Below are 72,089 nucleotides of genomic sequence, written 5' to 3'. Positions count from 1 at the left end.
CAATCAGTCACCATGGGGCTGTGCTCCTGTTAAAAAAGCAGTACTTGATGATGGGACCTTCTTCCCTCAGGATAATGATGAGCCCCTCAACCACATCAGCTGGGGTAGCAGAAAACATTAAAAAGGCTTCTTTCCATGCTTTCTCTTCCTCAGCCCCCCTCCCTTGTCTGTGATACTCATCCTCATCTCTAGGGAAAAGGGGCATCTCAAAGGTGACTGTGTGCAAAGATCAGGCTGGAGGATGTTAGGAGGGCAGTGTGGAGGTCACTGGTCATGACAGTGCCAGTCACACTACAGGAAGATAGGCAGAAACCTCGAGCTCAAGAGTCAAAGAGATAATTCACAATGCTTCTGAAGGCTGGATGGCAGAAACGTGATAGGAAAGGCAAGAATGTGCTGGACAGATGCAGCCTTTCACCTGAACCTGTGTGAAGCCATTGCTGACTCTGGGAAGTGCTTAGAGAATTCAAAGCACCATCCATCACATGAGAGCAAGAGCACAGGCCTCTGTGCCAAGCAGAGTGCTCCAGGTGGTAGCTGGGAATGAACTGAGGTTTCTGTGATGTGAAGTGAATACATGGGAATTCAGCCTTTGCTGGTATACAGTTTTCCTCCCTCTTTTCTTAATTCTACCTGTGCTTTCTGTGCTCAGACTAAAATTTTTCCTCTCTCTTAAAAATGTAATAAGAAAGTCATGGTTATTTCCATCCCCCCAAAGGTAGATAATTTATGCAATGTTGAAAATATGTCTAAGTTAACAAGCTTATCCTCAGCTGCTGGCTGCATCACACTGTGCTTGGGAGTGGAGGAGTGTGAGTGCTTCCCTTGTTCAGTTTGTTGTGAGTCCTTCTCAAATTGAAAGGCATGTCAAGAGCTGAACTTTGGCAATTTTTTTCTTTATTTTTTTTTCCTCTTATTTTCAGTGGTTCAAAATGAATCACCTTCTGACAATGTGTCATTTATGACAATGGCACAGGAATCCAAGAAAATCACTTTCTGCTATAAAACTGACCCAAGAAATTTATTAGAGAAAAAAAAAGAAAGAGTATTAGTCCAATAGCTGCTTTCTCTCTTTTCCTTTTTCTGAACAATAACAAAAAAAATTGTGGTGTTTGTCTCACTTCGCTTGACTGTCTTGCACAGTATAAAGAAACAGCCCCACTAAGAATCTGACTTAATTAATCTGCATGCAGAAACTACACCTGTAAACATAAATGTTCTTTCTGATGAGCCAGTCAAAGATTTTATTTCCAAAGATACCATTCACATTTTTGACCCTTCCCACCTAGCATCTATTTTTTTAAAAGGAAATTTTAGAGGTCAGTATCTGAAACCTTTCTTAATCAGCCTCCCTAAAGCCCCTTAGATGACCCTCAGCCCTAAGGCCTGTTTGAAAATGGAGACGTCAAACACTAACGTAGCCTTTGAAACACCCTTGATGGCAGTAACCCAGCAGTTAACCTCGATATACGTTCTGAAAGTTGTTATTTTGTTTTAATTGTTTTACTAATGTGCAAAATACTTTAATCAGAAAATGTGGAGAAGGTATTTTTTATCCCAAGGGTTACTTTTAAGAATGTGTTAAAACTTTTTGTCTCTTTCATTTCCTTAGACAGTTCTGTGCATTTCTAGAGCCAGCAGATGACAAGACAAAAGCAAGACAAATCCTGTGGCAGTTCCAGTGTGATTTAATGAGGTACTTCCAACCCACTGATGACAAGACACTATATCTTACTTCCAATTTGACTGTGGGGAGGAACAAAGCAAAATATTATCATATTTGTGACTTGGAGAACACTGTGTTAGCAACCAAAGGGCAGCAAAATAGGTTGTTTATTGTGATGCTGTTCTCCAAGGGTAGGCAGAGAGCTACCATCTTAAAAAGCTTTAACTGCTGTATATGGCTGTTTTAGTGATGGAAATAGGTGCAGTGCGTGCCAAATGTGTGCCAGCCATGCACCCCTTCTACTACAGTGAAGGAAAAGATGCCACACAGCCAGTCAATACAGATGAAGTAATAGAGCCTGGGGCCACTTTGAGGATGCAGGAAGAAGCAGTGCAGCTCTCAGGTGTGTTCAAGAACAGAAAGAAAGACTAGGTAGCAGTGTTATGTTGACATGATCGTTAGTATTTGTGTATCATTGGGGATTTTATAAGCGTGTTATATCCTTACTAGTGTTGTACCGTCAAATCTAAGACCTCAGTGAGTCTCCTGTGTGTTACAGAGCACCTTGTGGCTTCTGCTGTTCGTGTGGTTGATTAGCTGTGGGCTGATAAGCACTGATAGGCATTGTAGGTAAGGTGTAAATATTAAAATCTGTTGAGATGGCATAACTTAACCTTCTGATAAATCCACAAACTGAAAGGTTTTGCATGCCAGAACCAGTTTACTGCACACAATGACTGATTAGAATCACCTTTCTCACACAGTACTCTGCAAAAAATTTTCTGCAGGATGAATGGTGGAGATACTGCAAAGAGGGATTCAAGGAGCTCTGACACACATCCTGGGGAGGGCTTGTTGTAGTGGCCCTTGTCTTTCCCAGACTGCCAATAGCCTTGTAACATGGCTCCACTGACATTGGTAGTGAGCTGGATCAGTTCTGCCACCTGGAACTTAGATGTTCTAGTGTGAAGTGGGATGGATAATAACCTATGTCCATCTGTAAAGCATATTGATGTCTGGAAGACAAACAAAAAAATGACAAGTCAAATAAAGAAAATGTATGTGATCAATACAAGGTCATCAGTTGCTCTGCAGGGAAAACAGGCAATCTATGTTCTTTTGCAGCAATACAGAAATTAGTTCAAATTGCACAGGTATTGGATTGAGGCTTCTTTAGTGAGTGCTGTGTTTGAATGACAGGTGTAATTTAGAAGAAGAAAGGATGCTATAAATATTTTTAAAGCTAACATAACTCCATCTCTGAGTATGCAGGTCTTTCTGCCTCACAAACTACATATAAAGATGTATGTCCTTAGGAGATAGTAAGTAAAGTAGTAGTGAAGCTTTTATCTCTCCAAATCATTAAACACAATGACAAAAATAAGGGTTATCCACATAATATCTTACAATGGAAGATGGAAGACCACTTGAAATGATGCTGTGTAATATATTCATCCTGTATGCTAAACCTATGACATTAAATTTACCATTTTTTGATTGCTAATTTAACCAATCAGATGTAATCATCTTAATTGTCAGGAATTCCTGAAGCGTTTTAGTGTTTTTGTTGATTGATATGATGAATGATATTTTCAAAGGTTGGCTTGTTAACATTAAAGATGCTCTCAAAGAGCAACCAAAGGGCATCTTTAGTGGAACTACTTGCTTCGTGATGCTGAGGTGAATCTGCCCCAAGTGGCTTTATCACCCCAGAGTTTCTAAATTAAGCAGTAGATTATCATGATGAAAAACAGAGCTCACCAAGGAAAAGATGTTAAAGAATTTACCATATGAATAGCCAAGTTCATTTTCTTTCTCGGGGCACCTGCTTATGGATTCTTGTGGAAAACCCTCACAATAGTTTTGGACTATCATACAACTTGTTTGAAAGGGTCAGTCCAAGGAATGAGATCACAGGAATGTAAACTTGACTTTCAAAACCAGAACTGACAGCTGCTGGGCAATATTAGGCTAGTTTGTTATGAACTCCTGAAAGCCCAGTGTGGCTGACCCATTACTCGCCACCAGATGGTCTGCGTATGGTACAGTCCCCCCTGATAAAAGACTAAGGGAGGCCAATAGATTTCACCAATTGAAATTTAATGAGGAGTAAAAAGAACTAGGTACAGGTTTGAAAGATGCTTGCCTGATTTTTTCCATCTTCAAAATGACTTTGCATTTTTAATGGCTGCAGATTAACACCACTAATGAATCCCAAGTGTCTAATGCACATCAAGACTGGTTTCAGAAAACATTAAGGGACACCTAGGAAGAGTCATAGATTTTACACGGAGTATAGTAATGATCTTGAGGACGAAAATTAATGATTTAAGAAAAAGCAGAAATGTTGTGTTCATTTCCAAGGTTAAGGAAAATAAATCAGAACTGATTGCTTTCCCCAGTTGCTTGATTTGGGATAAGAAACTTGACATAGCTTTAATGATAAAACATGGAAGGACTTGGGACCTGCATCAACACTCATGAAATTCAGTGATGCTGGCTTATGCCAGCAGGGTACCTTGGCTACATTTTATAGCCAGTTCCTGCTGGAACACTTATGCCTTTAGAGAAATATTGGGGAATATTGAATTCTTAATATGGAAATACAGATTTGTCTGTTGTGATGAAACACTATTCTTCAAGCTTCACTGAAAAAGATGTTTGAGGAGTTTCCCACAGTTGAGAGGGAACTGTGAGTCAGTGTCTCAGTCTTGGACTGTCGCTTACAAGGCTGTGATATCTGCAAGACATTCCTTACATTTTGTCACCAGAAATGAGTGGTGCCTTGTAGACTAGTAAAGGAAATGAGATGAAGCTTTGGAAGACCTATGTGATTGCAGATACTTTTACCTTCTCCTATCACTCCTTTCCTAATTAAAGATTGACCATGAAAATTTTCCTCACAAATACATGTGCATTTCAGTCCAAATCCCACAAAATGCTGAGAAACAGAGCAAGTGGAGGCTCAGACTTTGATGCCAACTGAAATAGAGAGGAGTTAACACATGGCTGTTCACAAGGAGCTTAATTTGAAGGTGCTAGTACCCAATAAATTGAGATGGAAGGATGCTCATTTGAACAAATTAACAGGAAACCTAGTCAAACCAAATGAAGACAGAGGTGGTAGCCAAGAGGAAAATGGCCCAAAAGAAACTTTAGAAGCACTGGGATGTGCAACTCAGAATATTTTTTCAAATTCAGAGGAAAGATTTTTTTAAAAGCTTTAAAAGAAGATCTGTTTGGAACTAACAAGTTTAAAGAAAAAAAATATTTTGCTATAAAAATTATGGGCAAATTATAAGAACATTGGCAAGAGATATCATAGAGTAATGAAATATTATGGAGGTCCCATCTTGAAGACTTCTTCAAATTGTTAAAAGTAAATATTTTAGGAAATGCTATAATTTCTAATGAAATTATTTATTACATCTATAATTGAAAGTAAAATGATGCCCTTTGGACAAATTTTAAAGAATGTGAATATTGATCCACAGGGCTGATCCCATCCACATCTGCTGTTCACCCCAGTTTCTGTTGCGTGACGTACCTGGTCTGAGGAGGAAGGTGGCTGGGCAAAAGTGTGGGGCCAGGTCCCACAGCATCCCAGGCAGGTCAGAAGGCAGGTTCAGACTCTTACCCAAAGAAATCTGGAGGTCTTTTTATTCAGAGCTCTGTGTTACATGGCCAATATTATGTGTATGTGTAAAATACATGTGTGTTCAAAAGATGTCAAGTGTCCAACTGCCCCCTTAGCACACCATGCCTGGCTGTGGCTGAGTGTGGAGTTGAACCTAGAATATCACTTCATGTAGCCTTATCCATTTTCTTTTTTATTGTTTCATATATACATATCTACTGGTTATCATCTTTCATCATTCCTTTGGCTGGAGAATTCGTTTTCCCATATGGCTACAGTCAGTAGCAGCACCACATGTTCAGTCCATGGTATATTTCCATTACACAAGAAGTGTTTGACTGCTTCCCAGTCTGTGCATCCTCCTCAATACAACACCACCTATGGACCTTCATTAACATTATGGTTGACTGTGATAGATTGTTTTTTAGTGTTTAAACAGTTCTGTCTCTCAGTTTCCCCACTAAGGCAGTGTTACACAGCAATAATAGTTATATCTGACATTTTTCACAATACTTAAGCACAAAGTGAGCCTCAGGCAGCATTGGATAGATGATAAACTTAACTCTAATTTTTTTGTGTGCATTAACAGACTACATATGAAATGGCATTTCTCAGCGACAGGATACTGAACTAAAAAGCTTTCTGATCTGGCCCAGGATGACCATTCTTTTTATCAGTGACATGAAAAGGGATGCAGATGCCCAGTCCTAACTTAAGTTCATGAAAATCCCATTTTAGCTATTTATTCTGATCAAGATGATATGAATTGTTTGAACATTCCTTGCACATAATCTTATGTCAGTCAAGAAAGACACCAAAATCTGTGTTTGTAGCTGGTTGAATATGCTGGATCAAAAGCTTTCTAGTGCACTTTTTAGATTTTTTTTGTCAGCTACAGTTTATACTTGACTCATCAGTGCCATAACTGAGAAAATGTTATTTCAGATTGTATACCCAGGACTTGATACTGTCCTCATTTATCCTCATGTTCCCTCCCCTAATAACCTGACATTGTATTTTTTATGTGAGGCAATGAATGAATGAATGAATGAATAATAATAATAATAATAAATCCTAGGATGGGTACAGTTAAAAAATTCGGAAGTGCTAGAATTTTACATAGGCAGAAATAAATTACTGAGGCTTATGTGTAGTCATATTGGGAAAGACTCATTTTCTGCCAATTTAATATAGTAATAACAGATAATAATACATCTTAGACAGAGTTTGCAAGTAGAGCAGGAGGTTGTTTATTCTTTTGTGGCAGGCAGTGCATGCCCAAGCCTGGGAATATTGCATAAATGTTGTTAACATCAAACATATCTCAGAGAAGCAGCTAGATGATGAATCATCCAGTTGGAAAGGTCCCAAGCCACCATTTATCTTTATTTACCTGCATTTTTTACAGACATTTGGTGCTTTTGCCTCTGCTGAGAAAACTTTATTACATGTAATCTGTCTTTTTTTTTTTTACTTCTTCTTCTTCTTCTTCTTTAATATGTCAACAGGAAAAATACTTGACAGAGACTGAAAAGGACATGGCAGGTGAGGGGAAATAGACATCCCCAAGACAGAAATTCTGTTCTACAGATAGAGTTAGAGAAATTGCCTAAAAAAAAATAAGAAAAAAAAATTTTATTATTTTAAAACATAAGGGATAGCAGATAACAGTTTAGATTCTGTCTAATTTTTTTTATTTCCTTGCTCAGGCCCTGAGAGAGTTTTGGAAGCCACATACACTTATTGAAATTTGGAGCAGCATTGCCTGGACACTTTGATATAGGCATTGGGAAACACCCTGGGTGACAAGGGCTGCAATAAGTTGCCTGATAGCTTGGAGCATCAAATTAACACAGGGAAAGACATTTTGAAAGACGTTTTGTCTGTATAAAACCCCAGTAATCCCAAATAAGTCATTATGAATTTATGAATGGCAGCAGCAGGCCGTAGCTGTCCAATGTAGTTACATTTGCTTCTCCTGAGGAGCAGGAGAAGCCTTGTGGTCCCCAGGGGGCTGCTTGCAACGTGAGGCAATTCATTAGGAATGAAAATACTGCCAAGACTACTGCATCAGCCTGATCTCCAGAATTCAAAGTGACATCCCAGCTTAAAAGTGTTCAAAATCTGGATCATAAAACTAAATGTTTCTGAGTCAAAAGCCTTTATTGGACTGATATTATGGAGAAAGCCTCTGAAATATCAGCCAAGAGAGCAAATGATAACATAAGCTCTTCTCAGTGCTCAGTTCTGAATTTAAACAGGTTTCACTGAATGATGAAAGACTTGAGGCACAGCTCAGAGCATGATACTGTCACCTGCATTTAAGAAAGATGCAAGAAGGAAGAAAATCCAGGTTTTCAAGTGTTGTCTCTCCTTTTGTGGGGACAAAAGCGATTTCTTGAGAAAATAACCATCTGCCATCTCCTTATTATTGTACCTATCTTAGAATGTGACCTGGGGGGTATCTTTCATATTATTCTCTGGCATCTTCTTTCTGGAAACAACTAAAAATATGGGAGGTGGAGGCATTTTCACCTATTCAGACGTACAAAGATGGAATCAGGTATAAACCAGAAAAAAGTCTATTGTGTGTCTGAGGACAAAATACCATAAAAGCAGAACTCTTGACTCCCTTATGGTATTTCCAGAATTAAAATATCTCGTAGTACAGCTCATGGGCTTCTTCCAGTACTACCACCATGAATGCAGAGCACCTCTTTGTAGATCAATTCAATTATTCTGAGAGCAGAATATATCCCCTTAAGAACAATTTTAATACAACTGAAATCATATTTCTTTCCTTTTTAGCTGACAGTGTTTCATTCCCTTAAGGTACAACTGAAGCCAAGAAAACCTCTTATTCTAGCCCTCAAACTCCAGGAGATTATCATTAAAATACAGATCATCTTCTTCTAAATCTGTAACTGAAAGAATTTCTGATGCACTAAAAATGAAGTTCAGGTAGATGAAGAAATCTGGGGGGAATTGGTAGTACAATTCTTCAAAATGCAGAAAGGCTGATCTGTTTTCTGCCTGTAGCTTAAACCCAGAGTCGAGACAGTCAGTATTAGGTGAGCGCACTAATGACACCTGATTTAGGTTGGGTCTGAGCAGTGTATGACACTGGTGATGTGCAGGCAGTGATGAGTCAAGCAATTCTGGGCAAAAACCACCCTGATGAAATCAAGTCCCCACAACTAAGCACCAACAGCTCGTGTCACTTTTGAAGCCAAGTGATCAATGACAGAGTTAAGTCTTTCACTCAGTGTGGTGTGTGGAGACTCAGCTCTGTCTTTAAATATGTGTTTTGATGCATTGAGTGAAAACAAGTGCTTCACAGACTGTGATAGTAATAGTGCTAAGTTTCTGTCTCAGAAGTTATCTAGAACGGAGTCTGTACTTGTACTGGCACACTTTTTAGTTTTAGAAGTTGATATGATTTTCTCTGCTTTTTTACCATTTTGTGAGCCAAAGCAATACTCATTGATTAAGATGATTGATTTTACGTTCAGAAAACGTTAATACATATGAGGATTTAATGTTTGTTTTCTGCTTTTGCTAAATGACAGATTACTTTCTGTCATTGCATTTAGGTCTATATTCCCAACAGATTTACTCACTGATGCAGTGACTGTTGCAGCATCCGATTTTATTTATTTATCTCTCAGAGTTGAACACAGAAATCAGTATTAAGTAGCTGTACACTCTGGATAGTGCACAAGAGGAACTAAACTCTTTGGTGTGGGATCCAGAGCCAAAAGGGTGAATGAGCCATGATGAAACATGCAGGATGAGAGAAGCTCCTTGCCTTTCTCCTGGTCTTATATGTCTTATGAATGATGGAACTCAGTCTCCCTTGCCCTAGATGAGTGCTCAGAACATTGATCTTCGCTCTTAGTAGTGTCTTTTCTGAGTGCTGTGGTCAGAGCTGTGTTCTGTGTCAGGGTCTTTCATGCTGTGCATGCAGAGGGAAGGTCTGAGAGGTGAACTCCTTAGGGAAAATAGGAAGAGAAATTCCAGATTATTTCGATCTTGAATGCGTCAACCATGAGTTAAAAAAAAAAAAAAAGAAGGAGCATCTCCGGGATTCATTGCCTTATTTCCAGAACTGTAGGGAGATATATGTAGTATTTTTTATGTCTATGTAATGCCGTGCCATGTAAAAGTGTGTCTCCAAGCTGTCCTCCTGTTCCTGCAGAGCCCTGCTGACTTTGCATTGGGGAAGAGGAGTACTCACATTTTTAAAGGCAGCTGGGATGCTGTAGTGAATCAGAACATCTGACAGCTGCCTGGTCATAGCCTTTCTGTCTAAAGTAGTTCCAATTTTAGTATAAACTACACACACTTCTGCTTGCAGCACACATTTTTTAAGCAGTACTGTAAAATGGAGAGGTGGCAGAGAAGAGCCTCAAAGACATTATTTGCAATGTTTGGCAGCAAAAGACAGGAGGATCCCAATCTATTCTACTGACTACTCTTGACTTGGGAGTGAAAGGCAGAAAAAGAACCTATATTTATATGAGAAACATAAGTTACACATTAGGCAAAGATGAAACCTCTAAATTAGACATAAGCAACAGAGGAGTGGGGGTGGGTGTTTGCAGAGGTGGAGGGAAAGAAGAGTAAAATAATTGAATGGGTGTGGAGGGAATTAACCATCACAACAGCAATTTACAGGTGATAATGGGTACCAGAGCCCCCCCTTTCTTCAGAAAACAACTGGATAACTCCCAGGAAGATACACATTAATCAAGAATGGGTTACACAGACCAAGAGCAAGTCATTGTGTTCAATACACAGCTGGTATGTAGTAGCTAGTCTCATAGAGAAGGTCATCTTTGGTGATTTTATGGTCCTATCAGGCCTTAAATTCCTTAAATACATTTACCTGTGAGAAGCTCTGCCCTGCCATTACTTCCCTGGCCAGCACAGACTCCTCTTATGTTGGAGTTTCTGCCATGAAAACCCTGTGTCAGGGCTTCTTTCAGTGAAAGCAAGCACAAAACAAAGCCAAATCTATCTAAGGCTGTGCAAATAAAAAACCAAATAATAAGCAGTGCATTAAAGACTTATCAATATTTATCAGTAGTAGGCATCAGAGTATCTAAGTACAGATCTTGAAAAGAAAGAGGGAGTACTACTTCCAAATATCCCTGAGGAATATAACTCTCATTCTGCCTGCAGAAAGATGGCAGGAAAGTAAACCCCTGCAGCTGCAATGAGACAAATGGAAGGGAATACAGAGATTTCCAGCTTCCGCCCTCACTTTCCTCTTACTTTTCACATGTATTAGGCATAATTACCCTCCACAGCTGCCCAAGACCTTCAGGGTTTTGGATTTTTACCCTGTCCATGAGGCAATCAGTAATATTTCCCCTGCCTAATAGATCTTTATTGCAACACTAAATAGGGAAGAACTGGTGCCAGCCAGCCCAATGCCATCAAACCTTAATCACAAAGCAAACCTAGAGAGAGTCACCTTTTATTATGCTGCAGCAAAGAAACCTCTGAGCCTGATCTATGGCCAGGGAGGTCAGAAGAAATATTCCTCTTGTGTCCTAGGGCTAGGAGACAATTTGGTCTTCCAGTAAGGTCGGATTCTCTTCGGTGCATCAGGCGTAACACAAATGAAGTGGTATCAAAGATGTTACACAAGCCTTAAGCAAAATAAATATTTTTCTTGTATGTAAGAGAAAATCAAATCTGTCACTTGGTGTTTCTATAGAAAGTACTTTATACATTAGAATCTGTCAGCCTTTATTATGTCCCTTTGGGTTGGTCCATGCAAACCCTTAAGCTAAATATTGACTTTTTATATAAAGAGTACGGTGACATACGCAGGAGATGGGTCAACAGGCGAAGAAGGAATGCAGTCTGGGCAGCAAATCAGTGATGAGCTTCAGTTCTTCAAGGCGTAGGATGAAGCCAGGCGTTTTGCTTGTGTAATTATTTGCTTTGCAGTCTAGAGATGTGCAGAAATTCGCTATTACTTCAAATGCGGTCATCCCATCTGAGGGCTGTTGATTCAAATCCTTTAATGTCCATTATCCTGGACTGCTGAAAGCAATGCATTTTAGTATCAGAGAAGAAAAGATTAAGCCTTTAGATGAAAACTATTCCTCCGTTTTTTTCTTCTTTTTTTCTTTTTTTCCCCTCCTTAGTAATGCATATACTTTTAAGGACCTAAATTTCTGGAATATATTTAATCTCACATTCTTGGATCCTTGTATTCTCTTCCAGTCTCAACCTGGAAAAGAATGTCATCTTAACTTTCCACGGAATAGTCTTTATTCAGCTCTAAATATGTGTGCATACATATATGTACATATATAAATATATAGATATGAAATATCTATTTATATTTGTACAAAAAATTCTTTATTCTCTAAAATAATATACTAAAAATCTACTCTGGGTGTTTGGTTAATGTGCTATAACAATAGAAACAGATAAGGATAATGCATATATAGACAGTACTGCTACAGGCCAATTACAGGCCTTTATCATGATAATAGCAATCTGAAGAATTTTTCTTTGATGTGTCCTTGATTTTGGCAGAACTACACAAAGTATATATTGTAAGTCTGTGGGAGTCAGAGCTCTTCGTTAGAGTCTAGCACATATTCTTCAATTTCTCATTACATATTTCTCTTTTATCTACTCAAAAAGTCATGCCACTTGTTTCCAGGTAGTGAGGAATTTGAGCAAATTTTATCTCCATTGTGCCTTTCCATTTTTGATGCTCAGATGGAAAATCACCATTTGACCTCATGCATTTTACTTCATCCTACTTAAAAAAATATAAGGTAATTGCAAAAGTCAATTCAATTTATTTTCCCAATGCACTAATGGGGAAGTGATAAATTAATGGCTTTTTCAGAAGACAAAATATATCTTGAATAGTTTGGATTTTGTAACCTGATTTAGATTGGCATCATGTACAGCACTTTCCAGACCAGATTAAACCACTTGCTCTCCCTGGAGCTGAAAATACTGTATTTTCTCCAGAGATCTGTGAGAAACAGAGGGGCTGAGGGATAAAAGGCAAGGTTTGATCCTTTTGCAGGGTTCAGTCCTGCAGCAGTCACAGAGCTCCTACACAGAGGCTGTGAGTGCTGTACATAGCCACAGGCTTTGGAGAGGAGCAACTCCTCCTTTCCCAGGGACAGAGGAGAAACAGGGATACCTGGATGTTAGACAAGTTGGGTGAATGTCTGTGTAGTTGCTGCAGTTATCTGCACCATTTAGGGTGTTATGGTCATACACACAACATACAGCTGAGCAAGCACCTGATGGACAAGAATCTGGACCTCACCATCCACCTCCCTTAGCACAACATCACTTGGAAGAAACTTCCCAGGCCACGGTGGTGCTGCTGATTTAGCAATGCATGGAGGTTTTCCTGACCCTTGGACTGCTGAAACTCACCTGGAGTGAGCACTGGAGGTGCCAGAGTGGTGAGTGAGAGGCTACCTGGGGTTTTTCTTGCTGGGCAGTTTGGGAGGAGCACATTTACCTTCAGGCATCCTGGAGCTGATGCTAGTCCTGGACGTGCCAGGGAGAGTGAAGGCATGGCCACAGGAGTGCACAGCCCTGGTCACTGTCTCCATGGCTGTAGAAGTAGGTCTGAGCCTAGTCTGGAGCTGCCGAGTGGAGAGGCTGGGAAGTCAGCCTGAAGCCAGGCAGTGAATGAGAAGCAGGTATTTCATTACCTTCTGCTCTGCGAAGGCCCTCAGTATTCAGGCTTTATTAATCTACCAGTGTTTTCCACTCAGAAATAAGGAAAGTAATTTTTACAGATATGCACAGCCCAGGGAAGTAATTAAGCACCAGCCTTATTTTAATCACTGTGTTTAAGTAGTTTTCTTACTCAAAATCATAATAGCCGTCTCCATATGCAAACTAAGCATTGCTCCCCTTTTTATGGAGTAGTTATAAGGTCAGGAACTATTATTAGAACCTTTTTTTCATAACCATGTTTATTTAATTTTGAATCAGTTGTTGCCTTGTGTCCCACTAATTTTGAATCTCTCAACTGTAAATACATGGGAATAATACTGCAATTGCAAAGTAAATTCACTGTGATTATCTTTCTTGGTAATTAATTAAACTAAAAAGTTTCCTAACATGGTTTCATATAGTTTTTAGGAGTGGGATTCATTATCTCTATTTTATTTAAGATGTGATAATTTTCAGACAGTAGTTAAGCTTCCAATTACCTGATTTAGTTAAAATTATAACCATCAAAAAGCATATGTGGTATAATTAGAGCCATTTTAGAGTTATTTCAAAGATAGTGTAATAAATTATCCTCCATGTCTACTTAGAACAGTATAAGAAATAACGGGATTAATTTTCAGCAAGTGATATTTAGGTCAGGCTTTAAAAGGACTTTGTAATACTGAGCATAGTTAGCAGTAAAAAAATTTAGCACTTTCCATCACTAGAGATGCCAGGCTAGCCAAACATCTGTCCTTAGCAGATGAGGTCTAGCCCGGCCTCTCTTAAGTGATGGCACCTTCCTCTAGGAATCACTTTCACCCCATGTTCAGTGCTTTTCTACTTTTGCTTTGAATTTTCAATGCAGTTTTTATCTTTTTAAAGCTGTTTTTTAAAGATGTTTTTGGAAGGTTTATTGTGCTTTTCCTTTATTAAGCATTTTCTCAAAACATGTGTTTATGACTAGCAACAGATTCTTGAGAACAGGACAAGTGATGGACAGGTTTCATTTATGTGGAAATTTTGAGAATGGAAATCTTCAGTGTTCCAGCTTAGTGAAAGATGTTTCCTAGAAATGCCATTATAATGAAGAGTTTCAGTTGATCTTTTAATCTTTTTACCTCAGTGATATGCAAAAATATGGAGAGCTTTTGCCCTTAATATAGCTGACATTGTGTTTACTCAGGACCATCCTACTGACAGCAAAAGCTTCAGAGTGAGAGCACTTAAAAAATCAGACAGTGACCAAAATATTATTGGCATTATTATTAAAGACCTTTGTATGTCCAGAGCATCGCTTTCCAGGTTGCTTATTGCTTATTTTCCCCAGGTAGTATTTTTCACAAAAATAGATTGTCCTATGATTTATTTTTTCTTCTCTTAAATAGCTATTACAATGTTAAGGGTGTAATTGTAGACCAGAAGCAACAGGGGGGGAAAAAAAGGAAGATGAATTTCCACTTAGGTGAATTGTGATTCTTTGGCAGTGTTCTGAAAGATTTTCAGGTTTTGCATTATGTAAGTAACTCAGGAAAAAAACCCAGAAATTGATAAGTTCTTTTGTGTGGTGCTGGCAGAACATCTATTTGCTGCAGTTACCAACATATGCCAAAACTGTTTGCAATGAATAGTTGCTTTCTCATAAGACAAAGAGTAAGAATAGGACTGTATTATTATGCAAGTGCTTTCCATTTATTCATTATACACTTTCTGGTATTTGTGTCTCTAGAGATTCTTTTGTGTTTAGGGCAGGAGAAACTCAGATGTTTTAAAGAGATGCAAATTCTTTATGAAGTGGACTCAAAACACCAAATGACTTCTGAAATATCTTGTAGTCTATTTGAAGCCTGTAAATGTGGGATTATACTGCATCTATTACAGGAAGTAATGTAGACTTCAAAAAGGCTTGTGTTCTTTAAAAATAAATAAGTAAATAAATAAGGATCTCAGAATACCTTCCCAATAAATAAGCTATTTATGATTAAGCCTAGAGTCTCCCAGGACTTGTGGTGTACCAGCAGGTTAAGCAAGACAGCTGTAAACACACAGAAACATTCAAAGGCTGATAGTGAGGTGTTTCCATATTGCTGCCAAAGTACAGGGGTAATAAAAGGAAATACTGTGTGCTTTAGCAATTATGATTAGAGAATAACTGAATATTTTACAATAATAACAGTTTTAATCCAAGGTAAAAAAGCACCCTACAGAAGTGGTTTTCTTTTTTTTTCCGTAGCTAACATTTACCATAGGATACATTTTCAGTGTAATTAGGACTCTTTCCAATTTAAGACATCCTCTCATTTGTTATGAGTAGAGGAAGGCTGAGAAGCAAATTCACCCCTTGATGTAGCTGATGGAAAAATAGAATGACTAAAAGAAACCCACCTAAATTAAACTGAATAAATCTCTTTGAGGCCCAACAGGGTCTGACCCACTTATATCCAGTGATACCAAGCAGCATCTTGTTGCACAAGTTTTGGATTCAGTGCAGAGACACACATTGAGATCTCCATCATTTGCCTGTATTTGTTACTTTTTTTGCTGGGTTTCAGTGCTCCAAGTCCTGGTTAACCTAATTGCAACTAAATTCCTTTTGATCCTGAAAGAGCCTCAGCTACAAAGAAAGCAACATAATGTTGTTAGGGAACATTTGTGTTCATAAGGAAATGGGTGTAATTGCATTACCTGAGCGATATGAAAGAAAACTGCTCAAAGTAATACAGAAACAGATATCCCATGACCAATCTGCCCATATATTTTATTATGTTTTTTTTCAAATGTGAGTGCACAGGCAGGAACATGAGAGGCCAGGAAAGTAGAGCCATTTGTTTGATTTTCCATACAAGCAGTGAAGATCTCTCTCAATCCTGTGTGAACCATCTGGAAAGCCAGGGGGGAATGTGAGCAGCCACGGCTGCTTCTCTGGTGGCATCATGGACAGTAGTTAAGCAGTGTGTGATATCCTAACACTCTCCTGCCAAACCTGCTGCTTTCAAATCAGACTGTGCTTCTTTATGTCTGTATTAGCCCTGCCCCCATTTCTTGATCATTTCATGTTGGGGAATGAAAATAAATGAATGAAAATAGAGAAAAAAAAATGGATGATGATGATACACCTTTTTGAGGCTTGTACAAGCACAGCTGGCAGAGGCGTTGTCATAGTTTGAGATAGCCCCAAAATCCTACTCCCTAGCTCCATCCCCCCTCCCACATCTCAACCTAATGTGAGATGGGTTTTTTCAGACAAAACACAACCAGACTCAGAATGGGGGAAAGGGAATATATTACAATGACTGTACAAATAAATAGTATAACACATTATACACACGATCACAACTATCTCTACCATGACATATAGTATTTACAATGGATCAGATCTCCTCTCCCCTTCAAATTAAAAGTCCAGGAGGGAAAGAAGGACAGATCCTTTCCAGTCTCTCAGGGTGGCAGCTTCTTCTAAGGCAGCAGGTTCTCCTCATCTCATGCATGCAGCAGCTGATAGCTGGATCTCTCCCAGCACTCACGAGGGAGGTATCCCCCTCGGCCCCTTGACGCAGGCAAAGGGGTCTTCCGTGGGCTTTGTAACCCCAGACAAAGGTTGTTTCACCACGTCATATCACGAAGACGCAGGGGGTCTTCGTGACGGTCTGGTATCTCCAGGAGATTGAAGCTCCTTGCAGGGCCTCTGTGCCCTGTCTCAGGCTGCGAGCTTCTTTGTAGCTTGCACCAAGGGAGGGCCCCCAAGGCCAACCTCCCACACCGTCCTGGCTCAGTTCTCAAGACGACTGAGCTTCTCAGCTCCTCTCTGCAGTGCATGTTGCACTTCAAGGCTCTTTCAAGTAAGAGTCCATCATCTTCCTCCTCTCCAGGAGGTCTCAAAGGAGTTTGGGGGGTCTGGTATCAGTTCCTACCCCCAGAACTCCGTAGTTCTGCTGCTACTTTCTGCTGCTTCCTCCGGTTCAGTTCTTATCTGTCCTGGCTCTTATCCAGAGTCTCTGGACACTGCCGCCGCTTCTACTCTGTCTCTGTAGCCCCCAGCTGGGGCTGGGGGGGCCCCAGAGGCCCCGAGGGGCTCCGGGCCCCTTTCCTCGTGGCTCTACCACAACATGGCTACTTCTTCTACAACCAAACTACAACTCTTCTCTTCTGGTGCTTGTGATATGTTTTCATTTCTGCAGGAGCGCTCATTGGACAGAACTTCAAAACTTCCAGGGGTCTCCACCCCTGGGGGTTACCACTTTTCAGCCTCTGGGGGAAAACAAGGTTCAAACCACTACAGGCGTATTCTGCTCTGCTCAAAGTCAGAGAAATGGTGTGGATGAACCATTCTCTGTGTTTAAGGTCAGGTTGGATGGGACTGTGAGCTATCTGATCTAGCACAAGATGTCCCTGCCCATGGCAGGGAGGTTGGAACAAGATGACCTTTGAAGATCTCTTCCAACCCAAACGATTCTGTGGTTCTGTGATAGTATGAGTGAGGCTCAGAAATGGAGCGCAGCTATGTCCCAGTGCATCCCAACACTTACACTTCCCCGGAGTTATCGTCTTGCCAGTATCTTGTAAGGTTTTAACAATGTTTTTCTCTTTGTCCCTTTCCTAAAGGCAAATTTATGGGAGTTTTTTCCTCTTTGAATTATCTGATTTTGTCCTTTTCTCCTTTCCCACCTGTCTTGCTCAGCTCACAGCAGCACAGCTCTATCAATGGGTTCTTCCTCCCTGAAGCTCTTCAAGAACTACTTTTTCCATGAGTGAAACTTTACTGAATCTGGCAAACTGCTGCAGAGTTTCTGTTTATGAACTGATATTTGTGGCTCAGAAAATACTTTGCTGTAAAATCTCCACCCAGCTATAGATAGAATAGTCCTTTATAGTTTGTTTTCAAGCTCTGATCCCGCTTCCAGGCCTTTGTCTGAGGAGGCTGCAGGAGAAAAGGAGAAATGACAAAGTTATCTTTGTTATTTATTTTTTTGCTAGCAGAGAAAAATCTAACAAAGGCAAAAGAAACCCCACTGAGGCTGTTTTAACAGTCCTGTGTCATTGCAGGGCAATACATCCCTAGCTGGTATAAATAAAGGAGGAAGATGTGAACCAATCAGCATGGTTCCAATTTATAACAGTATAACTTCTGCAGCATTAATGAAAATTATTTCCAGCAACATTCACTTGTGAGACGTCATCCCATGCAAGGTTGGTCTTTTATAAGACTGAGCCAAACAACCAGAAGGCTTGTCACAGTTATATTCAATCAGCTTTTAAAGTCGGTGTTTGCTGTCTTGCTTCAAACACTGCATAGTGTGAGGAAGTAGAACTTTGACATCACCTGTGGCAAACTATATTCCTTGAGATGAGCTGAGTAACTGTAAAATCATGAGGATAATCTCACTTGACATGCAAATTGTGCAGCCTAACCAGGGGAAAAAACCAGTTCGTCATTTACTCTTGGAAAATGCAATTTTGGCTGCTGTAGCTGGAGCTTTCCAGGAGATAAATTTCTCAAAATGATTAATATCTCTGGCAGAAAATTATATCAGTAATGTATGTAGAACACACAGGAGGTTTGGAGTAATGTAATTCTGCTCAAAATTTTATTTTTTTTTCATAAAAGAGAATGGTAGATTATGCCATTTAGTTAAGCCTTTACATATTCTAAAGTGAAGCAGTGTATTCAAATTCTAAACTCTGCTTAAAAAGGAAAAAATTTGTATCTGCAGGTTTGCAGGCCCTCAAGGTAGTGGTTTAAATGAAAAAGTGACATTTTGGAATGGGGTGAAATTTTACAATCCCAGCCAAAAGATTCTGAGTTCTTAAAATTGCATTTTGCCCTGAAAAACCTGTCAATACTGCTGAAAGCCTAGAGGAGAGGCATGGATTTTTTTTTTTTGTTGTTTTTTATTTTGGGTTTTTTTTTTTCAAAAAACAGACTTTGCTAATACTAAGCTTTTTATAGTGATGTAAGGGTTTAGAGAAAATTGCGGAAATTATATTTTTGTAAGTAACATGGTTAGTTCAAAATTAATTCCCCTGAAAGTGTAGCTAGATCTACTTTAGTACTATTCAGAGTGTAGTTTCTCCTGAATCCAGAGAGATGACCTGGACTTAGGGTTTTTTATACATTTTTTAAATGAAAGAAAGGATTATTGAATCAGACCTGTGAGGTTGAAGGCCAGGTGTCTGTGGGATACTCTCTGTTTTACCTGAGTTAATTAGCTACAGTACATATTTGTCAAAGAACAGGTAGATACTCTTTGCCAATTATTTAACACCATTAACAAATGATGAGATAATAGGGCTGTATCACTTTCTTCCAGGTTATTGGTTTTTGCTTAATAATTAATTATAGAAATGTAAATTCTAAAGAAGGTGTACACTGCATAATGATGTCTCCCATATGTAGGAAACATAAAAGTAAAACTAAGCAATTCCATGTGCTCGGGAGAGGTGTTTGCGTCAGTTTATGTGCTGGCTGAAGGGGAATTTTCCCACCATCCGTGAACCAGGTAACCAGGAATTTTGACTGGCATGAAGGAAGACTGTCCTTCTGCTCAATTTCATTTACTGGATGGATTTTTTTCTTTTTGGTGCTACAGATAAAATGCAGGGGGAAAAAAATTGTGTTGCTTTGAGTGGCTTACTGCCCCACTGAGAGCTACCATGAAGGGAGCTGGTTTACCTGTGACCCCCTCCAGGAGCAGGTTTTGCAGCATTGGGTTACCTCTGGCCTTGCCTGTGCTGGAGTAACGATGCACTCTCCCTCCTCCTTCTGAACACAACTGGAAATGGAGACAACATTCTGCACCTAGTGTTACATGTGTTAGGTTGGTATTATCTTCCACTTGTTGGCGGAATAACTGATTCAACTGCAAAATGTACCAAGAACAGGTATTTTAAGTTGAGGGATAGACAACTAGTGCAGAATAATACTGCTCTTCAAGCGTGTCATTTCAGAAATTGCTCCTGTAAATTAAATGAGAGCAGCTATATACACACACACATACACACACAGAGCAGTGTGGAAGACCCAAATGTTTGCAGCCACATGCCAAAGGGAGACGAAGTGAGAAAACTGGGCCTCAAAACATGTAAATGCTCATGCATAAAATCTGGCTGTGTTCTGAAGGATCCTTCAGTCACCCTGCGACACTGGTGATATCACACATCAAATCATGTTTTCAGTTTTAAGCCTTTCACTTCAAGAAAGACATTTTGATGCTGGAGTGAGTCCAGAGAAGGGCAATGGAGCTGAGTAAGAGTCTGGAGCTCAAGTCTTATGTGGAGCAGCTGAGGGAGCTGTTTAGCCTGGAGAAAAGGAGGCTCAGGGGAGACCTCATTGCTCTCTACAACTACTTGAAAGGGGGTTGCTTTGAGGCAGGTGTCAGTCTCTTATCCCAGGTAACAAGCAATAGGACAAGAGGAAATGGCCTCAGGTTGCACCAGGAAAGGTTTAGATTGGATATTAGGAAAAATTTCTTCCCTGAAAGAGTAGTCAAGCATGACAACGGGCTGCCCAGGAAAGTACTGGAATCACCATCCCTGTAAGTGTTCAAAAAATGTGTAAATGTTGTACTTAGAGATGTGGTTTAGCAGTGGACTTGGCACTGTTAGATTAGTCGTTGGATCTAAGAGGTTTTTTCTAACCAAAATGGTTCTATTATTTGGTGATTTGTCTGCAGTACAATAAGCAGTGTTGCTGCAGGGACACCAGAAAGGTTGTGCACTGTGGTTTTATACTCATGAAAAATAGAAAAGAAAAAAAGTAATCTTTTCATCATCTTTTGCTGTGCACTTCTCCTCATTTCGCTAAATCCAGTGGCAGATGTGCAAATTAATATTGGATCAAAACTTCAGCAACTGTTTAATTTTTATCTATTCTTTTCTTGAATGTTTTTTCCCCACTAAGTATTTTAGTTGAACCAGCTGTTACCAGGTACAGTAGTAACTATTTGGGGTGTAACGTATTTGATGTGGATTTTGGAGACAGTCATGTCTGGGCTGCAGAAAGGAACATGTGGCTCTTTGATGAGGGGGAAGCAACAGGCTCTCATATGGCTTTGTGTAGCACAGAGGGTCACAGCTGGGCCCTGGTACCAAACCAAACAGCCTCACTGCTGAGGAGTTTGAGAAGGGCTGGAGATGGGAATTCACTCACCGTGGGAAAGAGGCAGAGCTCCTCTGTGGCTCCTCTACCACGACACAGGGTACAACCAAATGATGAGGACCTGTGGGATCTGTCTCAGTTGCTCCTTGGAAAAGATGATGCCTGTGATTTCATTACATGGTTTACCTTTAGTATTCACCTACTGTTAAATCCTGCCTTTAAAAAACCCAGCCTTTCAGGGTGAGAGCTGTATGTGTTACGAACAGGACTTCGTGCAACAGAGTTTATCCTGACTCACCACTGGTGACTACCACAGTGTCGTGGTGATAAAGACATTACTGTTATGTAAGACACAACAGCCAGTGAGTCATTTTAATTCTTCGGCTGGTCCATATATCTGAGCAGGGCTGTACAGGAGTCTGAAGACTTCTTTCCCCTTCACAGATCCCCTACAGCCAGCAGGATCATGCTTCTGCAGGACTGTGCTGCATGGAGCAGAATTCAGCACAGGCAAGGTGAGGATCATATTTATGAAGTTGTTTATGAGTCTTGACATGCAGAGATTTACAATGGTCATAAGCAGATAATTATGGTAAATACTCTCAAAGTATCTTGAAAACTGCCAAGTTGACCCAAAAAAGGAATGGGATTAAATAAACAAGTGCTTTGTAACAGCTTTATACATGACCAGAGAGGTGACATGCTTTCAGGGGCAATCTCATTTCTGTCGGGGCTGATGAAGTTTCTACCTCTTCAAAACTGAAATAAAATTAAGATTGGAAGATCTCTAAAAAATGGTGTCCTCATTATTTTGCATGCAAAGTTTTCACTACATGAACAAAATTGCAGTGTAGATCCTTTTCCAGACTGATTCTGATCTATACTGGTGGGTGAGCAAGAAGGGTCAGACCTGACACTGGACCGCTGAGATGCATTACTTTCAGTTCTTTCACAGAGAGAATGTTTCAAAATACTTCTAATAAAAAGCTAATGCTCTGATTTACTACCTCAAGCATCCTGGAGAAACACTGGATAACAATTGTAATAGTTGTGGTCCTTCTGTGCCACAGGTCTCATCAATCTCTTCTTATTTTCCCTCAAGGGGCTACGGGAACTATTCTGCATTTTCAAAAAAAAAAAATCTTCAGTAAATATTAATGTTATAATGTTTTTAAACAGCACCTAATTGCTAAAAACTAAATCCAGAGCAGATGCCAAGCAGGTATAGATCCACATTTGTTTATTCCATGCTAATAAGTTAAAAGAATCAAGAAAGGACAGAGATCACTATATTTTCATTTCTGCCCTTCTGAATTCAACACAGTGATTTCTGCTTGTAGATATCTTCACAGCAAGTTACAGCAGTTCCATTTTTAGAGAAGCAGAGCCTAATGAGCTGAGTGTGAGATTGGAAAGCTGGTTGTTAAAACTTAAAGTAACTGGCTAGATTTTTCTGCTGATGCAATCTGTCCCAGCTCTACTGAAGTTATATCATCTTCAGTGCATCAAATGTAGTATAGAGGCTGTAAATCCCCTGAATCTTTAGTATAAAAATTGGTATGAACCATTAATATTTTGGACAAAAATATTTACCATAGGGAAAAAGACATGGGATTAAGAAACTGAGGAATTGCCATAGAGTATTGTCCTTGCACCTTAAACTACAGACAACCAGATTACTAATAGAAATAACTTTTGTCTGTGTGGAGAAAGGATATCTTCACATTTCCACCTGGCTTGTGTGACCAGTCATTAGTCAATATGTGCCATCTTCATCTGTAAGTTTTGCTCCTTTTTATATTCAGGTTTTCTGAAGAGCAGAATCTCCTGCAACCTCTCAGATTGAATTGCAAAGCATGGCAGTACAGTCATGTTGACTGGAATGACCTCTGCTTTGAGAGGGAAAGAGGTAATTGGGTTTCCAAATTCAATACTGTATCTGACATCAATCAGCTGTCAAATTTCATTAACTCTCACACCCCGGGTTCCAAGAAGATTGACTGTACATGCCTTTATGGTTGAGAAAGCACTGAAACTCTGACAAGCCTTGATGACCAAAGTTGCTCGAGAGAACGTCTTTAGTAAATTATGGCTCACTTTTCTGTATGGCCCAGAATTCTTCAAGTAAAGACTATTATCCAAAGCTATAAATATACGTTTATATAAAATAAATATATATGTGTATATAGGTATATATGGAGAGTTATTTATCATACTCTAGATAGACTTTTATATATATATATATATATATAATATTATATGCATATATATTATATGTATATATATTATATATACACACATGTATGTACTTAAATACAGGCCTGTATTTTTAAAAAAATCCAGTCCAGTCCAATCCAATCCAAAGACACTGTAAGTTCTCCTGAAAGGGAAGTCTGCTATAACTTGCCAGAGGAATGGACCCAGGACACTGATTGCATTGTAGACCAACAGTGTTCTGGTGTTCCTGCCTCAGGACACAGAAAGAGCCAGAGGCAGGGATGTGTTAAAAACATGCTAAAAATACTCCTGAGTTTAAAAGCATGCATTGCAGGTGCATAAAGTCTCAAAAAGCCACTTGCTGTCATTCTAAAGAGGAAATTTTTTCGGCTTTTAACTCTGGAACCAGTGTAAATGATCTAATTGGAGCATAGGCATAAATAACTCCAATGTCATAGCATTTCCTGCTTTCTATATCGGTTTACACACAACTGCTTAAAAAAGCTCCTCCTGGAGATGTTTTACACTGGGGTGAGCAAAATGCCAAGTCCAGAATTTGAATTGGTTACCGTGTTTCTAACCGTGGAAATAATCTGCCATCATGAACCTTAAACAGATAATCAGAACAAAAATTTAGTAAAGAGTAAATATTATCAAAGAAAAAAAATAACAAGATGTTTTCTGGTTCCTACTGCTTCAGTGCTGCTGTCCAAACACAGATAGCTCTGTTCTTGGAGGAGCACTGGGCTCCAGCAAGAGATACTCGCTACTTATACTGGACATCTGCTGTCCTCAAAGGACTGCTAAAGTCCTGCGTGTGGAAATCAGGTGAGCAGAAAATATGGCTTTTAACTTCCTAAAACACAAACTATCCAATTAAGGAACCTTAGGCCCTCTTCAATATCTTTGGATAACTTGGTAGGAATCAAAAAATCGAAGTATATATCTGTGGACTTGGTGGCCTACCAAAATTTCCACTGGAAGGAAATGCAACAAATGCCAGTTTTGCCTGATGTGATAAATAACATCCCTAGATCTTTTGTAAACATATGACTTCCTCTATTTTTATTAATATCTAATTATAGTATTCTTATCTCCAGAGTTAACTTGCTATTATACCAACTGCAGCTGTTACTTGTTCATTCTCCACAAGAATCTAAAGTCAAACATCCCGTCACAGACCTGCTTCACGTAAGTAGCTGGTTGGAACAGTAGAGCTGTAATTTTTACGTGTTCCATTTGTGTCACCAAGAATCTTAGAAACTCAAGTAGTATACATTGTATACTCAGTTGTTTACATGCCAGCAGCCCAGGACTCATTTTGGATTATATTTATTTATGCTTATTTATGGCAACGAGTGCCTTTTTTTCCCCTCCTGTCATCCATTCTTCACCAAAAGTTGTGATTCTATGCTTGATTCCCTGGTTGTTACTTCTAGAAATATTTTGAAGACTCATGTCAGCTAGAGTACATTTGAAACAATCAATCGAGTTAGAAACATGGCAAGTAACATTTTTCTAGTAATTGCTTTACTGCATTACCTTTCTCCTTCAGCCTTTTAAATGCCAAGATCATCTTACAAGAAAAAAAATTCATAACTTTAAAAAAGCAGGTTTGTGATTAAGATATTCATTATGAATTCCACGCACATTGGTTGTTTGCAATGATTTTGTTTTTCCACTTGTTCCTCAGGCAGTAACAATAAATTTATGTGTTTGTGGCATTTCTGCAGTTCTAACTTTGAATGAGACTCATACCATATATTGCATTATAAATACTGACTTACATTAAGTCCCATGTGTGCCTCTCATGTAGAAATGAAATAGACAGTGTAGTCATTATTCAACTTAATTTGCAATATTTATTACCCTTGGTGGATATGAATGTATTCGTTACATTCACAATAAATGACCTCTGGGTTTCAGAGATGTATTGTGTTGGGAAAGACTTGCAAAGAGTAAATAATACCATCCCCTTTCTCTCTAGAAAGCCTTTATTTCTACAGTACCACGATTGTATCCTGTATCTAAATTTAATTTATGCTAAGCTGAAGGAGCTCTTGCTCATGCTATAGTGTGAAACAAGGGTAACATTTGTGTAAATGCAGTGGAAAAAAAAAGCAACTGTATGACTTACCTTGTTGACATTCAGAGAAAAATGCCTATAAGGACCAGAGGTAGAGTAAATGTGAGATGATCTTGGGTAGTGCAAATGCTGACTTGTCCTTAGGATAAGGAAAAAGCAACAGAGTTCATTATCACTCACAAGCAGGTGGTTTGTCTATGCTGTTGGTTGGTACACTGAAAAAAGTGAACTGCATAAGCATGACCTTAATATCAGACTGTCAGGTCCTGTATCATCATGAACTGGAAACCACAGGAAAAGCAGGAGCAGCAGTAGAGTGACAGTTACATACCCAAAAAATAGGCATCTTTCCTAGTATTTTCATGTTATTGAAAGCTGTTTACTTGTAGGAGTCAGAGCTAACATATTTTAATATTTTAAGTTTAGACTGAAAATGTCAGATGATTAGATTATGCATAAAACTTTGTATTCAACATTCATGATCCATAGACTAGCTTCCCGATAGATGTCAAGAGAAAGAAAATATTGTTATTTTCATTTTAAAGCTGAAAATGGAGTGATAAAGTGACTCATTTGAGGTCCCATGGGAAGTCTGCATTCTTAACTGACATGGACACACCACTGAAAACCCCTAATTATGATCAGTGTCATTGCAATGCACCTGTCCTTAAATTCTTGTCCTTACTGAGCACTGAGGTGCAGTCAGAGCACTTTAAAGGGCCTTCCGACTATTTTGAAATACCTGCCCACTTGTGTATTTTCTCTTAACTATCCATGCTAACTTTCCCCACATTTCTCTGGAGCAGGCTTAATTTTTATACTTTTTCTCACCTTTTAAAACCCCTTCCTTACAGTCAAAGGGCAAGTATCAGTTACAGGGACAGACTTCAGAAGGTACAGCCCCATTGAATATTTTGTACTAGCTAATACAGGGTAAAGGTTCTGGCAAACAGGGTTACTAATTAAATGATATGAAAAGGACATTGCTTTAAGAACTGACAGAGAAGTTGGATTTGAGATTTTAAGATTATTTTAAAATAAACATTAATAACCTGGAAGTTAAGAGAGAATGGAAAGGAGTTTCTGTGTTAAAAAGAAAATAGGAAAAAAAGTGTCATTCTTAAAAGAAATATCTTAGGATACATGTCATAATTCCTGATGTTTTTCAGCAAAAATCTCAGTGTCACAGAAATTCATGTTGCAGGAGGTAATTTTATTCAATTCATAAATCCTTATAACAAGGATTTTTGCTTTGCCAATTATCCAGATATTCATTTCAGAGGAGATAATGAAGTATGTATTTCAGCTGATCTTATTTTAACATTTCACCATTCATGTGACAAAATGCCATACATAAAATCTTACATTGAGTTTTTTATTGGTGTAAAAAAATGATACCTCAAAATATTATGCATGCTCATGAATGGGAGTCTAAAATCAAAACCCATAAAATGTGTTATCAGAGGCTATGTTTTTCATAAATGGCAGCTGTGCTCTCCTCCCATAATGTCACTGTCAAAGCAAAGTGAGATAATAAACCCCATTTTTCTTTGGCTCATTTTCTTTATAAATGATATAAAAAGAATTCATACATTTATTACCTTATTGAAATGTTTTTTAAACATTTGATACTTGCAGACAATTGCAAAATGTCCTTTCTGTCTAAGACTCACAATGGCTCACTGAAATGGATCCACATCCTTGTCTGCTTGTCTTTGGCTGTTAGACTGGATTGTTTGCTTTTAATTCAAAATATGGATATTGTAATTATCTGAGAACACTGTAAATGTGTGTAGTACCTTATTGGCTACATTTTGCTCTGAAGCAGTTATGCAGCATAACTTAAAAAGAGGAGCCAAGTCCTGTAATTCTAAACAGCACAATCTTACTACACAGTTACATTATAGACAAAAAAAAAGCATTGCTTTATCAAAAAAGTCAGTGTAAAAAATAAATAGGAAAATGAGTGAGAAATGTCTATTAAATCAGCCTGAGAATAGTTAAATAAAGTTACTTTCTCTGACTCTGAATTGCTGATAGGATCTTTGCAGAACATAGATAAAAATCCCTCCAGTTCTGGTTCACCTGACTGCGTTTTGGAATATATTCAGTGCTATATTTTCTATTTCTGTGCCATCACATGAAAAATAGAGACTTTGCTTAAACTCTCACGAGTCCTAACTATTTGCTTCCGATGAAAACTTTTTTTAATGGGAAATATCCTGTAGAGAAACTTCCACAGCATTTGTAACCCTTGAAATTTGTGTGTAATCACTCCAGAGAAATATCCAGCACCTGCTTCACCATGGCCAAGTGTAAGAACTCAGTGAGCTCATTGTGGAACTCCACACAGCTCTTTTTAGAGGGGTCAAGTTCAGAGCAAGAAATCCTGCTACATTTATATAGTGAGTACAGGTACAAACATCATTTAACACTCATTCCTGCGGTTTTCTAGAGGGACTTGTTCCTGGTAGCTCTTTACTTTTTCACTGTTCTCCTTTTCAGCTTTTCTGACCTGTTTTCCCTCTTTTATGATTCTCATTTCTGAAGCAGAATGTGGCTGCAGAAGACTGAGTTCTGGGTGGGAACTGCATTAACAACAGTGACATTATTATTGCCTGGCTGTCTCTGCAAATGTCTTTTTTGATCTTTACTAACAAACAAACTCACTTGAACTGAGTTTAGTATGCGTTTCCAGTGAGCAGAAGCAGATGTGTATTAAAGAGGCCATCCTTGTCCTCAGATTGTCATCTAAGGGATACTTGAGGTGTGCACATGCATAAGATCAAGGATTCATTTTGCTAGTTCAGCCATCTCAGGACTTTTACAGATTTAAAACAAAAGACACAAACAGTGGTAAACTACAGCCAGCTGGAGAAACCTGACAAAGCTGCTTCAATCTTGAGGGATAAACAGAAATTAGCAACAACCATTCTCACCACTGTAGTTTGTAATGAATGTTGGTTTTTTAATTTTCTGAAGATGTCATTTTTTTAAAGGACCAATTTCAGTCATATATTGCAAATATACTGTCTTGCAAAGGAGCTAAGAATTTTGACAACTTTCTCATACACTTTAAGAGCAAAATTTTAGAAGTGGTAATCTTCTTGCAATACCTCTATGAAAACCCTTGTGGTAAAACAAGCAGGGCAGGTGGCTGGTCTGAAATACCTAGCTCTTCAGTTCTAGCTTAAGACAGCAGAAAATATTATAGAATCATAAAACTGTAGAATGGTTTGAGTTGGACCTTAAAGATCATCTTATTCCAACCCTCCTACCATGGGCACTAGACCAGGTTGCTCAAAGCCCCATCCAGCCTGGCCTTGAGCACTTCCAGAAACGTGGCATTATCACATAAAAAGTGATTTTAGAAGCCAGACTCCTGAATTTCGAGGTCTTGTTTTTGGTAGTCTTTCACACTTCTCCACTGTGTTTTCTGACATGTGTAATAGCACCAACAGTGTACCAGTTTTTTGGGCATCACAGGAATTAAATTTTACCTCAGCCTCCAGGCCTGAGCCCCTAATTAGACAGCTGAAATGGGGCTTCCTGTGGTTTGTCCTGATCAGCCAAACTGCTGGGTCAGTATCTGCTTTTTAAGAACCTTAATTTCTTTCCCTAAGACTTTTAAATGTAAAATGAACTGGATTTATAAAGCTCCCATTACTCGCAATTCTGGGTTGAATACCTTGCATTACACAGTTATTTATATGGCATTGAAACAGCCTTGGACAACATTGTAAGGCAGCACTCCTAGTGAGCCCTCATAAAGATGAGATGTTCATCTCATCTGGCAATTGCTGAGAACAAAAAAAGATAAATTATTTTTAATAGTACCTGGAAATGCTGCCTGCTAACAATAGAAGCACAATTCCTCTCTCATGCCTCCCTTCTGTCCTTCCTCTGTAACATCCTCAGCAGTAACCTCGAGGTGGAGCAGCCTTTGCAGTACAGTTGGGATAATGTTGGCAGAAGCAATCCTTGCATTTGCTTTTCCTTTCAGGAATGAGTATGCTTTGTTTATCTGAGCTGCATATTGGGACTATTTGCAGAGTGTCTTAAAACTTTCAAGAGAGACCTTCCCCACCTAAACAAACCATAATAAAGCAACTCTAAAATTTAATTTCTGCTGGTAAAATTTAATTTCTGCTGAAAGAGTGAGTTACCTTTTACTTTACTACACCAGTAAAATGGATACTAAACATATGTGGAAAGGTCACAGCTGGAATTGAAGGAAGGGTTTTTTTTGATCACTTGAGTCTGAAAAACATTGATGTTTTTATCCTCTCTGCAGTGTTGTTATGTGTCATGTTTCTATGAACTTCAACTCTGTAGCTTTATTTTATTGTTTACAAGTATATGTATCTGTAAACCGAATACAGACTGAGGTTTTTAATGCAGGTTTAGGCACCAGGTGCCACAGAAAGGACATAAACCTCAGTGAGAATGAAGTCCAAAGTTAACCCCACTGCCACTAGACATGTTCTGCTCTCTGCAGGAGGTGGGTGTCCCAACACAGCGCAGCAAAAGCTTTCATTGCTCCTGCACCAAGGGTGGATCTTACCAAGCGTTTGCAAATTGTGCCACCAAATGGCTCTGCCTGCTTGGACCTTCTCCACAGAGATCCCGCTCCCATGGTGGTTGTGGATGGTGTGTTTTAAGACCCCTTTCCTTAACAGGCGATTCTGATATTGCAAATCATAACTGGAGTTTGGAGTAACCGAGCTCCTTGCCGTCAGATAATAAGAAAGTGACTAAGGCATCATCTAAATTAAATACCCCAAACATAACAGGTGGCTGCCTGGGTCATGCAGATATGTCAGATCAGGCAGGGAAGGGGAAAATAATTTTGGAGCTCACTGATCTGAATAGTTAGTCAAGACACAGCACTGAAGAGGCAATAAGAAGCAAAAAGATTTAAGACTTAATTAGCCTGAAGATGTCAGGATTCATGCCACTAAAAACACAATATTTAGTGACTCACTTTTAGATCTGTACTGAATTAATAACTAAACTAGTCTATAGCTTTTCTATGGCCATCAACAAACAAAAAATCAGCAACAAATACAAGATCTCTGTGTACGAAAAGGTAAAATTTAAAAGAGGAACTTGATATGTAATATTCAAGCCAGTTTTGACTGATGAGGGAAGAGTATAGGCAGGTACTGGCAGGACAAAAAGAAAATTGTGCAGAAAGCATGATGGATTTGTTGAGGCTCACTACAATGACTAGAGTATACAATAAGTTATGAAAAGGAACATTCATAAATGTTTTCGTTGTCGACTTTGGATAAGTTCCTCTGACATGGAAAAAGCAGGTGGAAAAAAATATCTTCTCAGGAAGATTTGAGAAGACATAGAAAAAGAATGAGTGTGTCCTTCAAGAATATGGGTACTTAGGTGAAGAGAACAAACAAGAAGGAACTAAAATACCCTTTGTAAAAGTTGGTTGGATTCAAGAATTTTGTTAATTTCATATCATTTTTATGGGAAGGAGGAGGAAAGTTAATAAGGTTTCAGCTTCCTCCACAAAGACTTAGTAATCAAAGGTCATTAGACTATATACCTTACAGTAATTAATGTGAAATGAGTGCAATTAATGATCCTTCATTAATGAGTCTGTTACATTAGATAAGTCAGCTTCTATTTTTGTCAGATGCTATTTAACATGCTTCAAGAAAGATGTTTTTTCAGACTTCAATCTTCATAAAAATTCTGTCTGGGAAAGGTTTGGAAATAGGAACTACTGATCAAGTTCTCCCAGTCTTTTGGCATGTTCCTTACCACCTTTGCTGAAGCAGGTATCTTCTGAATTATTTTGATTTTGGCTAGCTTCCAAAGTTCAAAGGCCATCAGGTAGCCACTTATCAACAAATCAATGTGTGTTCAACTTCCACTTGGGCCTTTGAGATTTTTACTTCCACTGCTAAATATCTTCTGGGAAAAGAAATTCAAAATGCCCACTCAAAACCATTCTTACTTCAGGATGTTTTTTAATTGTTACTCTAGGAAACTTTGTGAATTGTTGTTATGTAGATTCTGTGCTTGCTCACAGTGAGGAAGGAGTGTGCAAGTGAGGATTCACTGACCTGCTGTGAACTTCACCAAGTCATTCACAATTCTCACTGTTCTCCAGCTGCTTCCTTCATCCTACCTATGCACTGGGTGTTGTGAAGATCAACCAGTTTCTAAAAAATTTATTAGAATATTTGTAAAGGACACTGAACTCTTCAGATGGAAAATTTAATACAAGTGCAAATTATAATTATCACAATTCCAAGCTGTTTAGTATAAACACACAGCTAAAACAAACTACTCATTAATGGACTATTTTCATGTTTCACTGAATCTGGATATTCAGTTGCTTTTTCCATTATTGGCAGCAAAATTAGAGCAGCACCTTTACTGTCAGGTTTGACCCTATCATCTCAGGTGATATGAAAGGTCTTATTCAAAAATCAGAAAAGCTGTGCTTGCATATTCATTAGTGGTAGTAATTTATTAAACTAGGTTCTAATTTTTTTGGTTATCATCTTGTTCTTTGCACAGTCCAGATTGTGAAATTCTGCTGTTGACCCCCTCTAGTGCAAGGCAGATGAAGACTCCCCACAGAAAAAATTCTACAGGAGACTCATTTCATTCAGATTTTGCCTGTATGTGAGGATTAGTGAATTTCCCACAGTGTTTTTAATCCCAGTGATTTATGGTAAAAACATGTGCGTGAAAACTTTATTTCCAAAAATGCTGCCATGGATGGCATTGCTGTGGTGTGCCAAGAGCGTAACCAAAGCTCTATGCCAAGTGAACACTGACATGTTTAAACTTCACTATTCAATACAATACAATAGTCACTTTGTTTTCACTCAGTCAATTAAGTCTAAAGTACATATTTAATTGTTTTTTTACCTCAGGGACCAAATAGCCTCAGTTCTTAAAGGCAAACTGAGCAATTGCACCCCGTATTTCCAGGAACAGAAAAAGTTCTGTGTTTGTGAAGAAAAGATCAGTGATCAGGAGAAAACCACTGGGGTGAACCATCCTTTTTATTGATCCAAGATTAATGTCAGCTGTTAAAAAAGAGGAATTTGAAAGAAGTAAAATATTAAAGTCTGGAATTGACAAGAAGAAGCAAAGTGTAATTCAGTATTCACAAGGATGCTGCTCCAACCAAAGATATACGTACAAACAAATCCTCCAAGGAATGTTCCAATGAAGTCCTTACTCATTCTACAGTAAGACTTGGTCCAAAGAAGTGTTTAATGTCAACAGGTAACTGGACAAAGAGGAACAGTAGTATCAAACAACATGAGAAACAAGTGAGCTCAAGACTGAAAATACTAAGCCTACAAGAATTACCCACTGATGAAAATACTGCTTCTACAGCCCAGAAAATCTGTGAATAAGAACAAGTCTGAGGTTGGAGTCTTATTTGAAGTCAACAGTTGATTACCTACTTCTAAAACATTGTCTTATGCACTCTATCAGTTTAAATGTCAGAAGGCATTACAAATCCCTCAGAAACATGACTTTTTAATTTCCCAGAGGTCCAAGACACTTTAATCAAAAACGAAATTTAATATTGAAATCATACGAAGTCTTTAAGGCTTGCTATATTAGGTTTAGGATATGTTTTTATTTTTCATTCCATCTCTTTTTATAAACTTTAACATATGATATAATGTATCAAACCACCAGACATAAAGGGAAAAGATGTCAAGTGTACTACTACTACTACCAGACTCGGATTTCATCTGAGCTCTTTGTTCTGCAATAATCTATGATACTAAAACTTCAAAGATGTTATTCTTTTTATTCCTAAATACCACCAGTTCTGACGTTTTATGTCAGTTCAAAATTACTATGAAACTATTTGTTTTAAATTCGTGTATTTATCTTCTACATGCAGTATGAATAGGAAACATGTATTTGACTTTGGTTCTTTATTGATGTAGTGGTATTTGCTTACTTATATTCTCATTATTGTTAGTAACAATGTTGCACAAGGCGCAGTGTGGAAGTGTTTCTTGCTGAGACAATGAATTTCAATCCACAAAATTCTAGACAGCATATTTTGCAACAGCAGACTTTATGGCGTGAGGATGAGTTGTTTTATTGGGAAAAAAAAAACCAACAGTTTTAGGTCTCCTTCTTGCCCCCTTCCTTAGGAAACACAACCAGAACCACACAGTGTTTAGAGAGCAAATCTACCAGAATGAGAGGTTTTGTCAATGCTTATTAAAAGGAAAAAAAAAAGAACAGAGAAATGAACATCTGAAATAATTCTGTCCAAAATAGCAATATGGGCACCACTCTTCATTGGGTCAGCTAAACAAAAGTAAATAATAACTTCTTAAGTTCCTTAATGACAATGTGATTATCACCAATTCTTATACAAAGAGGCAAAATAGAGGTGAAATTAATTCATGTCTTTAAACTCAGGGTACATGAACAGGTAAGAAACGAGAGCAATTCCACTTTTTATCACCCAATAATGGCAGGTAATCACCTACCCTAGGAAAGCCTGCTCTGTTCAGACTCCCCAGATACATCTCCTACATTCTGTAAAGCCTGTGTTACTCAAAGTTGTTGAAATGATTGGTAAGAATTATTCATTCAGTTTTATTTCAATGAAGCTCGTAGAAATCCATCCATGACATTTCCAAAGCACTACCCATCTAATCATGGCCCGTGCAGCCACCTCTCAGCTCTGACTTGCTTGGCAACGTCATGTTGTGTGTATAAATAGATGTCCTGTAAGTTGTGTAAACCTGTAATTATAGAAATAAAAATGCAAAAATCAAGCCTGTGAGCATTCTAGTTGCTGATCATGTCTACCTCTGCACAGTGTGGAGTAGGCTTTTATATCTACATGGATCTTCATATAATATTTCATATTAATTGCACTAATAATTGAAATCATGTGTAATGGAAGTTATGATTATATTGTTACTGAAATAAAAGTGAAATGTTTCATTCTTATTCCTGAAACATTTTATTATAAGTAATATCTACTGTGATTTACCTCTTCAATCTAGTCATACACAAAGAGAAAACTCCTAAAACACACACACAAAAAATAATCTGATGTAAATTTTCCTTTTGTTGCAGTAACAAATTCCTATCTGAAGAAAACCCTTACAGGTTTGTGCCAGAAGACAACTGAATAATTTGAAATTCATAGGCAAAATGTCTTTCTTTGCTTCATTCACACTTGAAAAATTAAACAAACAATTCCAGGCATTTTCCAGATAGTAGTTTATTTTACACTTTCCTAGGATGTTCCTCCTGCAGTGACATCATTCTGAAAAACCATATGGCCTTTAAATATTGCAACAAACCCAGTGATCTGATAAGCAGGTGGATTGTAGCATGTCTATCTCAGTCTATCTCACAGTACTTTCTTGAGACACACGAGACTAACACTGAATTCTTAAATCCCTAAATCCAGACAACCCCATGATATAAGCCTTTATATAAACAGCTCAAAAAGTCCTTTAAAAAGTAGAACTTGTTTACTCTTACTCAAATGGGAAGACTGTGTCTTGTTGCTTTGATCTTTAGGTGTTGTGGTTTTTTTCACTAATTTCCAGAATAAATATAGTTAGAAAAATAATATTAATTTTTTTTTTTTCATTTACCTGCATGGGTTTTTTTTAGGTTAGTAGGGGTTTATGTTCACCTTTTTCTGTAGAAAATAATCACGTCCTCTTTCAATCTGAATTTTCCTGCATTTCTCCCATTTTTAGATGAGTTCTTCATCCCTCTGATCGCTCTAATATTTTCTTCTGTACAATTTCCTGTGAAAACTCACCTTTACTCTCAGTCTGTGTTGAAGAGGACATACTACCTGTGTTTCTGTGTTCCACATTGACACTTTCATGGCTGATGTTGAGGTTCATAGTCATCCCATGATCTGCAGACCCTCCTTGAGCTACTGTTCCCAGACCTTTACCACTTTTGTCACTTCCAACTGATAAGATCCATTTTACAACAGAAATGTGTACTGTTGAACACCATGTGGTTGAACTTGCACTTCACTCCCCAAATCTATGCTGTCATTCCTCAGGGCTGTGCAGTCAGTGTACCACAGTGATTATTGTCAGTATTGGTGATGCCTCTCACCTTTGTGTCATCAGCAAATCTCAGACTGATATTATTGTGCTGATGAAGTACATGGAGGTTAAGGAAAGCCACAGCATAACCAAGTCATCATGGAAACAGTCCTTGGCAAATTAGTTTTCAACATTTCCCCTCATCTGCTACTTTCCCTTAGACACTTCATTTTTGCTATTCTTTGTACTCCTTTTGTTTTTCAATTAGCCCCCATTTAAAATTTGTCTTGTAGGATCATATCAAATGCTCCATGAAATTCAGATGCAGGTAAGTTACTGTATTTCTGTCACACAGTTAACATAATGAAAATTAGTTTGGTTCATCTGACTACATACTTCTTTCTGTACAGTACTGTTGCTTTTTCTTCTATTTGTCATTTACCTTCATGCTTTTAATTATTCTTTCAGAGTAATGGATCAAAGTCAGACCAATAGATCAAGGTCAGAAGTGATTTCCTTAACCTCTGTCCTCACTCATCCCTCTTCATAAATGCAGGTACTTCAATTGCTGGTTTTGATTTTACAGTGCCACTTTAATGGTTGTGCATCTGTTATAGAAATATAACGAACAGACTCATGGTCCCCCTGGTCCTCCAGTCCTGCAGAAGGGCAGGAATGGGAATGTTATCCTCTGTCTACAGCTGTTGCACTGCTCCAACATTACTTTTTCCACCTTTACCGATCATCTGCTTTGCCATTTGCATGCTGAAAGTTTCAAAGTTATGAGGATTTCAATGCAAATTCAGTACAACTCTGTACAAACGTGATGGAAAATCCACTGATTTCAATAACATCACTCAGGTATCTGCAGGTTAATGGTGCTTAAGAGCTTTTCTGGGCGGGGGCCTGAGGAAGTCACCGGTTATCTTTGTGTGTTCCCATGATCAATGCCACTCTCTCGGCCCTGAACGTGCCTCGTCAGTGCTGCTGCGACTGTAAGCACACCATAAGCTCAGATATTTATTTTACCACCAGTTTTTCAGCTTCCTTGAGCAGCCAGCAACAGCCACAGCACATGTGCTGGCACCCAGGCAGGCCAAGTCAGGTCTATGACATGAAAATTATTTTTTCATGTTAAAATAAGTAAAACATTTTTATGGACCTATCCATTAATCTGAGGAGTTATCTTTTCTATTATGCATTCATTGGAAGATGTTTCGCTGTTTCCTTAGTGATTTATTTCTGTGAATCTCGTTAGATTAAACATTGTAAGATTTATTCCTTCAATAATATATTCCATGTGGAATTTAATTGTAGAACAGTAGGAAAAGAGCTGGAACAGAATAAAAACGTATGGATGTAATTCAATTTTTATACCCATTTCAAGATTTTTTACCTTTGGGGGCAAGTGTGTTTGGGTATGATGCGTGGAATATAAGCTATAAATTCTATTTGAATGATCAGTAATAAAAATAAATGATCTTATTAAAAAAATTGCAATCAAGCAATGAAATGTTGCATGACCATATTAGTATGACAATAGGTGCCATGAGGCATATATATATAGGGGGGTAGAGACAGAGCAACAAAAAACTAATTTTAGTCAAAGAACATTCTCCATTATCCCTAGAAAATTTGGCATTTTTTGGCATAATTTTGGATTTATTTTCTTGCAAATGGAGCTTTGAAATCAAGATGTACTACCATCAGAGGTCTTTTCTAACAGCACAGTTGTAAAAATCTGAAGAAATAAGAGGGCATTGTGGTCAGGATTTGCCCATATTGAGATATATAAAAATTTTGAAAAAAAAAAAAATTCTTAAATGTTCATTTTAAAAGTGTGATGAAACCCTTTCATAATGGACAAGGTTCTTCTCTAAGGAGTAGTATATCTCACAGGGTAAACCATTCAAGAGAGACATTTTGGAATGATGTGCAGAGACCTGAAAATCTCATGGCTTCATGTCTTCCCTCCACATGGCTACTTCAGCACATTTATTTTTTTGCTGGGTGAAGCTTACTATAAATAATTCTTGATGCTTTTATTACTGAAGCATTTGGAGTCCTTAGGCATGGTCTAGGTCCCTAGGCTGCTTTACAATGTACAGAGTAAAAAGTTGGACTATAGCATAAAACAGTGCTGTACTATCGATCGACTTGCCAACTCTACGACCCCAGCAGCCCAAAGGCTAATTCCTTGGATTCTCAGCAGAGGAGAGTTTCAAAGAGGAACCTGCTGGGGTGAGTTGTGATGCTGAAGCCATCAGGTGGATGCTCCATGGAAGTTGCATTGACCTTCTCATTGCAGGATGCTGCTAGGGAAAGTGTCCTCTCCCACGCAAGTATAATGAGTTAATGTGAAAATGTGAAGTCCTTGAAAGTGGGAGTTGTATTTGAAGTCATGGGCGCTGCGGAGCTGTCAGGGTCACACCTGGCGAGAGGGAACATGCCAAGACCAACACAGTAACTGTTCAAGAGGCTAATGGAGAGGAGAAGAAAGCGTATTTAAAGAGGCAAAAGCCAAGTGCTGTTTGAAGCAAGACACTAAACTACAAGTCTAGACAAGAATATTCATCTCTATTGAGAACCAATCAGTGTACATTGCAGCACAATTGAAATCTCAGCCTCAGTGAAAGAGAAGATGTTCATTCTGTTGGAAATGGAATGTTTCTGTGTGCATCTAGCTAGTGCTTAAAACTAGTACAAGTGAGACAAACCTTCACAACTCTGGATATGTCTAAGCCAGGATACTGCATTCCCTCACTTCTTTTGATCTGACATAATGTTAAAAACCCAGCAAAACATATGACACAGTTTTTAAAACAGTTATATTTTCTAACAGGAGAGAATAGTTGTGTTTAACATTTTTCTTCTACTTTGCACTTAGAAAGATTCTTCTCTGGATCTGGTCTTCTTTATATTTCAACTTTTCCATCTGTTAAATGGCAGAGAAATTACTTATTATTTATGTTTAGAGGCAATGAGTGGATCTGCTAAATAGTTTGAAAATCAGCGGCACCATGGATTTGATTTTTAGCACAATGAGTGGCTCTGATTCCAAATGGCTTTAATAGAAGCAGCAGACATTGAACACTAAATGTACAGGTCTTTAAGTGTTTTTTTTTTCCCTGGGTTAATATCTGTAGATGAAAAGCAGATAATTTTAATTTTATAATTTCAAGTTTCTTCCCATAACTTTTAGCCATAAGGCAATTTTCAAATTCCTCGTCTGAGTTACAGACACATGGATCAAGACCCAGTCTCCATCTCAAGCATTAGCATTTGTTCCTGCACTTTAATCCTGGGCTTTTGGCTTTTTACTAGTGATCTCACAGGCATCATATTTCCATTCATAATTAATAAGCAAATATTTCATTCACTGTTGTCAGTGGGTAGTATTAACATATTGTACATCATGAGTTTAAATCAAAATAGACAAAAACTAATCCTGGCTATTATCTTAGGAGATTTTACAGATGTCAAACAGGCTGGAAGATACCTGAACATTATTTTTATGGAGAAGATGAAAGTGTTTCACAGTATATTGATCTGTGCCTGACATGAATGATTAATATCCTTTAGGTCCAGCTTCAGCTAGGCTTTTTTAGATAACAGCCAAGAAGCAACCTATGATCTCATATGTCATATCTATTGATAGATCAAGAGATAGCTATATATATATATATATATGTATTATATATAGATATAGTTTCCTTTGTCATATGTCACATCTTGCATTGTAAATCAAGGCTTGGCAAAAAAGAAGGTACAGAGATGCCAGATTTCTAATGTATTTTTTTTAGTATTTATTAATTCTTATTTTTATTTTTGACTGAGATTCACTTGACATATCATTTCCTTAATTTCCCTCTGTATTGAAAAATTGTCAATGCTACTGAGATATATTATAGAAAGAATACCAACTCCCCATTACTGTGCTTGAAAGAGGCCCTTATTAAGGGATTAAGTTTTTAAAATCTTCTTTACCTTCTAATATAATTAAAACAAGTAAAAAGAAAAACTTGAAGTTGACTAAGAAGTTGAAATGGGGAAAATGGGAACAAAGGATGAGTAATTCTTGCAAAACAACAAGGACTTGCCTTTGTGTCTTAACTGAGCATTGGAGACTTCATGTTTCTGGTGAGAAGGAAGAGTAAAGTCAGTACGTCTCAAAGAGCCACACTTAAAATTGATATATTAAGGAATGTAAGCTGCTACATTAATCATCCTTTCTCAAAATTTTCATAGAACTAAGTATTTATTTCATCATAGAGTTCATATTGTTCAAGGATATCCAAAGGTATCTTCCCTTTTCCCTATGCTATCATTTCTGACAAATGAACCTCATTATCTCAACAGAATAATTCTCCTTTCATTACCATGCACTGTAGATTGCTTTTAATGCCTAGATTATGTTTCCAGTCTAATACCTAGAAAAATAAGAACCATTTTGAGAGGTTTTCAAAATAAGTCTTATGACCAAGTCAGACTGCAAAGAATGTGTTGGGGGTTTTTAAGGAATGACACTTAACAACTGAATAATATTGGAGCTACCCAAAGTCTTGCGCACAATTATACATCCTGCTTTATATTGGTGCTGGAAAAACATTAAGTAAAAAATACTGTAATTATGTAATCTGAGTAATTTGATATGTTAGCCTGAAACATTGCCTGACTGTCACATCCTTTGTGAAGCTGTCACTTTTCTGGAGTACTTATATTTCCATTGCAATAGTCCAGTGTGAACCAATAACAAAAAACAGGTAAATATGGAAATTATAATGCCTGAGGAAAACCTACTCAGTACAATGAGAACCAGCTCAGACAAGAGGAATTTGATTCTCTTCCTCTCCTTCAGAAACACATTCAATTTGGCCTCATGACAGAAAAATTGGTTTGCCTGGGTGTAAGAAGGTCTGGGACAATTGCGTGGCTCATATTCTAAAGGTAAAATCACTACCTGCTTTTTCTGGTGTTGAAAACTTAGCCCTTACCCACCAAAATGCTTCAAGGCTGGCAGGCTTGCTGGAGTCTTTGGGAGACAGAAAGTTGATCTTATTTGTGGTAATATCATTCGTGTTCGCTGTACCTACAATCTCAAATGGGAATTAATCCCTTCTCTTGTGATTGTGTGTCATGCATTGAGATAAACCTGGTGTGAAATGAGGCAGCTGACAGCTCGATGACAGTATCACAAATAGGGCTGTGGATACATCCAGCTTAAACTGTTGGGAGTTTTTAATCACAGGAGCCTGAATTTAATTCTTGAGAAAATGAAATTAAATTTATTCCCCACCACCACTGATCAGTTTAAGAACAAGACAAGGCATGAATTACTTGTATTTTCTTCCAGGGCTTTTTGTCAAATCAAACAGTTAAACCTGGGCTCTGCCTATCTGTCGATCTGTGTATCCATCCAGCTGTCTGTCTATCTATATGAGTTCTTGACCCGTTTCATAAAGCAACAAGGTTGACATTTCTTGGACAAAGGCACACAATAATTCCTGAGCCCTAGTTTTTCAAGAGGTTTCTCCTAGAGACCATTATATGAGGCGAAACCCAGCCACAAACTTCACAACATGAAGTAAACAGACTTTTCACAGAAATGACTGTTTTGTCCTCGTTGGGATCCTTGAGTTTGAAATGTAAATCCACTGGGATTATATAATTTCATAGCTCAGAAATTAATGTGCCACATTTCATTAGGGTCTGTGGCTGTTTCACTGCAGAATATTTTGTTTTCTTCATTACATCTGCAACACTGCATTTGGAAGTCCAAAATAGACCACTCTGGGATACAGCTACAGCACAATATCATCTGACAAACTGCATAATAAATGCCATGAAGAAGGCACATATAGCCTGCCCCTAAATAGCCTTTCACCACATGCCAACAAAACTATCTGCATCTACCTGATTATAGGAAACTGTAATGATTTTCTTGTCATGTCTTTCTTTCCTTCACTGAGCTGAACCATGACTGCTTGAATGTTGTTGAATTGTTCTCATGTTAGTAGCCAAAGCCGTTGACTTCCCTGGCCTCTGAATACCACTAACTGTACACACTATATGCTTTCAGTGGATTCCAAAAACTGCATGGAAAGAGACATCATTCTCATTGGCTATAAATGCAGGAAAAACTCTCCTGTGTAAGTACAGGAGTAAGCTAAAATTTTACTCATCTGAATGCACATACCCAGGGTATTCTCATGTAAAGGAACACAGCATATGGACGGGACAAAAACCTGCTGAGTGGGAAGAGGAGTGTACAATGGATGCAAAGAAACTCTAAAAGTTAATCTCAACTGTAATATTTCAGTAATTATCTCACAGGAACACTGCAGAGAGCTGGCAGTTTTTTGTAAAGGTTTTGTGTAGGCTTTCCTTACCAAGTATGAAGAAATAGTGTTCAGAAAGATTTGCTATAATTTTTAATAGCTTATTAAAGATTATTAATGGTAATTTATTCAGGTTTTCATAATATTCTCTATCATAAAATATGCACAGTAAGGACCCTGTAAGTGCTTTTGGTCAGTATGTCATTTCAGAAAGGGATTTTCTGAGGTTGTGCCAACTGACTTCACTGCAGCCACACTGAAATAATTATTCAAATATCTTCACTGGAAACCTTTCCTTTGGCATTTTATCATTGATTTTATTTTGATTCATCAACTTGGAGTATGTCATTGTGATACTTCAGTATTTAGACACCAGGGCTCTGCATCACTCATGTAATTTCTGACAAACATGGGGCTTCTCCCAGACTTGTGAATCTTTATTAAGGTTTGCTATATACTTCAGACGCCTCAGAAAAGAAAGAAGCTGTTGTTTTTAATAATTCCCTTTCATACAGTCCATCTCTTTGAAAAATCACCTACTGTTGGTCTCCATATGGCAACAACCCACTAAATGAAGACTTACATGTGTTATTCACTTTTATTTAAAATCAAAACTCTCTTTCTTGCTGTAATATAAGTAATTATATTATCTGTATAGTCCATTTTAAGGAAACAGCTTTTCCAACAGAAATGGCTCTTCCAAAGTGTTACTTTCCCAGGACTAATATTATTCCTTTTCCCCCCACCACCTTTATTTCTTCTTTTCTTGTATTAGTAAACTGCCAAATGAGTCCGAAGTTGAAAAATGCAACTAATTCATCTTTGTCTCATGCCCTGAGAGAATTTATTTCTGCAAAGGGATCTTTCCCAGTCAATGTCTTCTCTATTTTCTGAGCAATGCTCCTTTTTACCTTGCTGACAGGTTTTAGAATCTTGTCTGAAAAAGATATGACAAAATAATGATATTTTAGTAATATTGTATAAGGAAAGAAAGCATATTTGACTTTCCTGTCTATACATCAAAGTGATTCCTGCCCCCCATGCCACCGACAAAGTAAGCAAGAACTGAACCCAAAGTCCCAGAACCCTCCTACTTCCTGGAGGGAGCTAATGAGGGCATTTGTGCCTTCTTTCTTTCTTCCCTCCATTGTTTTCTCTGCAGTATGTCCTCCTCTGTGAAGAAGTTATTTTTGCTTGACATGCCCTTTACAAATATTCCCTGAGGACTTTCTGCTAAAATTGTCTGGTAGTTTAGACAGCTTTTTCCTGTTGTGATATTTAACCTTCTTACTTGCCTAACTTGGTGGCAAAGCTGTTATTTTCAGCTTATTGGACAAGCTTTTGGGTCTCTCTTCTTTTGCCCTTTTCTTTTTTTTTTTTTTTTTTCCTACAGAGCCATGTTGCAGCCTTCAGAATTAATTACAGGCGTAAAACCTTTCCAGTTCAGCCAAATTTCTTTATAGAGCTTTTATTTAGCTTCTAATAACTTTGTTTACAAAAACTGATCTGCCCTGACAATTCCCCAGGTTTATTTTTTTAAGACAAAGGACATTTTAAAGTGTATTCTGAGAAAAGTGTTGAAATGGTTCTCCATTTTTAATAAGTATCTGAATTTAAATTGTGTAACTGCAATTCTACTGCTTTTAAAAAGGGTGTCATTTGGCACAGAAAGTGAATAATGTAATTCAAAATGAGAAATTATTGAATAAGACTGGACATTTTCTGTTAAATGAAGGACAGGCAAGCCATTTATCAGTTTGAATTGCTTTAAAGGTACATGCTTCGTGATGCTAACCTACTAAATTTGTTGTCTCTCTTCAAACTCATCACTCTGAGATTTCACACCTGTCAGTGGTTGCTGGACTGCAGCACTTAGAACTTCTGATCTCATGGTAGACTGGACTCCCTGCACTGGAAATTGTATGTACAGTTGGGATGGGAGAAGGATCTTTTAGGGAAAGAAACATTTTCATTGTTATTATTTCTTTTTAAATCCAGAATAGCCTGGGGAACATGTCCGAACTGGTGTTTGTGGACTCAATGATTTTCTTTCTGTTTGACCAAACATCCAGGTATAAAACAAATGTGTGTCAGTTTGCAGATCATAAGACAAGTAAAGTGCTAAAGATGCTGAATGAGTGTCAGTTATTTTTTAGAGGAGTGAATGTAAAGTTTTATCTGAGTGCAGGGATTCAAAATTTTGATGATCTATGAGAGTCTTGGCCCAGAATTTTAAAAACTATGCCACTTTAGAAATATACACAACAAACTTCCAGGGCATGCTTATCTTTAGCCTCAGTGTTTCACAGTGCAGGTGGCCAGGTCAGATTAAAGCACAGATACAGCTATTGTACCAACCCCACTCTAGTTCTCCCAAACATGGCCTCTACATTGAAAGGAGAATTTGCTGCAATGTGGGCAAGTTAAGTCAAGCATGACGATTTGCTCAAGGATCATGCAAGTCCTGAGCATGGATTGACACTACTCACACTGATTCAAACAAGTAGGGAGAAAAGGCACATGGGTGCAAACGTGCTGAGCGCAACAGGAGTATGAAAAAATATCTCTGTGCAGAACAAAGCTTCCTATTGTGACTGTATTTGTGTGTGTTTTTTTGCAAAACCCAATTGTTCTTGTAAAACTAAAATAACTCTACTGTCTGTAGAGTTGTCAGGACTTTAAAAAATATAATTCAAATCTATGGGAAAAAAAAGTAATTTCATTGTGTTCTATTTCTTGAGATAATGCAATGTAATAGCTGTAAAATTGCCAGTTTCATTTTGATATATGCTTTCTTAAAAATGTGCCCATCACCCTAAGTAGCAATATTTGCATTAAATGATCCATAGTTAAGACTGTAATGTTTAACATTACATGATATCATGAGAAGTTGTACCAGAAGGTAAAATACAGTAAAATAATATTGGTTCTTTTAACAAATCAATTTACACAAAACTTGCAGAAACATGAAACTGCTAACTTTTTGTTTATGCAATATACTTACTTTAGCAACCAAAATATAGACACATATGAGATGGAACAAAAAAAAAAATAAAATGTTACTCCTGTTTTTATTACTGCTCATATTACCAGTCAGTGCTATCTGACATTGAAGATGGATGGTGAATAAAGTCCAGACAACAATCTCTGCGAACTGGGACTAGAAAACTCATATTAAAAAGAAAAAAAAAGAAAGAGAAAAGAAAGACAAAATGAAAAATTAATCTTCTTTGGGTAGCAAATGTATTTTTTATGGAGAAGTTATTTTCACAAAAAAGTTTTCACCAACTGGACAAGAGGAAGAATATGAATGTCCACAGTCTGGCCATATCTTTTGAATTCATTGGATTTTATAAGTACAGGGTCGGATTTCAAATTATATAAAATAGAAAAAGATGGCAATTTTCAAAATTTTATCTTCTTTTCTCTTTCATATCTGGACTCCAGTTCCCCTTCCATCTGCAGTGGATTGATACCAAGTTTTTATTCTCATGGAAAGGAGTGTCTTGATTTTCTTGCTGTTATTAGCTATTATTTCTAAGCAGAGAAGATTCAGAGCTTGCTTGGGAGGGGCATTTTCATCTTGAAACCCAAGTTATTTAAAAGGTGTAAAAATCTTCCCCCACCCCTCCACCCCAGTTCTCCACATTATGCTATGAAAGACTAACAAGAAAAAATGAAAATATGTTTAAAAAACCCTGTCAAATCCCGCAGTCTTTCACTGGTGATTGACCCTCCAGCAGGAGCAATCTGTGATGAATGAGGGGTAGGGTGAATCACACAGAAACTGCATTAAATTTTCCTTGCCAGTTTTTGAAATTACTTATCGAAAGTCCAGTAGATATAGAGCAAAGTATTTTGTACATATATATGTGTGTGTAGGTGGTATATACAGATGCAATACATGGTAATTGAAGAGTTTCCAATTTGCATAGCAACTTTTCTGCATAAATTGTTCTGCACATGAGTTATGTTTGTTTGGGCTTTTTTTCTTGACAGCCAGACTACTAAATGAAGAGTTACTGAAGCCTACTGAAAGTGGGATATCTGAAATGGCACAACACAGCACAGCAGTGTCCATGAAATCCAGACAGGCTTCTCAAAATTGCAGTAGTAAATGGACTACTCTAATTACTATTGTCAAAGTTTGCTAGTCTTTACTCAGGCTGAGCAGTACCATTTTCTGTGAATAGTCACACTGAATTCACACAGGAACTTCAGAGTGATGTGACAGGAAAACTGACAAGAAAGTTAACAGAGAATTTTGACTACCATATAGTAAGGCAGAATGCAGTAAACCTGGAGATATCTCTGTGGTACACAAGATGTGTAAAGGTATACTGAGGGTATAATTAAAAAGTACACCACATGCAACTCAAAACAGGGTAGGAAAAACTGCCTTTTGAGGTTTTTACAGTGTGAGTGAATAAAGACAAAAATAATGGAGGTCTGCTTTAGCTGTGAGAGAGTCTGACAGATATCAAGGAGCCTGTATAAGGGACGATTCCTGGGAGTCCTCTCAGCAAGAGAGGGAATTACTGTTAGCTCTTAGATCTGTAGTATTTTCCTTGTATTTTTGCCTTGAGAACAGGAGAGTCAGCCAGACTCCTGTGGAAGAATCTTAATGGAGAAAGAAAACAAACTCATTTTCAAAGCCTAATTTGTGGAGGTGGAAGTCAAAACAAAGACTTATCCTATACTTCTGAGTTTTACACAAAGCAGGTTTGACCTGCCACTACTAGGGAGGAATAAATGAATCAACCCATGAGATTAGCCTCTGAGGCATTTTTGTGACCTGATCTTTTCCTGAAAAGCAGTAAATCCTCCACTCTGGAATGAGTTTCTTTCTGCAGCAGAACAGATGGAAATATCAGCTCTAGTTGTACTATCTAAAGAATGTTTTTGTCTCCATTTCCAGTAATATGATAATACTTCAACATCTTTTGAATTAAAGCCTAATTGTTAAGGAAAAATATTTAAACATTTTTAGTAATTGACATTTTTGAATTTGCCAAGACAACAGAAAACTTTCCTAAGCTATTTTGTTCCTATACTTGGTATGTACCCATGAAGTCAATAGAGCAATATTGAAGCTTTTCCAAGCACAAATATGCTTCAAAACATTTCCAGAAAGTGAAAGAATGGAAACAAAGGAACATAAATATGGGAAAAGTGGACTGATGAGAAATATAAAAGTTGCCATTAGCTTTAGATTTCGCTTCACTGTTACTAACATACCTCAAGATATTGAATTAACCCACAAGTCAAGTTACTACAAATTCATGTTTACTAAAAATTTGTTGTACAGTGCTTCTGTACAACAAACCCCACCTTATTCAACAACCCTCCAGTTTTTCTGTATTTTTGGTCCAGTCAGAACTTCTGGGAAACTATCAAGAGGACAATGAGGTGAAGGAAAAGAGTCCTACTGGCTACTGAGATTCAGAAAAGTAAGAGCTTTTATTAGCTCAAAGGGATTAAAAGTATACTTACATATAGCTCCTTATAATTGCCAGTGTAGTAGTACGGCAGAAAGAAGAAAATATTTATGGGTCCCAAGGGCTGTAACTTTTTAAAAATTATTAGCTTCTTGGAAAGATATCTTTGGTGACTGGAACAGCTACTTTGGCCATCTGAAGGGCTGTGCTGTGCTTAATGCCAAATAACACCTGAATGACATCGGGAAGGTAAAATCAGTTTGCTTGTTTCCTGTTGTCACTGACCTCCCTTCCTTCTTCAGAATCAAATGCCATTGCCTTGCAGAGGAACTAGAGGAAAGCTTTTAGTTTTCATTGTCTTTGTGAACCTGAACGTTACTCCCTGCAACACACTAATCTCCAGTATTGGAAAAGAGCAGGAAACCGTGGGTTTAACAAAACCCATCAACCTGAAACTACTTTCCATCAAAAAAATCTGAATTTGGTACTTGTCCTTGATTTTACAGTGTCCATGAAAATTTTTAGTTCAATTATCTTAGTCCTTTTGAATGCTCTACTCCCCCTCACTCTGTGAATGTGTGCAGAACCCAGAAACTGACGGTGGTTTGGTTGATCCCATAACCACTAACGTGTTAGGACCATTTTGCTAAATGTACAGGGAAATTGGTGAAAACAATAAGCACAGAGTACTGACAAATGAACTAAACAACCAGCATGACATAGAAAAACAGCACTTGTCCTTTGTGAATTTTTTTTATTATTTTTTAACAGGCTTGGTTGGCAGAAGCAGTGGCCATGAGCCATTCAGATGAGGATTTGAGTTCTAAGAAGATAGAGCAGCTCTAACTTTCATCAGGTTCCTCACTGCACTGAGGATTTTTCCTTATGCATAGGAAAGGAAACGTCATTTATCCCTGACTGAGAATCACCAGTACATTTCAACAATGGAATTAACTATTCACTGCATTACAATGACTTGCTTTCTGTAATTTGCCATTAATATGCTTCTACCTGAACAGTGCAAAATGTGAATTAAATTGCCACAGGGAAAAATAATGAACCTATTCTTTGATTTAATCTAAAAGGGGACAGTTATAGTCTCTTTCCTCGTAATAATGTTCTTCCCTCTCTTCTCAAAAATTTTACTTTAACTTGTCTAGGTTTTCTTTTCAATTCATGATAAAGTGCAGCATGTAATGTGACCTTCTTTTGACCACTTTTAAATTTATAAAATATAAATATTTAAATAAATCATATAATGTAATATTATATAAAAATATATAATTATATAAATTATTTTTATATATCAAATAATAGAATTGTTAAGGTTGAAAAAGAACTCCAAGATCATCAAGTCCAACAATTCACCTAGCACTGTCAGGTACACCACTAAGCCATGTCCATAAGCATCACAACTATGTGGTTTTTGAACATTTCAAGGGATGGTGATTCCACCACCTCCTCATAGTTACACATTAAATTAATTATTATGATAAAATATAATTTCATAATTAGAATTTAAAAGTGGTAACAATAATTATCACTGGTTTATAAGCAAGTCTTTTGCCCCTTCCCCCATTCCCACAATGAAAGTGTTAAGACAACATTAGGGTTCAGTTGAATCTCACAGAAAAAACCAATGGGGAGATCATGCTGAAGAGTGATTTTTAACATATTGCCTAGTCCAAAGCATATATCTGCCATACCTCTGTCTAATACTGTACCCTCTATAGACTGTAGTGCTTCCACGAATACCCACACTTTTGCTACAGTCTGACAAAGCAGAGATAAACTGTACTCCTTCTCCTACCTGATCTCTGTCCTTGTGGAAGACAACTGCTTATATTATTTAAAAGGGAAAATATTCTTATATCTGGCTCCACCAGCAGCCTGCCTCTTTTCTGAAATGGAGGAAAGATAATATTTTATGGCAAACTGTAAAATACAAATGCCCAAAATACATAAATATGTTCTTTGAATAAGGCAACATATACTGATGATGTTTTATGCAGAATACTTTTTCTCTCTCTCTCAAACTGTTATTTGTTGGATATTTGTAAAGATTTGAGACGTTAGACTCCTTTTTATGTGATATTTTTATGTGCATTGCTAAGTGGTCTGTCTGGAAAACAAGATTATGTGATCTGTGTTGCATTTTTTGTACCATCCTTTAAGTCATAAATTCAGCTTCTTCGTGATAACAGCAAAGGTGTTGGTAACACATTCCAAGATATAAAATAGCCACCTGGCATCAAACTATTCCCATCTCACATCTAATAGGACTCCTGTTTTCATTGATAAGCCTTGATATAGAAAGGAGTGGAGCAGGAACACAGTCACAGCCCATAGCGGATCTCTAGACATGTGTTGTTTTTCCTGCTATTGGTGGAGGGATGGTGAAAGTGGTGTTGGAGTTTCCCATTGCCAAAATAAGTCATCTCCCTAATCAAAATGCCTGCAGCCCCTCCTGCAGGAATCAGTGCAGGGCTTGGCTCCTCAGGGCTGTGGTGGAAAGGCAGCAGGACTGATGTCCCTTTGCCCTTGACAGCTCCTTACTTTATCCCTGACTACAAGTGGTTCTTGGGGTATGTATTTAACTTAAAGAAGAATTTTGAGAAGTCTCTCTTATATATGTCTCTCATAGGACATTAACGATGCATTGTTTTCATAGTTAAATATGCTAATGCTGAAAAAACTGACTGGGTGACAGGTGTGTCCTAACTCATTCTAGCTTTCTCATGATCTTAATGAACATTAGTTCTCCATAAATCATTTCTTCTTGCTCCAACTTCTGCTTAACAGGACATATACTATTTTTTATCCATTTCTCTTAGTTTTCTGTTGTGCAGTGAGGCAAATGTTTTCCTGGTGATGGACAACATCATATATTAATAAAACCACTTATATGGTATTTATTATTATTTCTTGCTTTTTATCTGCTCCTTTGGAATGCAGTGCACAAACTGGGCATGGTAAATAAGTCTCTTTTATCAGTGAACATTCCTCCATATTAAATCTCTCACTCATTCTGGAATCTACAGGCAACTCTAAAATATGCCTCATGTCTGTGCCATCACAGCCCGGAGACACATTGCAAGGCCAGGAAGAGATTGACTTTCTGATAGCTAGCTGTTTGTGATAATAGCATGGAAGGAGTGTCAGTCATACTCCCCACATCTGCTCCAGCTAGGGAAGAAGCACAGCCTCATCATTTTTATGGCTAGCATAAGTATACTGGGCAGAACCCCAGCTGATAAGCAAAAATGATGATGTCTCTCTCTTTATCTCAATATATATTCATAATATATTATTCGAAATAATCCTGTTGTCTAAAACCATTGCAGCATATACAAGCAGTTTTTTCCTTCCTAAGTATCTCAGAATCATCACTTGCCCCTCACATAACTACTGAAAAGTTACCCTGAGACACACATTCATTCTTCCTTTGCCCCATGGAGTACTAAAGGTCCACAGTTTCATAGGTCCTGCCTCTTTGGAGTGAACTGCCAGGTCTTTAAGCCTCAGCAGTGGAAAACATGTCAAGAGCATTTTGGCTCTTCTCTTGCTTCTTTAATATTTGCTCAGACAAGCACGTAGAGGCCTTACTTTCCATTTCAGCTCAATCAAACAACGTTATACAGTATTCCATCTCTCCTGTGACCCTATTTATACTTTGTCATGTTTTCTTACCTAGAACTATATGCCATTTAAAACATTTGTCAGACTTTCTTCCTAGGCACCTGTGTTAGTAGCCATGGAACCGAGGGTAGGAGAGAAAGGAAGCAGACTGCCCAGCTTTGTTTTGTTCTTTTCATTTCTTCAGAGCTCATTGACACACACCTAAGAGAATAAGGTACTCTCTTTGGGTCACTTGCTCTTTTAAACCTTCCTGTAGCAGCAGACTACACAATTATTTTTCCCTGCACCTATTAATCTAAGAAAAAAAATCTGCCTCCAAATGCTTAAGCACAGTAAATCAACAGGGTTCCACTGATTTAAATAGATATTTGATCACATCTGGCATCCAAAGGCTGATTATCTTGGTGGTGGTCCACCACACAAAACCTTAGCTATTACCTTACACAAGATTTTTCCAACTTCATTTTCACTGCTAATGGAATACAGCAAGCTTCTAGGAGGCCCTCCTGTGAATCTGGATTTGGAATCTCTTTCTCTGGACTCCAGTGCTCAGTTTGATTAGAAACCATTTGATGTGCCCCTAAATGATTCTGAGCTACAACATAATAGCAATTTCATATTCAAAATACTGATTTTCATGACGGATCTTTTATCAAGGATGTCACTTGGAGATCTCCAAACATTTTGAAATTTATTCAGGTTTAAATTTGCCTTTGTCATTAACTACAGGCTGCATAAATTTGCTAGGATCTTAAACATACTTTTAAGGAAATCTGTTGGTACTTAGCTAGCCCAAACTGGTATGGTCTTCGAAAAGATTAGTTTTCCTGATGGTATTAAATGATATAGTGAGTAGAGGTCTTCCTTAATTAAATACTAAAAGATAGTTTTTAAAATAATATTGTCTTCTAAATCATATGGAAAGAAATACAATGGAGATTAAAACAATGATATTGTAATCAGTTATTGGATATGTTCACTATTACCTCTGAACAAACCATATTAGTATTACCAAGCATTAAATTTTTATTCTAATATTTGAAATGGCTTAGCTGAAGTACTAGGAGAAATAATTTTTCAGTCTTACCCTACACCTTCTGAATAGGAGCTTTGATGAACCAAAGACCTGTTAGAGTGCTTAATTTTATTTTATTTTATTAAGAGAACATGAACAAGAAAAAGAAAAAGGAAAAGAGAAGCAAAGAAAGTGCAGAAACAATAAGGGATATATATATATGTATATAAAGAGTGGTTTCTACAAGGTTTACCATCTCTTTTGGTTCCTCATTCCTACCTCAGTATTATTAAAATTTTCAGTATTAAAAATTATAAGAAAATCTGGAGAGAATATGCATTATTAAGATTCTGAACTAGCAATAAACAGTTACCTCACAGTAACACTTTCATGTGTTTATATGATGCACATTGGTGGCTTCTTGGCAGTGGAGGTAGATGCAGCGTGGAAGGCCTCGAAGTTCAAAGGTTGCCATTTGTTTTCCCTTCTTCTTCATCACTTATTCTTCCCTTTTCATTCTTTCCTTCTCATTTACAAATTTTTCATAGACTCTTCTGTTTCTATGGTTATACTGGTGGCTTCAGGAGGCAATTATGAATTATGAAAACTAAGCAGCTGCTTTGTGGGGGGAGGCAATGCACTTGAAGAGATAAAAAGCTGGATAAGAGGAAGGATTTAAGAAGGACTGAAGATATAGTATCACAGACACTGGGCAGGGATATAACACTGTTCACAGCTATTTGGAAAAATAAGTATGTAAAAGCAAGAGACCACTGAGAAATTCCTGGGGAACCTCATGAAGCTCCTTCTTTTCAGTCAGTGTTGGTACAAGAACTTTTTGTTGAGAGTTATTATTTAGTGCATGGATGGAGGAACTAATTTAATTAATTCACTAGATTTTTTTTTTAGTTAAAAAAAACAGTCCAAGAAAAGACAGAATTAGACATAACTGATCTTCGTCACATAGAAATAAATGGTAATTACCTTAAAATTTGTAAGTTCTAACTAAATATAAGATCTGAAATTTCTTTGTAGCATTTTCCAAGGTTTTTCAGGGCATAACCCTAGACTGAAATATCACAAAATAGTTCATGTGTCCAAATATAAAGTGAAAATTCAGCTGTGTTTTTTTAAGATTGACAGAAATAGAAATGGAAATTGAAGTAAATCATGACTCCTAAATGATGAGGTTAAAAGAGGCAGACATGATTGCACATGTCTACCTTTTTTGCACAGTTGGTATTGAGTTTAAGAAAAGGCAATTAAGCACATGTCATTTAATCAAACCTTCCTTTCCTGCTTCAAGGAGATACACAGCACAATCACCTCAGACACACAGACTAAGATAAATAATGCAAGCAGGTACTCTAATACATTTTAAACAGCTGTCTGGGGAAAATACGTTTATTTCTTCACTCACTTTCAAACAAAGATCCAAGTTGCAAATCTCTTTTTTCCTTGCTTTATGATCATGATTTTTCTTATCACGTGATTTTTCTTATTTTAGACTGTCCTACAGCCTAAAAATTATTGCTTTGTGAAAGACTTCACAGTGTCTTCACTGCTAACATCCTACAAGGTCTCACAGACTCTTCCAGCCATGTTCAACCTCCCTGGCCTGCCTTCCCACCAGCCCAGTAAAAGGAAGCTGCTGGAAGCAAAACCCTTTACTCCACTGCCAAAAACACGCTGTTGTATATGAAAGGAGAAACTGTTGCAGTAGTGACGGAAAAAAGTCACCTCTGTAAGTTTTTGGGTTCCATCGGAGGAGATGTCAAGTGATCATAGCAGTTCTGCTTTCCCTGACCCTAACTTAGAAAGGACGATCTCTGAGGCTGAGCACATTAAAAATCAACCAAGATAGGGCTGAAAGGAGTTTTATCTAGAATGTATAAAACCTGTAATTTGTCAAGAATGTTAATGGGCTTTGGTCAGTAAGGAATAGAATGGACATGATACAGGTTTTAGCAAACATCTATTTCTCTCTACCAAATTAGCAGCACCTTTAACACCTGTAAAAGCACTTCCTTAGGGTGGAACTGAAATTCTTCTCTAAATGGCAAATGATTAGCTACAGGACATTTTTTTTCCTAGAACTTTTCTTTTGCTACAGGTAGCTTTGTGAGGAGTGTTGATGGTTATGGGAAATGCAGTGATGAATAACACATTCTCTCAAACCAGGTTGTTAATTGCATGTCAGCAGTAACATAGTTAGCTGAAACAAGAAGGAAAGAAATGAATGTGTGCTGAGGTCTCTCATTTTGCCCAGGTCAGATGACCTGAGGCAGCTTTTGGAGCTGGGTTGTCCTCAGCCACCTGCCCCTGGTGATCCTCCCTCAAATTAAGGCTGAATATCTTCTCTGTTCCGGATTGCTCAGTTTAAGGGCTACTCCACAGTTCCAGGCAAAGTATTTGGAGACCAGTTCAGTTACAGCAGCTTCTCTACTAAGTAAGAACAGCCATTTTATAACGTTGTTGACTTGCTACATATCTGCTGAAACCTCTGAACCCTTTGAGTCCATATATTAAACGGTATTACCAAATAGTTATAAGATCAATAAATATAATTAATATCCTCAAATACTCTTCAAAGTTTTGATTGGAGTTTGACCTTGCTGAATTTTCTTCAGAAGTCAATATACAATTAAGATTGTATGAGGCTGATAGAGGTAACAGTTGTGAATATACCCAGAGAGAATTTTATGATGAAAATCAATCTCCTTAGGCCAATTTACATTGTCCTTGGTCGGTAGTTTCTTTAAAAAAGGTTTCATTATTCTTCCACAAAAAAAATTTATTTAAAAAATTTAGATATTTAAATAAAATTAAAAAAATGACTGTGCAGATGAGGTTTCTAGAAAACTGCTCAGGCTGTTCAACAAAATGTTGTAAGCAAAGATAGTGAACTTAGAATAATAAATATCAACAACAAGTTTTGCTTTGATGTAGTAAGGCAATGAAAGGAAAAATGCATGATTAGATTTTCAAAGATTAGAAGGTGAAGAAAGATTTAAATTGAATACTAATTTAGTTTGGAAAGCCTTGAGGAAGGTTTGCCCTTCATGTAAAAATTCTTTTTTTGAATTAGCAAGGTGTTTTATCTGCCAGATGAGCATAATTGAAGCAAAGAGTTTCTACAGACAGAGAACGAACAAGCCTTGTTTTTATCCTCTGCACAGCATAAGCAGTCACAGCTGGAGGCTGGTGAGGAGGTCAGTGTTTGTGAGGAAACATGGAACGCTTTTAATCTGGCAAGTGGCTAAGGGGAAAGAAACTACTTGGAACTGAGCCTGGTTGTAAAAGGTGGTGGTAAAATTCAGAGCCTGTATCCTCTGAGCTTAGAGAATGGAAAAAGCTGCAGAAATGGAAGAGTTTGGTTAGAGACTCATGCAGACCTGACACTCAAATCCACCATTTTATCAGCAAATACACTCTCAGAAAAGACTTTCCTCTCAAATGTATTGAAACCGTCATGTTTCTCCTCCAATATTAGAAATTCTTTTGGTGCTTATTCATGCATCTGTGGCTTCAAGAGCACACAAAATAGTAGTACTTAAAAGTATCACTTCTAAGTTTTCAATCCATGATTACTTGCAAATCAAACTTACTTGGTTTTATTCCCTTTCATTTAAACTGTGATTAGTGAGGTGTAGACCACTTTCTATGAACTGGCTGAGAAAAAGAAATGGGCACCCAAGGGAGTCACTGGGCAGAAATTACTTTTTCTCACTGTCTGGCAGAACTGGATTAATTTTTCAGTGACTGGGTTTGAACACTGCGGATAAACCATACTTTCCAAAGTTTTTTGCATAGTTTTCAATAAAAATACTGATAACAACAAAATAACTTTAGGAACTTTAGGCAGCTCTGACCTTTGTCAAGGAACAAGCAACTAAGCTCAGCCTCTGTGAGGTGTCATAAGGTAGAGACCCAACAACTGAATCATCTGAAAACATTGAAAAATTTGTCTCTTATTTGGTGAAAGAATTACTTTCTTCAGAACCATATTTAGGATTATTAATAAAGAACCCTTTGATAATAAGAGAAGAAAAAACAAAAAAAACCCCATTTAATTTATTGTCATTTGGCTGATATTGATCACTAAATAATCAAACTAAAATAAGTTAATCTTCACAGATAATGAGACAAAGCACCACACAGAAAGTAAGCATTGACCTTGTATTTTCCATAAAACACAAAATACCTTATTTCATCTTTCAGTGTGTTTTAATTTACCTTGAAAATCGGTTATTTCTCAGGAGCATTATTCCCACTGGTTACTACAATGAAATTAGCCCCGAAGAGAAGAAATATCAGCAGATATGATGCACTTTCCATGCAAATAAAAAAGTCAAAATTTTAATTTACACCTTTGTCTAAGAGTTAAATGAGTTTATAGGATAACAAATGATCTGTTTTATTTTGCAGTTCTCTGTTGTAATATGAATGCAATGCCACTAAAGTGGCTCAGTGGAGGTGAATGAGAAATACATCTGATATTAGGAACGCTTCATATTACTCTCCCTAAATAACCCGTGGTCAGAAGTTTGCTCCTGATTGGGTTCTCTGAATTATTATTCTAGAGCTATCTTGTCTTCATTAGCATCTTATGGAATGAGGTTGTTTGTTTAAAACCAGCAAATAAGCCAGTTGGGGTCTTCTGTTTCAGTAAAAAAAAAACATAGTTAGATTCAGTGATCTTAAAGGTCTTTTCGTAAATTATTCTATGATTCTATGATCAATTAATCTATGTTGGTTTAGCTGAGATTATAGAATCACAGAAAAGATTGCATTGAAAGGGACCTTAAAGATCATCTTTAAGTTCTCTGGTTTGCTTCTAAGCAGGGCCTGTATTTTCCCTATTCTTCCTTTAGTCACTGACATACCTATAGAAGTTCTTCTTTTTTCCTTGATGTCTCTGGTCATATTTAATTCTATGACAGCTTTAACTTTCCTTACCTAATCCCTGGCTACATGGAAAAATTCTTTGTATTCCTCCCAGGCTACCTGCCCTTGCTTCCATCCTCTGTAGATCTCACCTTATAATTTGGAAAATCTCAGTATTTTTCTCTCTACTAGGTGAAATTCACCTTTAGTACAAATACATCCAAAAACCCCCCATGAAAATCATCTTTTTAATATAAATAAACAAATATTTTCATGCCTATCAATAGTTATGATTTTTCTTTCCAGTGATTCATGCCTGCACCAGACAATATTTTTGGGCTACTGTAGATGTTTAAAAGATGTGAATATTATTCTGCTTATTGATTTCCCTTCATACTTAGCAGATAAATCAATGGGATGTGAAGATGAGGCTCCATTAAAATGATTTCTGGTGACATCATTTTTGCCTGAAAGTTTCCACAATAATGACCCTTAAGTTTGCCTGCAAGAGGTCATTCAAACAAAGGAACACAATAAAATCACATGCCTCTCGTGGGTTCAGTCTGTGATTTCTTCTCTTAGCATAATTTTAAATCTTAGTTAGTATTTCTGCTATGATGTAGGTACAGTTTGTTCTGATGGAAACAGAAAGCAGAAGAAAGGGGAAAAAATACAAACAGGTGCATTATTTCATTGTGCACGTTAAAGAAACCCGACTGACCCTACCTCTCAAACACGACAGCTACAGTCTAATACAAGAAAGCCCATAATAGAAACACCTCTCAGAAGAGCTGTATATACACAGTCATACAGAGATGCCAAAGATGCACCATCCTTTGTAAAACTGTTGTGTAAGCTGCAATGATTATTGTAGAACAGCACCTTATGGTAAAATTTTTGCAAGTTTTGTTCCCCAAAAGATGCTTAACTGAAAATATCTCTCCAAAATATTGTCCCAGCTGCCATAATAAGAACCTCCTCAGGGATGAGGATCCCTTACTGCAAGGCACTGTAGAAAGAGCAAATGGGAGGTCCACACACAAAACCTTCTATAACCTGTATTTGAAACAAAAAGTGACAGGGAGGTACTGGAAGGGTGTAGAAGGAGGTTACAAAAAAAAAAAAAAAAAAAAAAAAAAAAAAAGACCTAGGTGCTATTGAGATTTTATTAAAGGCTTATTTTCAAAGAAATTTGAAAAGTGCCATAAAAGGGTTATGGTGTGAGGTGGCTTTGCAATTGTCTGTTGGGTCTTAGTCACCATTAGACATAACATTGTTCCTTGCAAGAGGAAGGGATTGAAATTGAAGAACTATGCTTCATCAAGTTTAGGTTAACCTCAGGTGACTACACATCCTTAAACCACAAGACAAACTGGTAGAAATTCTATTTTTTAACAGGAGAGAAAGAGATCGAATTGAGATGTAGATCATGTAATCATATAGTAAAAAGATGGTTCTGCTTGTAGAATTAAAAAGAGAATCCTGTGGAGAAAGAATGAGTGAATAAATAGTTTGGAGGAGGACTAGGAGAAAATTGAATCATCAGGGAAAGGCAATATTTCAAGAAAAAGAGAATGGTGGCAGTATTGAAGGTAGCTGTCAGGTCACAGAGATGAAGACAGAGTACAGGTTCTGGGACTTGGCTAAGAATGGGCCATTAAAAATTTTGGCATGAGTGCCTTGAATTGATTGAGTGCAAAGGATGCAAGGAAGAACTAACAGGTCTGAGCATGGAATTGAGGGAATTGAAAACAGCATGGTAAATAAGGATAAAGATAAATGAGAACAGGAAGGTAAACTGGTCTCTAGAGAAGCAAATGGGCTGAAGTGTGAGATCTTTTGTTTTTAGTAGAAAATACCACAGCAGGATTGTATAATGAAGATAGGAAAAATAAAAACTGTAGTATATGAGAAACTTAAGGCAGCAGTAACATGACAGTGAATAAAAGAATAGTCAGCAGATGTGATGAGATGTGATAAAGTACAGAGGTTGGATGGTACTTTTCAATCAGAGTCAAGAGAGAAGAAAAGAGAAATGAAAAATAAGCAAAAGAGAAGAATAAGGTCATGTTATATGTTAGATAATTTTAACTTCCAGTAAACTATTAAAGATGTGTGGAAACAGCAGGGAGGATGTAGAAGAATGACAGAGATTTAAGTGTATTTTGTGATGAAAACATGTAAAAAATCATGTATGAGAGATGAAAACATAAAAATCAGCTATGAGGGGGATGGGAACTATCAAGGATTTCTGATGCTGGTAGACTACAGATCACAGAAAGCCCAAGAGAGAGGGTCTGATTGACTACAGAAAGAGTATTGGGCTTGTAGAGTGGAAATTCAGAAAAATGGGACAGTAGGACATGGTAGAGAACAATTGATTATATTCTCTCTGCAAGAAGAGAAAAACAGTATGAAAATCTAGAGTCAGTGGACACACCATCAACTAGAAGGATTGGATTTTCCTCCAGTTGCTTCCAGAGTGCACATGACCATAATGCCTGTAAAAACCAGAGGGAGTTTTGGGTTCACTGGTTTAGACAAGCTCAAAGATCTCGGCAGGTCCCCAGTGATCATGTTCAGATGTCTGAATGCCCTTTTTTGTGTTGATCATCTCCTCACATGTGAATTTTACCCAGATAGAAATAGCTGCAGCTACTCTGGCTATTCTGATCTTTTTCCTCCTTCTAATGGGAGAAATCATCATCTGTCATTTGTACAGCACTGAGAAAAGGTTGGAACAAATGTAAACAGCCTCTGAACATCTGGGTTATCTTATGACTAGAACTTCCCTTGGCCTCTGGGTTACAACACACAAAAGTGCGGTTTCTCTCAATTACGAAGGACTACTTTAAATGGCTACTTGTTCTAATTTTCCAACTATGCAATTCATACTAACTATTCAAGGAAATTAACATTAAAATCACTGCATGTATATTTGCAGTAAGCAAAAGTAAAAGCATTAAATGTAGAGCTACACACAACAAAAAAATTGCAGAGTATTTGATTTTGATTTGGTTCCACAGCTTGGACCATCTCCTTCAGGGAGAATGATATTACAGAACCAGTCAGTGGAAGTCTTTTTAATATAACATTGACTCTACATGGTTGTCCCTGGAAGAAGGACAATATTGCTTTGAAAGATGGGGACCACCATCTCCCAATACACACTCCAACGTGCTACCAGTGCTCTCCTATGGCAGAGGGCTACTCTTGGATTATAGCAATGCAGAACCTCCTGGACAGGAAGATTTTACCAGCTGTGTACAAGAGCAGACATTCCTGTATTGCCCTTCACCATGGGGTATAGTGTGGTGCTTCTGGAAACACTACCCTATTGATGCATAAGAAAATGAGATCCAAATGCTAGTCAAGAAAACAATCAGTAATATAACTATCTTTCCTAATGTGCAACACTGTGAGATTCACTGTCTGAAAAGTGAAAAAGTTTCCTTGCTCAATCTCTTTTATATTTCTTCCCTCCCTTTGAAGCAGCTGTTATTGGTCAATTTACCTTGGCAAATCCCATGACCTTTATCTCATGAGAGATCTGATCTTGCTCTGGGATCATGCTTTGTGTGAAAAGCTTAGCTTTTCAGGTGTCATTACCTCATACCCTTTGGTTGTCTCGCTGCACTGGGGCTCAGAGGATATTAATTATTTTTATCTCTTCTGGATAATATGTAAAAATAGGTACTAGATAAAGAGGACATCTATTGAAGAGATCTATATTTATTGAGAGAATCTATATTATTAACTGAAGCAGAAAGGTACATCTTGCAATAGAATCTCTGTCCTATAAACCAGGAAAAACCCTTCCTCTCGATGTCAAACTCCATGGCAACCATTTGGTTTCCAACAGCTCATCCAATATTTTGTTGATGCCAGCTTTCCTTTGAGATCACTGCTCACTGGGTTGCATTTCTTCCTATTCAGACCCCTGTGATAGCAGCTCTTCCTCTATCTATGCAACGGAGTGCAACCAACCACACCTAGGCTGCTCTGGAGTAGTTAGAAACTTGCTCAGATAGTCCTGGTCTAGAGGTTTGGTGCATTCTAGGGGGAAAAAGGAAACCCTAAAACAGCAAAACAGATAAATGACCTTTTTAAATCCTGTCCTTACAAGCTATATTCTATAGCAGGGGTGTGTGAAGTGGTTACAGTCCCCTTCCTAAATTCCCAAGGTGCACAGTAGCCAGTGACCTTCATGAGCATTTTCCAATTGCAGTGATGTTTTTGGATGCACAATGTTGAAGATAGCCGCAGATCCTTTTGGGATCATTCCTTTCATCTCTAGAGAGGTACCTGTCCCATTCTGGGTCCTCAAATAACTCTGTGCAATCGAGTAGAGCTGAGTTAACAAAGATTTGTGAGGGGATGAGGACGTTAATCAGCATTTTGGCTTCCTCTGCTGTCACTCAGGCTGCAAATGGTGTTGCCATCTGCTTTTCTCTGTGTTCTCATCCAGGCTATGGGATGTGCCCTGGAGAGACTGAAAAAAAAAAAAAAAAGGGCAAATCAGGAAAGAATAAAAAGGACCAGCTTGATTTCTGGCTGCAGCTTGCTGTTTGTGCCAGTCATTGGCAGAACGCTTTGTTTGTAGGCAGCCATGGGGTGTTAAGACAAATGGTTGCTCTGCTATGGAATGTATTTTCCAAGAAAAATGTTGGGATTTGGCCACAAAACTCTCTAAAGGTTTCAAATGGTCTTCTTGTCTTCTTAGAAACACATTTGCTCCACTGGCAGAAATATATTTGCACTCTTTCCATTTGATTGAGGGAGCTCTGAGGCTGATTTTGGCACTCTTGTTTTCAGACTTAAAACTTCCATCAAAAGAGGTATGATTGTGGAGATCTACATTGTTTTCAACCTTAACAATATTATAGCTTTTTAGGATCTGTTTAATCATGCACTTATGTAAGCTAAAACCAGAAGTCTTAGGAATAGCCTTTCTTGAAACCAAGTTCTCTATCTTCTTTGTCTAAACTATCATATGTGAAATGCATCAAGGCTAAGGGGGAAAAGCAACAATGAAAAAATGCACAACTTTTTGAACAAAGTTGAAATGAAGCAGCTGAACAAAAAACATGTTGTAAACTAACATAACTTTCCAGCTCAACTAATCCAACTCATCAAACTGCTAAGATCTATGGTGAGTCAACGATTTCAAAAGCAAACACTAGCTGAGGGAGTACATATAAAATCAGATAAGACAAAAAGAAGGAAAAGAGAAAATAATAAAGAAAATGAGAAAATAAAATCTGTGAGGACATAGACAAATTTGTTCTCTAGAGAGTTTAATTATTATTTAATGTCATTTTATTTACGCATTTCAGTTCTGATATACTATTATGATCTGGGTTTAGAGATATGATACCATTTTCTTTTCTTGTTTTTGTGGGAATTGACATTTATTCTACCATATAATTACAACATGAGCTTTATATAAACTTGGAGATTTTTTTCTTTTCTCACTCTACATTTTTCGTATTTTACTGCCGTCTGTGCTGCATAGAGTTGAAAGGTAATTTTCTCTGTGTGTGTGCAGACATTGATCTCTGCTTAGCCAGTCAAGCCCTATTGAGTAACCAATATCCTGAGATCGCTGCTTAGTGATTTACCAGAATCCTTTCTCTGACTGCTTTGAACCAGGACCTTGAATGTCAGTCTCTTCAACCCAATGTGAGATACAATGACCAGCGATTTCCCAAACCTTAAACACCTCTAATTTTTCAATATTCTAATTATTGAAAGTAATTCAAAGTTAATTTACATCAGGTTTTAGCTATACAACATGGGAGCTCCCAGGTTACTTAACTTCATATCTCTTGTTTTTCCTTCTCTCATATTAACTCTTCAGTTTACCAAAACCTTAAGCACGGTATTTTCTGCACAGCACTACAACAACGAGATGACTTCGCCTGGAAGGAAGATTTCAGAAAAATGGGAAAAAAACAACCAACCTGACAAATGAAAAAACCCAAGCCTAGTTATTTTTAACCATTTTAATTTTTTAAAGGCAATATTATAAATCAAATTTTCATCTGGTGCAAAGTTGTCTAGACTCTGCAAATATGATTGTTGCCCATTCCTGAATTAACATAACTGACACAGCACTATCAAGAAATAAGATGAGGAGGAAGAAGCTTTAAGTTAACAGCTTGCTACATTATGTGCTGCTGTAATCCTCACTTTTTGAAATAATTGAGTAATGATGAAGACAAAATTCAACTGAGGAGGAAAAAAATTCCTTTATAATGTGTGAACACTGGGGTACCACCAATGTAAGCACAATTTCAAGTGTATAGTTGTTCTAAACTGAACCATCAAACTAAACTACTGCTGATTATTAAAATCAAGGCTGACACAAAGGCACGTGTTGAATTTGTTTTCCATAAATGGATATGGATAGTCACAAGCACTTAAAGTTTTAAGTATTTTCATAATCTTAGCCTTAAAGTTCTTCTTGGAGGAAGGAGCTGGAATTAAATCTTTGCAGCCCTCAGGTAGGCACCATAATGACATTTTAAGGTGTGAAGCAAATGCACATCACTTTTCAGAAAAGATCTGAGAAAGGGAAAAAAGAAGAAGGTCCAACTAAAATCCTGGGAAAGGTAGGTCATTCAAGTTGAATAGTGGCTTTCAGAAAATCTAAGGTTCTCTTCAGATGAGGAAAACAGAATACAGGTGTTTACAATCAATGTGAGAGACGTAGTATGATAGACCAAAAGAGGCTTGTAATTGAAAAGCGATTTTTATACACTTCATACATTCCTCAAACACATTAGGAGTAAAAAACCTTGCAGAGGGGCTCTAGAGTCAATAGATAATAAAGGTACAAAAGCAGCACTTGGAGAAAAAAGGGTGAACCAGAAAACTAAATTAATTTTCTGCCTTTATATTCATTGTGGAAGAGCTTGGGGAGGTTCCTACACTGGAACCCTTCATTACTGGCATTCACCGAAGATCTGAATCAAATGGAAGTGTCAATAAATTTTACAGAGCAAACAACAAAATTGGACAGGGACAAATCGCGTCAATAAGCACTTACCTAAGAATTCAAAAGGAGTTCAAGGACCAGAAACTGAACAACTGTAAGTGGCATATAAAGTGTCCCTTAAACCCACCTTCATATCTGAGAACAAGAAAGTAGAAAATACAAATAAGATGACAAAGTTTCAAGAAATATACTATGAATTATCTGAAAGTAAAATAAAACCATCAAATCAGGAGTGTATCCATTTTTTTTGAAAGAAATTCCTTAATATATATGACAAACTCTGCTGAAAATACAGCTCTAAGGTTGTAAGAGCAAAAGACCGTGGCTACAAAGGTTGATCTTATGGTACTGCAAAACTGGATCTGGGCAACAAAATGGATAAATATAATTCATACTAGGTAAATATTAGGTAATGCAAATGGGTGAAAAAAAATGGTTATTTTGCATATAAAGGTAGGGGATCTTCCTTGAGCAATGTAGCTGGTGTCTGAGATCTTGAAGGTATGATGTGTAGTTTAGGTGCTTTCTATAGCTCAGAAACAGTGAAACAAGAAAATAACATCATGAAAGTTATTTGAGAAAGAATAGAGAAAAAATACAAAACCTTTATGTTTCTGCATAAATCCAAGCCACTCAGTTCTCATGCTCCTCTACAAAAAGGTTTAAAGAAGGGCAACAAAGATGAAAAGGAATATTGAATACTCTTCTTACGTTGACTGAGTAGACAAGGACTTGTCCTAGTGGAGAAAAGACAGTTGAAGGAGGATTTGACAGAAGAATGGAAAATCATGCTTGGCAAAGGAAAAAAGAGATTGATTATCCAACATCTCTTTCAGTACAAGAACTAGGAGACATCAAATGCAATTAGCTATAAGCAGATTAAAAAAACCACAGAAAAGCAGCTTTTCCTACATCTCATGTTGGAGCTGCAGAGCTCCTTGCTGCAGTACATTGTGGATGCTAAAAGTTAGGGATACCAAAGAGAAATAATTCATGGGGAAGAAATACATCGAGGTGTGTTAAATAGATACTATCACCTCTGGCTCTAGAGGTACCTGATATGTAAGGTTTGGGAGGCCATGCTGAGATATAATATAGTATATAATACATTATAATATAATATAATATATTATAATAAGGATATAATAATAAATAACCCATCCTTAAACAAAATCCTTCTTGAGCTCTTGACTTCTTGCTGTGTTAGGAAAAAAAAAAAGTATTTTCATGGGTCTTTCTATACAAGGCAAGTTATTCAAATATGCTTATTGTTAAAGCTGGAGGGAGTGAAAGAAAAGTATAAGCACTATAAGAACACAGTATTTAAGTTTCACAAAGATAGCAAGGTAAAAATTATGTAACTGCTTAAAATGAAATATTAATTAAAATAATATTAAAAATGAAGATATAGTTTGCCACTTTTATATAAAATAAATATAATGAGGACTGAAAGTCCTACACCCCACAATATGAATTTAACCAATTCTTTTTCATCAGCTAGAATCCAGTTCAAAACTAACCCATTCTAATAAGTTTTACAAGCTTCAGAATAGAAAAACTGTCTTCATCTATTTCAAGGGCACCCAATATGTTCCAGGGTCCGCTCTGTTTCACAGGAGCTAAATAATTAAAGTTATCCTCTATTATTATGAGACTCTTTTCTTTTACTGACTTTCTTAGGGGGCTGCAAAACTTTCATCAATCCATTGCAATCCAATAAAAGATGTTTCCTTTCGCTGGCATCATTCAGAAGGAAGCACTAAGGTTCCTAGATATCTTAAGAACTTTATCCATACACATCATTCTGGAAATCTGATCATTTAATATGAGTGATGGTAGGGATTTTTTCCAACTGGCTTTAAGCAATGAAAACCCTAAAGCCAAGAATACCTGTTTCTACACAGGAAAGCCTACAAAGCTATGCAGAACAGGTTTGGTGCACAATACACACAAAGAATTAAAGCCCTTCTCCAATTTTCGTGAACAAAGCACTCTAAATAGTCAAGAGTCCAAAGGCACCAATGTGCTGTTAGGCTCTGGAACAGCTTCAATAACGTAAGAGTTAAGTAAATTGTTTGATGGCTTCCTTTGCTATAAAGGAAACATAATTGCAGCTCCGCTGGGTAGCACATTGAATAGTCATGATAAAAGCTTTCTTTCTGCTTTGTCTACTGTACCATCTGCTCATTCCTTCCAGAACTTCACTCTGGCAAGTGACCCACTCATTGCAATACAGCTTGGCAGATAAGTGACATTGCAGCATACTTTGTTTGTGTGCGTCTGTGCTTGCTTAAATCTATAAATATTCATAAAATTGCTTTTTAATGAAATAAAATATACAGCAACACACCACTTATTTGTATTTTCTGTAGTGAATCTGTAGTGAAACAGATTTCTTGCATTTTCTGTTAGAAAAAACCAACACAAAATATAAATAACATTTTTAACCTGGAGCTACAGACTGAGAGTCGTGGAGGATTTTCTAAGAGTCCAGGGCTACCTGGTGGTGGGGGGGAACCATGACAGCTACACTTGGGAAATTTTGCTTTCTCTTAATCAAACTGACTAAAATTTGTGGGTCGGGGAAACTAAAGGGGAGGGAGCTACATTTGGTGCTAAGTTATAAAACAGATTAATTTTAATCTGGAGATTAATTCAGTATGCATAAAGGTGCCCTGGAGAACAAACACCTATTTGGAGGGTTACTAGTGTACATAGAGATCTGATTACTTTTGTCAGTGGGCACCTGGACAGGTGATGATATCCTCCTTTCTAAATTATTCTGAATTCTTGAATACCATTTGTTAATATCAACCTTGTCAGACAATAATAGATGGAAAAGCAATACAGTTCGTTAATAAATTGTATTTTCTAAGCAAGTTTCTTAAAATGGCAAACTCAGCCACCAGGACATTGTTAACAATTTTTTCTTTACCAGGTACCAGGGAAGGTTTTAATAAATGTATCAATGTGTTGTTGATATTTCTCTACAATCCTTTGCCAGCCACCCTGAATATCATGGGTCATTATCCTTACAAACATAGATATGCTGTCTGAATTCTGCAAAGCAATGCTTGCAATGTGTACATGAATTTTGAGCAGGTGTTTGGTTTGACTCTGATTTCTCCCCTTCTTATTCTTTATTCATTAGCGCTCTTAGAGGTTTTTGTGGTTTGGAGGGGTTTGTTTACAGAAATATTTGAATAACTGTGCAGCATATACCTTTACAAGGAGAAAATAGTTCATCTTATGTGATTTCTCACTCTATTTTGTTTACTTCTGTTAGATTTTTTTTTATCTATTTGAGTTTCAATCATACCAAGACAAAAGCAGAACTTACTCCATGCTATGGGTGTCCTATTCATAAGAATAATACCTTATGAACATTCAAAGTGAACAAAATTCAGGCAGATTTTTGACTGGAAATGGTGAGCTCCAAAAGTCTAACAAATATTTGCAAAATACTGCTTTGGGTCACAATGAAATGAGTGAGTCCATCTACAGTAGGCACATCCACATGCCAGTTGCTTTTCTTATGAAAGCCATGAATCTTACTGGATGTTTTATATGTGGAAGTCCTTTTCTATGGATGAGTTTCTGGGTACCTCTCTGAACAAAGTGAGCTCTGTCAGGGGACTTTCTGCCCCTGACTGTGATAAAATTGTAAGAAGGAAGAGCAAGATTATTTTCATTCATCTGTAAAAGGAATATATTCCTCTGGATGATGATGAAGATAATTATTATTATTATTACCCCTCCAAGGAATAACAGAATACGCAGACACAAATAATTTATATTCCCAGTACAGTGATAACTTAGGCAATGTAACCCAAAATACTAACAATATAAACCCTGTCTGAAGAGAAATCCTTATGATTCATCATTTACATGACAACAATTCATTTAAACCGATTCACTGACTATGGCAAAGGAAAATGAATAATACATCTTCTTCATTAACAGCCCGTTTTAACAGAAGTTCAGAATATAAGAGAAAACGGTGTGTTTGAATAAAAATTTCTGAAAGAGAAGTGAATTGCTGTGGATAAAATGCCAGAATTGCTTATTTTTCCCTAATCTTCCTTCTAATGTGTCTAAATATTTCATAGGGTAATGTTGCATTGCATGTTCATAATCATATATAGGAATATATTTAAGAGTTCAGGAAATTGGAACCTTCCACTTCAGGCAGTTGAGAGCAGCTAATGTGCTACTGTAATTCATTTAAAAACTATTTGGCTTTGACAGATTGCATTATTTTTCCTCATTTGAGCATTCAAATTATCTGATGGGAAGTTAGTAAAACATCTTGACAAGTGCCAAGGGCATGGACTCTCTCATATGGCTTCTTTATTTGAGAACCGTGATATAATTCCACTAATTCTATATTTTGTGGTATAGTAGGTGTTCAAGTTCTGAAATTAAACCAAACATAATGTTTCAGGCCTTTTAGGTTCACTGACCAGAACATGGGTCTCTGTGATCTATTCTTAGCAGCAGCAGCTGAATAGAGACAAATTACACTTTTCACTGTTTTTAAAATGCTACATCATCTGTGCTTTGATATGATAATTTAGTGAGGAGCTTTTAACTACTCATCAACTAGAAAGGTGACAGGATTAATAGTTATGTTTTTTTGTGGCATTCTGCTAAGTACCATGTTGGTGATTTAAGGAATGCAGTTTTTATGGAGTTCATTATCTACCACTCACCATTTACAATAACCAAACATGTTGAAGGAATTTTTGACAGCACTTTTTCAATGGCCATACTATGAACAATGAAGTTTCTTGGGCTACTTTTTACTGGGAAACTTTGAGACTCACCATGGGTGGGTCTGAGTCACAGAAATAAAACAAAACAAATCAAATCGAAAAGCTTGACATGATGTGCCCTAAACTAGAAGATAAGAATTGAATACCTTACCTGACTGGACTGTGAGATTACCAAAGAACATATGCAGGTATTAATTTAAGGTGACAAGTAAATGTGATATTTCCCTGGAGTACTCATTCAGGTACCTTGGAGACTTTCTCAGCTGGAAGTCATTTGGATGTATTTAGGAATAAATGCTGTATTCCACCATGAACTGGTCCAATTTACTACTGAAGTCATGTAAACATTCAGACCCCTATGATGACCTTCATCTTGGAGATGCAGGATGTCACACTGTTGGGCACCTGGAAATGCTTACAGATATCGTTCTTAATATAGAATATTGAAGTACCATGTGGAGAAACTTAAACTTGCTCTGAATTAGAGAGGTGAGATGTCCAAAACAGCACAGCCAAACTGCCATGACCTTCCAGTCAGCAAAATATATGCAATATATGACCTATATTTAGAGTTAATGTAAGTATTAGATTAGGCATCTGGGTCATATGAGACACTCTTATTTCTGCTTTCTCTAGTTATTGAGAGAAAACAATACCTAGATTAATCCCATTTGGACAAGGCTAATCTTCAGGTATGAAAGAGACCACACTGAAATCCTTCCTGGTAGACATGTGGAAGTTAACAGAACTCCATCAGTTTACTACAAGAAAGAAGATGGCCATCGTTCCTGTGGACTTTCTACAAGCAACACAAGATTTGTGCCACATGGACCTTGAACATACTTATTCCACAGATTCTTAAAAAGCAATGACAATCAAAATGCTTTTAAAGCCACGCTATGTGGAAAAACTATGACAATGATAGTTTCCTCTGTGCTTACATACACCATACACAGACACACATATACTTCCATTTTGGGAGGGCAAACAAAACACTCTCACAGTTTCAACCATTTGTTGCCTAAATTTTTTGTCGTTGGACAGAAGATCTGTGAACATTTTTGTGATTCCCTTAAAATCAGTAAATACCAAGGATGATTTCAATGTCAGATATATGTTCTTTAGACCTGACAGCTCTAGAATTCTCCACACAGTGAAAACACAATGAAGCAGAATATGAAATTCAATTTTTGACTGTGACATTGGGCATACTTGGTTGGTTTTTTTTCGTTGTTACTGTACAAGTAATACACTGTTACAGATGTGCTGCTAAATATACAGAAGTTATTTGAACAATCTGTTTATATAACCTTTATATAAGCAATTTTTAAGACAATCATTTTCAAGCAATGTACTTCCAACTATAGGTGGAGTGATGTGTTGTATATATTCTTCACTCAAGATGGAAATACATTTTTCTTGATATTTCTTCCCCATTGTCTTTTGCCTATGAAGTTTCCTGCAGTTATCTGGAGCCCTACTGAAATTTGTAATATTACAAAATCATCAAGAAACAAACTGGTGAGTAGGCAAAAAATAACTTCTGTTTCTCAGATGTCTTGGCACCCAGTGACCTGCTACTACTAATACTGTATTTATAAAGTTTTTCTTTTAGAAGCAAGGAGGAATTAGTCATAAAGCCTTTAAGAACTTTCTCAGGCAGTTCAGCACACGATTGATTTGGATGACACAATAGAGAAAGCACTGACATACACTGCTGAGAAAATGTGCTCTATTTCCAAGGTGAAATCAGATGCACCTGTTGAGAAATCTTAAACCTATCTCCTTTTTTTTCCTGTCATATTATGCTGTTATAATTGACTAAAACTACTCTGCTAATTCTCCAGAAGAAATCCATCAGGGCTACCTAAAAGGGGAAACAGTTTCTTTCATTTCCTCATGGAAATGGTCATTCTGAGCCAGCTTCCACTCATATTTTTCGTGTATTCAAACACCATTTTTAACATTTCATATGACTTTCTTTCCTTTTAATGGCCTGCTTGCTAGAAAGTCTCAAGTTTTCCTTTTAGAAGTATCTGAACAGCAGATAATGAGGTGAATATTAATTAGTTTTATAGCAAAGAAAATTACATTGCCAATCATTGTTACTGACTAATGGGTGATGAGGTAAAATTACAGTAAGATAAATTATTATTCTTGCTAACTAGCACATATTCTGTTCTGCAATGCATAATTTTCAAAAATAGACAAAATGGTAATGCAGAAAAAAAGGTGCAATAACTGAAGAATTTAATTTCACAAGTTTTCAAGAAAGATGAAGATGAAAAATAAGTAAAAGTGAATGAATAATTGAGGACAATGCTGGAGAACATGATATTGCTATTTCTTTTTGTTTCTGGATTTTATTCAATTTTCTTTAGTATCTTTTTCCTACTCAGGAGTGCAGGTGTGGAAAACAAATAACTCCATATCTTGCCTGAAGGTTATGAAGACCTTTCAAATAAGGAAGGATAGGAAAGGGAAGGCATTTGGACATGTGCTACAGCAGCTTCTCAAAAAAAATAACAGGGAGAAGAGACAGGAATACCAGCATCAGGCTTAAACAAGGCAATAAAAGGTCTTAAGAATGTCAGCTGTAATTATTGTCAGTGGCCATCTTAATAAGAGCTTCAGCGTGACTGATAAGCACCACTCTGACCACACTGAGCAGAACTCTCTGTGTCAATGCCTCCACAGGATATCTTTGGTGGTGTGGTTCAAACTGAGAAAATTAATAAGGCTGAGATATATGAAGCCTGAAGATGTGTATCTGCCAATGTTTGGGAGTGCTCTGAGGTTATGAAATACAGTGATGAGCCAAAGCAAATGGCAGAGACATGAACAGAATGTAGTTACCAATAGATAATTATGTAGGTTATAAAGGAGTCTTTCAAGCTTTTTAAAGGAAAACTCTTACCTGCCTTTATTGATTTGAGGTGATGCACAGCTAGGGCTGGATTCAGTGGCTGTTGTGTGGGCACCCTACTGGAAAAGCATGTCATCTGCCACAGCAGGGGTGACATGCGATGTACAGGAGCTCTATATCCTCCTTGAACAGCACGTGAGGACCAGGCAGAATACACCCTGCAGAACCATAAATGGCCTGTTTTTAAACACTAAACCTTGCTCTTCTACTCCACTGCACAGTGTGCAAACTGTTAAGATTATTAGCAACCTGTAGTCCAGACTGCCCTGAGAAAAAGAAACCCACCTAGCAAATCCCTCATCAAATCCACCTACATACATGATGAGGCAAGGTTCAGCATGTCAGATCTGTGGACAAGATGGGACTTACAGAGAGGTTCTATTGCAAGAAATATTATATTAGCCTGTTTAAAGGAATTTAAGGTATAATGTCTAATGTTAATATTCCAACTGCATTATAGGACTGCCAGCACTGGAAGATGGATTGTGTAGCAAAATGAATTTTTAAAAAGGGGGTATCTTTTTGTGTGGGATCCAAAAAAGCTCACAGTGGAAAACTTGTAGGAGGATAGAATTTTTCTTTTCATGTTAATAGATATG

General features: G+C 37.4%; 1 long non-coding RNA gene across 3 annotated transcripts; it reads left to right on the top strand.

The window, feature by feature from the left end:
• Positions 1-23,999: 23,999 nt before the first annotated feature.
• LOC113944366 lies at positions 24,000-48,419 on the top strand. Of its 3 annotated transcripts, none has more exons than XR_003526655.1 (4): positions 24,000-24,162; positions 27,701-27,825; positions 35,941-36,028; positions 48,020-48,419. It is a non-coding gene; the product is annotated as an uncharacterized LOC113944366 (long non-coding RNA). The 3 variants fall into 3 exon arrangements; XR_003526656.1 differs by having other exon boundaries at positions 27,701-27,835; XR_003526657.1 differs by lacking the exon at positions 27,701-27,825.
• The last annotated feature ends 23,670 nt before the right edge of the window (positions 48,420-72,089 follow it).

Source organism: Corapipo altera, unplaced genomic scaffold, assembly GCF_003945725.1.
Source record: "Corapipo altera isolate COAL_440 unplaced genomic scaffold, ASM394572v1 45, whole genome shotgun sequence".
Lineage (NCBI taxonomy): Eukaryota > Metazoa > Chordata > Aves > Passeriformes > Pipridae > Corapipo > Corapipo altera.
Note: the sequence above shows the minus strand (reverse complement) of the source record. Positions and strands in the feature narration are given on the sequence as shown.